This window comes from Malus sylvestris, chromosome 17, assembly GCF_916048215.2.
Source record: "Malus sylvestris chromosome 17, drMalSylv7.2, whole genome shotgun sequence".
NCBI lineage: Eukaryota > Viridiplantae > Streptophyta > Magnoliopsida > Rosales > Rosaceae > Malus > Malus sylvestris.
This window is the reverse complement of record NC_062276.1, coordinates 23,810,932-23,883,020: the sequence shown is the minus strand read 5'-3', so window position 1 is coordinate 23,883,020 and position 72,089 is coordinate 23,810,932. Positions and strand designations below refer to the sequence as shown.

At 36.1% G+C, this 72,089-nt stretch overlaps 2 protein-coding genes, 1 long non-coding RNA gene and 1 pseudogene across 3 annotated transcripts; 1 reads left to right on the top strand and 3 right to left on the bottom strand.

Annotated features, from left to right (window-relative positions):
• The first annotated feature begins 4,868 nt into the window (after positions 1–4,868).
• LOC126611898 (uncharacterized) lies at positions 4,869–5,654 on the top strand (annotated as a pseudogene).
• Positions 5,655–21,834: 16,180 nt separating this feature from the next.
• LOC126610153 (gibberellin 3-beta-dioxygenase 1-like) lies at positions 21,835–23,793 on the bottom strand. Its single transcript, XM_050278135.1, has 2 exons — positions 23,128–23,793; positions 21,835–22,538 (listed from the first exon to the last, which is right to left on the bottom strand). The coding sequence occupies exons 1-2, from the start codon at positions 23,610–23,612 to the stop codon at positions 21,908–21,910; spliced, it is 1,116 nt and encodes a 371-aa protein (XP_050134092.1). The 5' UTR covers positions 23,613–23,793; the 3' UTR covers positions 21,835–21,907.
• Positions 23,794–61,538: 37,745 nt separating this feature from the next.
• On the bottom strand, positions 61,539–62,902 carry LOC126610240 (uncharacterized). The gene is made up of 3 exons (XR_007618434.1): positions 62,305–62,902; positions 61,847–61,969; positions 61,539–61,603 (listed from the first exon to the last, which is right to left on the bottom strand). It is a non-coding gene; the product is annotated as an uncharacterized LOC126610240 (long non-coding RNA).
• Positions 62,903–66,777: 3,875 nt separating this feature from the next.
• Positions 66,778–71,345, bottom strand: LOC126610235 (katanin p60 ATPase-containing subunit A1-like). Its single transcript, XM_050278234.1, has 7 exons — positions 71,041–71,345; positions 69,545–70,016; positions 69,062–69,259; positions 68,375–68,619; positions 68,042–68,200; positions 67,813–67,900; positions 66,778–67,333 (listed from the first exon to the last, which is right to left on the bottom strand). Exons 1-7 carry the CDS (start codon positions 71,160–71,162, stop codon positions 67,052–67,054), a joined length of 1,566 nt encoding a protein of 521 aa, XP_050134191.1. The 5' UTR covers positions 71,163–71,345; the 3' UTR covers positions 66,778–67,051.
• Between the last annotated feature and the right edge of the window lie 744 nt (positions 71,346–72,089).

Sequence of the window (72,089 nt, the reverse complement as noted above, 5' to 3'; positions counted from 1 at the left end):
CTTGAGAATCATCAACTGAGAGAGCTTGAGTCAGCAAGCTAGAACTACTAGTGGTCAACTCCAAGTAAAGTTTTCCTCTTCTAATACCATAACCAATCGTCTTCCGCGTCCGGATGTCCTTAAAAACACAAAAATGAGGACAAAAAATAACCAAACAATGTAAGGCAAGGGTTATTTGAGCAACGGACAACAAATTATAATTTAGAGAGGGAACCACAAGAACAGTGTCAAGTTTTATGGTATCAGAAAGGGAAACAGTGCCTTCCCCAATAACAGGAACGTCATTACCATTAACAACATTAACCTCGGTTTGGGTGGATGTTTTTAGTGATGGAAGCTGTCTAGAATCACAAGTCATATGTTCAGTAGCTCCAGAATCAATTATCCATGTATTATTCATAACAGAAGTAGAAGTATTGAGTGCCTTACCATCACTACCTGCCACAGCAATCATGGCATATGTTTTGTCCTCTATCTGGTCTAAGTCGTTCTTGGTTTCTGCAACAGAGGCTTGAGATTTGTTCCATCAAGGATCACAGGTCTTATCCCAATTCTCGGGATATCCAATCAGCTCAAAACAGCGACTCTTAGAGTGTCCTGTCATGCCACAGTGTGGGCACTTACCTTGGAGACGATCTCGGCTTGTCTGACTAGGTCGAGTTTGTCCAGGCCGACTTTATGACCCTTCGCAGTTAGACCCAAAAGATGACCCACGGGCCTTTGTTGCCAGGGCAGCGGGTTCACTCTTGTCAACCTCCGTCTTCATTGCTTACTTTCAATCGCCTTCTTGACGAACATATGCATAAGAAGCTTGAAGGCCAAGTGGGGGATCCTTCCGTAGCACTTCTCCACGCACTTGATCAAACCCATCATCGAGACCACCAAGAAACACATAGACTCGTTGTCTCTCAGTGGATTTCTGGAACACTTTGATGTCGTTTTCACACTCCATGGATACTTTATTAAAGTGATCCAATTCTTGGAAAATCTCAGTTAGGTAGCAAAAGGTCAGCCATTCTGACGAAGACGTGATGCCTTCTGATTCAACGAATAAATTCTAGCCTCGTCATTCTCATCAAAGTATGCAGCCTTAAGGGAGTCCCAAATTTCCTTTGATGTAGACAACCGAATGTACCGTTTCATAATCCCAGGCTTCATGGAAGACAAAAGCCAACTCTTAATTTTTTGATCTTCAGAGAACCAATCATCATATTTAGGATCGTCTTCGTTAGGTGCCTTGATAGACCCACAAAGATATCCCATCTTCTTCCTTCCAGCAATATGGATTTGAATGAGAGGAGCCCATAAATCATGGTTCTTTTCATCCAAAACCATGCCAATATTAAAACTAGAATTCTCTGACTGCACCATAATTGGAGCAGCCACTGGAACAATCTTAGAACCGGTCCCCTTTTCTTCAGCCATCTCTCTTGTTGTGTCGGTATAGCCTAAAACCTGCAGAGTTGATGGGATTTTGGAACTTGGGAATTGACTAACAAAACTGGGCAGAAACAGGGGCAGCAGCGTTGATGGGACCCTTCGGACAAAACAGAGGGCAGCAACAACTTCACAGTTGTTCGCTGCAATCGATCAGGAACACGGGCAGCAACAACTCCTCTAAGTTGCTCGCTGCAATTGATCAGGGACAAGGCAAGAAAAAAAAAACAGTTAGGGTTCAGTGTTTTCATTTTCTAACCCGGCTCTGGTGCTAAGAAGAAAGAGTGTTTTTCAATGATATTCTATTTCATCTCAAAACAAGGTATATATACAACCCTATACAACCACATACAATCCTATCAGAATAAAGGAAAGAATAATTACATCCTAAACTAGGACACCAAATATGGTAGGAATCCCATAATTATAGGTAACCTAATACAAGTCAACAACTATACATCAGTTTATAAATAATACTCGTGAATCAATCTCTTTGGAAATTTATTCACTTGTTAATTTTATAAATTGCTTTCTTAATGCACAATGTGAAACTTTAAGAGCATTAAATCATAACTAACACTTTGGTGTAGAGAATGAATTAGTCTTATAGTTCTGCACTAGGTACGAATTTGTATGTGTGTGTATGTTACACACAATCAGTTCATCAGTCCATCAAGCCAACCAAGACAATTCGTGAAAAAAATTGGCTCCTGATGTATTACAATTAACCCTTGAACTACCGTGAACACTAATAGGCAATGATATTGGATTAAAAACAAACAATTCATATGTTAAAATTAACATGTACTGCTCTACATACTATCACACATATATGCAGACTATAAATATATACCATAATCAGAAAAACAGTAGCGAAAGAATTTTTAAACTTTTAATAGGCTTCAATCATGAGTTTAGGATTTAAGTTGATCGGCTCTGCTACTGTAAGAAACCCTAAAATGTAGTGAGCTTCATTAGTTCATGTTTAGTGCAATTGTATAGAACAAAATGGTTGTATTTCATTTAGGACTTATATGTGTGACTCGTACAAGATTAGAGCTACAAAGGAGGGAAACTTCAAGTTATAATTATTTGAATTAGGTAGCAGTTAATTGGAGAATCTGCTTGTAACTGCATCCTTGATGGGAGGATGAGTTGCAGTACGTATATATATCATTTTGGTCTCTCTTCTCAAGTGTGTGTGATCCTTCTTGAAGAAATTGTCCCTTTGAGTGTTCTCGGATCAATTTCGTAACCAAGAGAAGAGAAGACAAGTGATTAATTTGTTGTCAATGTCTTCCTCCACAAGTAAGTAAACCCTTACTACTTGTTATAATCGCTGCATGCATCACAACGTAATAATTGCAGCAGTTATCATTCCATGCTACATTTCTGAACTAGGGTTAAGGTTTGATTGTTAACGATCCTTATACATATATTTCTAACATGTGGTACTAGAGCCACACAATTTAAACCCTATCTAACCCATAGGTGTTTCAAGTATTTCGATGTGCATGCTAACTTGATTAAGTTAAACACATTGACAGGTCAGATAACTGCTGCATGAACCTTGCATGCGTGTATTTCTTAATTTTGTGTAAATTTGGATCTGTTTTCTTTGCTTACGTTTACATGATGTGTTTGAAATGTCGTTGTTCAAAAACAATATTCATTTAACTTATCTGTGATGTGTTTGGTTTGCAATTGAGTACGATTATGATAATGATAAATTCCATGCAATATGCATCTGCAAACATATCAGACCAATGAATTATAAGACTAATTCAGTATAACACCAAAGTGTAGGACTAAATTATCATCTCAGAATAATGTAGTAGCATGGATCATGGTGATATGCAAACATTAACAGGTTAAACACTTCCAAAGAAGTAAGTTTGCTGGGTTCGTTTGCATAATCAGTGTATAGGAAATCATGAAAAACATGCTATTTGTGTACTCAAATACACCCAAAGGTGAAATTTACATCTAGTATTGGAAAATTTCATGATTTGGTTATGCAGTAAATTTGGAACTCATAGTTATGTATGGTCAGTTTCTTGCCCAAAGGTGTAGCTGAAACCATAATTGAAGTGTGACAAGAAGTTAAGAATTCATTCTTAGTCATATACGTTTATAGCAGTTCCAACGTTGGCTGGTGCTCGGGGGAAAGGCTGGTGAACAGGGCCATAGAGCCCGAGTGAGAGAGTCCACCGTGTGGCAGCACGAGGGATAGGCCCGGCCCGAGGGAGGGGCCTGGTAGGAGTTGCCAGCCCGAGAGCCTGAGGGCTTTATGACACATGGCTGACGTCACCTAGACGTCAGCCACTTTTTTTATTTTTTCTGTCAGGCGCGAACCCCTCAAGCGCGCGTATGGGCGCGTGGGCTAACAGGATTTCAGGAATTGAGGCCTGTGACCCACTGAAAATTGTTACCGTTGGGAAGCCAAGTGGCTTCCCATGGTCCGTTCGATCTCAACGGTAAAAAATTTTGGACCGTTTGATTTGCAATGGTAATAAAATAATAAAAAAAACCTTATTTAATATCAACCGTTGGATTTAAGATCAACAGTTGATATTATTAACCTTTATAAATAAATAAAAGAAAAAACAGTTTTAAAAATCATAAATGTTGCCGTTGTGACACGTGGCACAATCTGAAGTGTTGGAATTCAATTTTTTTTTTAAATCCAACGGCAGAGATTGCTTAGTTGAATAAAAAATTGTAAAAAATCCGAAAAAAAAAATTAAAAATTTTTTAAAAATTTGTTTTTACTTTTCTATAAATACCTTCTCATTATCATCTACCTTACACCACAATTTCATATTTTCTCAACTACTTTCAATCACATTCCTATCTTTCTCAACTATTATCCAAAATTACAAATAAAATTATTTTGTATTATTTTATAACTTTTCGGATAATGACACATGGTGCATCGAGAACGATTAAAAATCTTATCCGAGATTACAAATAAAATTATTTTGTATTATTTTATAAATAAAAATAATACTAATATTTTATTGCCTATTGCCAAGGCTATTGAAGTGCAATGGTGGAGATGCAAAATGCAGTTACTGTTCACTTAGGGCAGTTACTGTTCATTGGGTGGATAGCATAGTGTATTGCTTGGGGGGAGGGCTCCCACGGTGGAGTTGCTCTTATGAGGTTTTTTTTTTGTTTTTCCAAATTCTTTTTGGTTTAAAGCACGTTTCAACATGATGAGCCTAGTAAATAAGGAGAAATTGAATGGCAACAATTTCAAAACATGGAAGCAGTAACTTGAAATGAATCTTCGCATGTTGGAGTTTAGTATTGCATTTAAAGTTCCTCAACCTGCAGCCTTGACAAATGCAAGTACAACATAAGAAAGGTAACATTTTGCAAAATGGGAAAGGACAAACCAAGTTTCTTTGCTTATAATGCATAATGCAATGGAAGAGCATGTGAGGGGAGGGATTCCTAGTTGTGACTTGGCTAAGAATTATTTGGACAGAATAGAGGAAAAGTTCAAAAGATCAGACAAGGCTGAAACTAGTGTTTATCTGTCAGCACTGATAAACACCAAACATGATGGATCAGGGAGTGTTCGTGAACACTTGCTGAAATTGGTTAACATTGCCAACAAATTAAATGCCTTAGACATTGGTATCACTGATCAATTCCTTTTTCACATGGCTCTTTACTCATTGTCCAGTGATTATGAACAACTTAAAGTGAGCTACAACACTTGGAAGGAGAATTGGAGCATTAATGAGCCATATGCAGAAGCATGAGATTGCTAACTTTGTGCATACAGGAAAAGGCAAAGGGAAAGTCACTGGTGTTAATAGAAATGAGAATTATAAGGGAAATAAGCCATTTTCATTCAAGAAGTCCATATCAACTGCTGGAACAACTTCTGGTTCCAAGAAGCATTGCAAGTCCACTGTGTTACCTATGAAGACAAATGCACTCTCCATTGCTTCTGGACCTAAGCACAATCACAATAGTGTAAAAAAAGAAAATGTGATTTCTGACCTTCTGATGACCACTTGAGGAAGGATTGTCTTGGCTTTAAAGCTTGGTTGATCAAGAAAGGTAAAGCGACAATCAATGTTTTTGTAACAGTAGAGTCAAATATGATTTTTATTCCTCAAAATTCCTAGTGGTTACACATGTTGTTCTATACATATAACAAACTCTTTGCAGGGATTTCAAAACCATAAGAGAACAAGTAAGGAAATCTACAATGTTTATGTTGGAAATGGGAATAAAGTTGCAGTTGAATTTGTTGGTTCTGTCAAACTGAGATTATCAACTGGCTATGTTTTAACTTGTTTTCTATCATGCAGTTTGTAAAAGATGGTTTTTCATTTGTAGGGGATTCTAATCAAATTAAGTTTTATTTTCAAAATCAGTTTGACAATCTACTTGGTTATGCATTTCCAAATGGTGATCTTTGGCAAGTTGAATGTTCTTATCACTAGGAATGTCTCAATGTTGAGCATGCTGCTTCAAAACGCATGTCCCTAAATGACAAGTTTTACACGCTTTGGCATCAAAGACTTGGATATATTTCAAGAGAAAGGATGATGAGATTAATTAAGAATGGAATATTGCCAAAGATGTTAATGAGACTGGAATGTATTAACTGTTTTAAATGCAAAACTAACACCTCAACAAACAAGTGTGCAGCAACAAGAAGCAATGATCTTTTAGGGATCATACATACAGATGTATGTGGACCATTTCCAACGAGAACCATTTTTGAAAATTCATACTTTGTTCTCTTCATTGATGACTTTTCAAGATACACTGTCATATATTTGATTTCTGAATAGTCTTAAGTTTTAACTTGTTTTAAGAATGGCAAGTTAGAAGTTGAAAAACAATTGGAAAAATCAATTAAGATTGTGAGGTCTGACCGTGGAGGTGAATATTATGGAAGGTACACAGAGAAAGGACAACAAAAAGGTCCATTTGCCATATTTCTGGAACAAGAAGGAATTGCAACACAGTATACAACTCTTAGGACACCAACACAAAATGGTGTTGCTAAAAGAAGGAATAGATAAAGAAAATGGTAAGAAGCATGCTTTCTCATTGTTAACTGCCAGAATTTCTTTGGCAAGAAGCAGTGAAAACAGCCAATTATATCTTGAATCGGGTTCCAACCAAAAAAGTGGCATTAACACCATTCGAAATGTGGATAGGTAGGAAGCCTAGTCTAGTTCATTTTCACACTTAAGGATGTACAAATGAAGCTAGGTTTTATAATCCAAATGAACGAAAATTGGACATGAGAACCACTAGTTGTTATTTTATGGGTTATGCATAAAGGTCCAAAGGCTATAGGTTTTACTGTAGTAATGCATTAACTAGGATAGTGGAGAGTAACAATGCCAAATTCATTGAAGATGTAGTGATATACACTTATATTCCAAAACTTCATATGTGTTTGAAGAGAAATGTGAAGAACCTTAGATCACTGAGAGTGAGTGTACTACAAATGCCATTGTGAGTGTTTTGATACATGTACCAATAGAGAGTTCACAAACATGGAATGTTGCACATATGTCTTCTTCACCAAGTAATTCAGTACAAGATGTTATTACAGATCCATTGCAGAATGATTTCCATTATAATACACTACAACAAATAGCTGCACCTGCATCAACTTCATCACATGTTCTCGAAGCCTTACCCATTCAAACAAGAAAGTCTAGTAGGCCTAAGAAATCTACCATTCCAAGTGATTATTTGTGCTACCTGCAAGAAGTTGAATTTAACATTGGTGATCATGATGATCCCACCACATACCAAGCAGCAATGGAGAGCTTCAAATCCTCACAGTGGAAAGCTGCCATAGAGGATGAATTAGATTCAATGCAAAAGAATAGTGTTTGGACATTGGTTATACCTGCAACAACTGTGATACCTATTGGATGTAAATGGGTGCATAAAACTAAAAGAGACTCACAAGGAAGGATTAAGAGATATAAAGCAAGGTTGGTACACAGAATGAGGGCCTGGATTATAATGAAACATTCTATCCAGTTTCAACCAAAGATTCATTTCGAGTATCATGGCACTCACTGCTCACTTTGACCTTGAACTACACCAGATGGATGTTAAGACAACCTTCTTGAATGGTGGTCTTGATGAAGAGATATATATGAAACAACCGACTGGATTCATTGAAAATGATAAGGAACACATGGTTTGTAAAATTAACAAATCAATATATAGACTCAAACAGGCATCTAGACAATGGTATAAAATTTTTGATCAAGTTGTGACAAACTTTGGTTTTGTAGAGAACAAGATTGACAACTGCATTTGCTTCAAAATGGTAAAATCCGCCTTTATCTTTATGGTTCTCTATGTGGATGACATTTTACTTGCCAGTTCTAATGATTATTTGCTTAAAGAAACAAAAAACATGCTTTCCAGTAGCTTTGACATGAAAGATTTGGGGGAAGCACACTATGTTTTAGGCATTGAGATTGCTAGAAATCAATCGAAAAGATGGTTAGGCTTGTCACGGAGAGCCTACATTGATAAAGTTCTCAAAAGGTTTAATATGGAGAATTGCAGTGGTGGAGATTTGCCACTTGGCAAAGGTAATAAGTTGTCATTATCTCAATGTCCTATTATTGACTATGAAGTGCAAAGCATGAAGGACAAGCCTTGTGCTTCTTTAATTGGCAGTGTGATGTATGCAAAGGTTTGGCTTTTTTGTTAAGTGTCTTAGGAAGGTTTCAATTGAATCCAGGGTTAGCTCACTGGAATGCAGGTAAAAAGATGTTGAGATACTTGAAAAGGACTCAGTCGTATATGTTGTGTTATCATCATGTAGATGATCTGGAACTGGTATGTTATACTGATGCAAACTTAGGTGGATGCATTGATGACAGAATGTCTACCAATGGCTATGTTTTTCTAATGTGTGGTGGTGCCGTCTCATGGAGAAGCAAGAAACAAACTACAAGAGCAGTGTCTACTATAGAGTCTGAATATATTGGTTGTTTTAAGGCAATGAAGTAGTGTAACTGGATGAAAAACTTAATTTATGATATGAAAATTATGAGAAGCATTGAAAGACCACTCAAGCTGTACTCTGATAATACAGCTGCAGTATTCTTTGCTAAAAAACAACAAGAGATCAGAGGCATCAAGACTTATGGATATTAAGTATTTGAAGGGTTCACGATAAAGTAAGAGAGGGTGTAATTGATTTTCAACATATCAGCATATCAGCACACATGGGATGGTTGCAGATCCAATGACAAAGGTTTTGAATGTTACAGTTTTCAACAAACATGTACAGAAAATGGGTTTGCAATCAACATTTGATGTTCTTTAAATGTGGGAGTAAGCAATATAAATTTGTATGTATTGTGTACGCTATCAGTAATGTAATAATGTTAATACATGTACTGTAATGCTAAAGGTTAATGCCTTCAAGATGCTTAATAATATTAAAGTATTGGATGTATCTGCAGTACCTTGTGACCACGGAAATGTGGGAGTATTCGACTTGCATGCAATTATGTCCCAATAATTTTGTTCTCTCGAATACAACACAGATGTATTGGAGTTTAATCAGTTTGTGGTTTTAGAGTTCTGACATTGTATTCAATGTTAATAGCTTTAAAACTCAACTGGTGGATTTTCAATATATAGTTGTTAAAGTCATTGAGAAAATGCAATTAGTGATCACATTTGTATGTATATTTGCAATTTAGAATAATGAACAGATTTTGCTCGTGTGGGAGAATGTAAAAAATCCTAAAATGTAGTGAGCTTCATCAGTTCATGTTTAGTGCAATTATATAGAACAAAATGGTTATATTTCATTTAGGACTTATATGTGTGACTCATACAAGATTAGAGCCACAAAGGAGGGAAACTTCAAGTTATAATTATTTGAATTAGGTAGCAGTTAATTGGAGAAACTGCTTGTAACCGCATCCTTGATGGGAGGATGAGTTGCAGTACGTATATATATCACTTTGGTCTCTCTTCTCGGGTGTGTGTGATCATTCTTGAAGAAACATTCCCATTGAGTGTTCTCGGATCAATTTCGTAACCAAGAGAAGAGAAGACAAGTGATTAATTTGTTGTCAATGTCTTCCTCTACAAGTAAGTAAACCCTTACTACTTGTTATAATCGCTGCATGCATAACAACGTAACAATTGCTGCAGTTATCATTCCATGCTACATTTCTGAACTGGGGTTAGGGTTTGATTGTTAACGATCCTTATACATATATTTCTAACGGATACCACATGTAAACCTTATTAACAGAGATTGACTCAACCAAACCCTAGAACATGCTTCATTAAACCCTAATGAAGTCTTACATTTATAACAACTCATTTGACTAAGCTCATGCCTAATAGAGTTCCATTGTTTTGACCTGAGTATCAAGAATCAAAATTGTACTATTAGCCAACGCTATTTTATCTCTAGGATTGGGAAGTATTAACATTTGACATCTTTTAGCAGAAGCAAAAATATTTCTCACATAAGACACAAGAAACCAAGATTGTGGGGCGATAGAGAAGCGAAATGGAAGTATTTTTGGTCAGCATTGTATATGAAGTATTAACTTGAAATTGAGGTTAACTTTCAACAAAGATTAAGGAGAATGGAGAACAAAAGAGATTGTTGGTGAAGACGAAGAGATAGAATAAGAGTCATAATTAAAAAGGTTTCATATTTTTCTTTTCATTGTGTGTTTTTATTTATGAAATTTGTCTTTTTAATTGTCAACCATTGCTAGTGGACTAATCTAATGGTTTTAAAATTTGTGTCTAAAATGTAGTGGCGTGGATCCTTTCCCATATAAAGTTCGAAGTAGTTTTCAAAATTGGCTATGAGTAAATTAAAACTTTGCAACTTCTTTTGAAAAGCACCCAAACTTGAAGGGTGTAAAAAGTAGTTGGCCCTAACTATAAATTGAGGCAATGTAGTTTTCTTTCCCCTTAAATGTCAAAATAGTTTCTGTGTTTTACTCTATTGCCCAATTTAGGCCCTATGTTTTCTATTTGGTCCAATTGGTCCTTGTGTTTACTTCTGGACCATTAAAATTGTTTCGGTTACGTTATGGCTGCATTTAACCTTTTGTTACATTGCTTACTTACCCTCAAACGGGATCAAGTCATTCGTAGTTCGCCATTTTTAATTAAACCATTAATTATAATATTCAAGTGGTGGACACTTATGATATTAGATTCAAATAATCGAATCACATCAAACAGATATCAAATATGAGGCAAAGACGGCCCACAGGCCACGCACCATGGAGGCACCGGTTTCTAGCGAACAGAAACCAAATTTTCCAACCAACTCTAAAAATTTCCAAATTTTATTGAATTGTAGAACACACCAAGGAGAAGAATTTTCATACCTTGCCAAGTTCAATTCGTCCGAGAAATGGCCTGAAAACACAACGATCTGCCATAAAACCTTAAACAGGGTGTGTGTAAACACGAAGATTCTTGTGACAAATAAGACAAGAACACGTGTACAAAGAAATATTTTTGTATTAATGAATTTATAGGTTACAATCTCTTTTAAACTTGATCCTCTAATTCGATCTCCATAAGGTGTAGATGTGTAGATGTGTTGTTGATTCAAGGGTTGCGATGACTTGATATTGGATGAACAGTTGTCTCAAGGATTTGGTTTGCGGCAAAGGAAAAACCGGCACGTGTAGCGGTGTTTGTTGATTCTTGTGATGGTTGTTGATCCAAGGGTCGCAAGGACTTGATCTTAGATGAACGATTGCCTCAAGGATTTGGCTTGCATCAAAGGAAGAACTGGCACGTGCAAGTGTAGTGGTGCTTGTTGATTCTTGTGATGGTTGTTGACCCAAGGGTCGCGGTGACTTGATCTTGGATGAACGAGGACCTCAAGGATTTGGCTTATAGCGAAGGAAGAACCGACATGTATAGGGGTGCTTGTTGATTCTTCAAAGGTTTTGGTGAAGAACAAATAGTGCTTTCTCGATTCTTTGGAATTCTTGGGAATTTGGGAGGTTGGATGCTTGAGAGCTTTGGAGTTTTAAAGCTTCAAGGATTTTGGATGTGTGAATGTGTTGGTTTGTAAATTGGTGAGAATGAGTGAATTCTTCCTCCTATTTATAGACTTTTGCAAGCCTTGGTCTTTAATTTAATTAACATTAAATCAAATAAATCCTTTATGCCAAATGTTGACACGTGTCCTTCTTGATGACTCGTTCGATTTTTTTGAGTCACATACCATGTGTACAATTTATGCGACATGTGGCGCATGCCATGTAGGCCTTAACACGTCAAAACTTTAATGCGTTGGTCAACATTTATTTTACCGAAATTTCGATATCTGCAAATGCCCCCACTTCAAGGCATGTAGTATTCATGTTTTTGTCACAAGTAAAAGATGTGTTTTGAAGTTCCTCAATGTAGATGTCGATTCAATGTCGTCGAGGCTTAATCTTGAATTGGGCTGGGAGTTTCTTCAAGGGTCGTCAAGGCTTGACCTTAAACTTGGCTGGAAGGTTTTCTGGTTTCCCCCAAAGGTTTGAATTTACTTCATTTATCTGGAGCTAAATTTGATTCAAGGGCGGTGGACACTTGATCTTAAATCGAACTTGTGATTTCTTCAAGGGCCGCTGGGGCTTAATCTTGACTAAAACATTACTACTAGCGGTTTCACGTGGTGGGTGATCTTCGGCTTTGTTGGGGATGAATCAACACATGTTTGTTGTGCTTGTTGACTCTCCACTGATTTGATGTATCAATTTTACCTTCTTTATCTGTTCCTCAGGCAGAAGTGGTATCTTCTGCTGCCTTATCTATTCCTTAGTAGAGCGATACTAGGTAAGCAATCAGGGTAGGAGGTTCCAAGCAATTAGTTCCAGATTGGAAGTTTGATTTCAGGTTCTGTTAATGGCTCTCTTTCTCCTTGGCTTGATCTTAAACTGGGTTGGAAGATCCAAGCAAGGAAGTTGAGAGTTCCATAGCGATGGTGGCGATTTAACAGCATTGTATGGCAAGGCTTTGCTCTTCGGCGACGGTGCCAGTGAAATGTTATTAAAGCTTCTCAAGCTCTTTGATTAGAGCAACAATGCCGAGCTTGGATTTGACTCAGACTCCTCCATCTGGATTATGCGGTTTTACAGGGAAGGGCGTCGTGCTATAGTGATCTGTTCCAGCTCATCATTATGCTTGGGCTCAGATGAAGAAGTTGCAGTTTCCTTTGCCAATTGTTTCAAAGATGACGAAGTTATCATCGCTATATTCTTCTCTGCTTTTTTTTTTTTTTTTGTTCTTAGCAGGTTCTCTTGTAAATGTGATTCTAGCCAATTCAACTACCCCAGTGAAAACAAGTAGGTCGCCAAGGCCAGACTTAAAGGTTTTGTATTGCGGCAACGGAGACATGTTGCTTGTTGCTGTTGTTCGAAACCATCCTTGTATTGCCGGCGAGCTTTGAGACCATAGCTGGGCACTGTGGGTTCATCATTGATCATTCTGCTTTAATCTTTTGCATAGCAAAAGTGGCGCACAACATTTTCCTTTGAATGGTCCTTCAAAACATCACTTCTAAATGACTCATCCATGCTTGGCAGCTTCAGTGTAAATAGCCAACATGGTATCAATTGTTCTAAGGTATTTGCTAAGGAAACTCGAGACCTAACGATAGTTGAAGATGAGTACTCGAGAGCAATGCTAGGTAAGCAACCAAGCAAAGGTTTCGGGCAATCAGTTCCAGATCGGAAGTTTGATTTCAAGTTCTAATTGATTGCTTTCTTTCTCCTTGTATTGTAGGTAAGAGCAAGGGCAAAGGGAAAGACACGGAAAAAGCATGATATGAGATACTTTTACTTTCGACCCTGATGATATGAGATACTTTTGCTTTGGTGTGACTTGGTTGAAGAGGTGTTTTTGGAAAGGAAGAAAACTAAGTATTTCGAGATGCTTCATTAGAAATGCACAAAGTCAGCCATTCTTGCTAGTCTGCTTTGCCATGGTAGACGGAGATCGACCTGTATAGGGATTTCCTCATAGCAACTAGTGGTGTTGTTCCTTTACACTTGTCAACCACAGTGATGTAATTAGAACTGTAAAATTTACGTGTTTCAACTTTGTCAGAGATCTTTGACAAAATTGCCTGTGATATCTGAAAAGCTGAGATTGCATCTAAAAAGTGCCAACAAACTTTATTTAGGCAAATATGGCTTTTGAAATTCGGATAGCAGTACCTTTTTTTATTTCTGAACAAGTAGCCATGTTGCCTCTTCGATTTCTAAACAAGTGGCCATGTTGCCTCTTCAATTTATAGAGGCATCAATTGTGTTTAAAAAGATGTTGCCTATAGAAATTTCCCCCTTTTTTGCACTTTTGAAATTTATCTAACATTCTTCCTTCATCATTTCTAAAAATGGCTTGCCCATCTGATCGTCGTTTAGATGTGAATGTTGTTGAAGATGCAAACATGTCTTCTCAAGACAACATATGGCACCCATCCTTCTTAACCCCTAATGGTCCTCTTACAGTTGGGGATTATGTGATGAAGAATGACATAACAGGTACGGTGGTAGCTAAAAATCTTCTCACCCCCAACAATAATAGGATGTTATCCAAGCGGTCCAACGAGTTGGCTGTTCAAGACACTTTGGCTTTCAGTGTTCAGTGTGTGGGCTCTATATCGAATATGGGTCAACGCCTTCTTGCTAGAACTCACCGGGTTGAATCATTGACAGTTGAGTGGCAAGTCTCAGACAAGAGATTCGAGGGCTCAAGCACAAAAATAGAGAATTTCACATACTCACAAATAATTACTCAACGAGCATGAAAAGAAAGGTTGACTAGCTACAGGAATCCGAAAGTCGGATTCAAATAGATTATCAAAGGTTTGTGTCTTTATTCCAAGGCATATATTGCCTTTGTCATCTTGAGTTTTACTAAGTATTGAGACTCCAAATAATCAACCTTCGGTGCCTCTTCTTTTTGGTGTTCCACCAAGTACTGAGGCGTCATATGATTAACCTTTGTGAAGGCGCCTTTCTGTTTGTTTGTTTTTTTCCTTTTTTTTTATTTTTATTTTACCATACACATTTTATGCTCTTGCGGGCCAGGAGTGTGTCTTTTCCTTAGGCATAGTACCACTTCAAGAACTTACCGTTTATGTGGCAAATCCTTAAACCATCTTCTTCCAAGATCTTGTAAGCACCTTTTATGTAGACTTCTTGTACTACGTAAAGTTCATCTCACTTCAAGGTGAATTTGCTTCTCGTCTTGTGTGTCCTAATGATAGGCATATACAATGCAAGGATGAGATCTCCCACTTGAAAAGAACGAAGGCAAACTTTGTTGTTGAAGGCCTTTGAGAGTCGTGCTTGATAACACTCTAAGTGCTACTAAGCTTCGAGCCTTCTCTCATCTAGTGCTTCCAACTCTTGAAGACGCAACTTTGCATTCTCTTCATCAGTCAAGCCTTCTTGTATAGCCATCCCTAGTAAGGGAATTTGACTTTCCAGTGGCAAAACAACCTCCACACCATACACAAGCGAATACGACGTAGCTTGAGTAGGCGTACGGTGTTTCGTCCTGTATGCGCAAAGCACTTTGGTTATTCTTTCATGCCAGTCTCTCTTTGTTCGGCCGATCACCTTCTTCAGGAGGTTGCACAACGTTTTGTTGAATGTTTTCGCAAGATCGTTAGTCAGAGCATGATACATGGAAGACTTGTGATGCTTCAACATATATTTCTCACAGTGCTCGTCCATAAGTCGGTTGGAGAACTATTTTCCATTGTCAGTTATGATGTAGCGAGGCACACCATATCGATGGATAATATACTATTTGATGAAACGGAGGATAGTTTCCTTCTTGACTTCCCTTAAGGGTATGGCTTCAGCTCACTTAGAAAAGTAATATGTTGTGGCAATGATGTAGGCTACTCCTACATATGACTTTGGTGTGATTGGTCATATGACGTCCAATCCCCATGCATCAAACGGCCATGAAACAACTGTAGGGTGTAATGGTTCAGGCGATTGATGTATAAAGTTGGCATGGAATTGGCGGGCTTAGCACCTTTTGTCGTACTCCAGGTAATCATTCACCATGATTGGCCAGTAATAACCCATTTTCTTGAGCTGGAAGTGTAGTTTTTGTTCAGACTAATGTGCTCCACATACGCCTGAGTGTGCTTCTTTTATGGCTTGATTGGCTTTTTCCTCACCTAGGCATCTTATAAGTACTCCTTCAAAAAAGCGTCGGTAAAGTTTTTCCTTGTAGTAGAGGAAGCAGGGTGCTCGTCGAAGTATTTCAGAGTGGTCTCTAGGATCATCTAGAAGCTTTCCATGCTTCAAGTAGTCGATCAGCAGTTGTCTTCATCCTTCAGTGTCGACTGGAAGTATTGAGACGATGTTTGTGTCATCTAGTAACATTTCAGTAATAAGTGGGATCACCCATCTTTGGCAAACTGGCACGTCCGCAGCTTCATCTTTTTCTAGTGCCATAATTAAGGCTAGGTTAGGTAGAGTGTCCGCCATTTGATTTTCTTATCTTGGCACATATTCTAACATCACGGCCTTGAACTGTTGTAGTAGTTAAGTTGCTAGCCGAAAGTATTGGACGAGATCATTTTTCCTTACTTTATATTCAGTTAAGAGTTGATTGATTATGAGTTTGGAATCACCATACGTGATTTCCATGTCGATTGCCATTTGGAGTCCAATGATCAATGTTTGGTACTCAGCGACGTTGTTGGAGCATAACTCGCTTAGTTGGAAAGAATAAGGTAGTGCTTGTCTTTGTGGTGACATGAATACTAATTCTGCCCCCCGCTCTGTCCGTACGTGCGGATTAGTCGAAGAACATTGTCAATGTAGGGAATGTTGGAAGTATGCCCACAAAGCCACTCATTTGATGTAATAGCTTTTGGAATACTTATTGTATTAAACTATTATATGTTTAATGAAGGGCAAAGCTTATTGTTAATCACTATTTATTGTATCATGTGTTTAAGCAATAAGGGAATCCAAGGAAAGTATTTAATCTGAGAGAGAAGTGATCTAAGTAAGTTAGATTAGCGAGACCTTTCTCTTATGTTCATTCCTAAAACGCTCCTAGCCATAGGATTGCCAATTGGGCATTGACAATCCGCTAAGGTTAGTATGTGTTATGTCAACTCAAGCGTGAGTATGATTAGTCTCAAGTCATTCAGTGTTGGACACTAAGACAAACACGTAGGTGCTTGAAAGGGTAATCGAGTAGACTGAACAACGATCAAAAGAGAGTTCAAACATACATGTCATGTAAGAACTCGTTAGTTGCAATATGCAAAGTCATCCTTTGACCTGAGGCATCATAGATGTCTAATGGTTAGGTCCTTGATTTTTGATCATGTCAAAGGCATTCCATCGAGAGTGTCCACGGCATTGGTGGGGTCAAGATATCTAGTCATGTAAGCATATGAATGCACAACAAGGGATCTCTAACCTTCCATGATAGAGGGAGAATACTCTAAGATATGATTCGGGAGTCTTTGGCCAAAGCATGTGAATATGACTTAGGAAGTTTGTTCCAAATCATATTCAATTGAATCATATAAAGAAGTATCACATTGGATAGTAGACATGAAACAAACTATCACTCAAACAATGTGATTAAGAGTATTGTATTAGAGAATGACCGTATTGCATTGTAATTGTAACTGGATAGGTTCTCCAACCACTTCTACTTAGCTTGGGTAGCCATGACATACTGTTAGGTGTCACTCATGGTTTGTGGAAGCCCTGAAGATTAGCAAACACTAATCTTCAACAAAGGGAGAATTGAAATGTTGTTTCAATTCACAATCGATCGTTAAGAGTAACAATCGCCCACTGCCTCGCTAATTGGAACCTAATGGATCGTACATCGAGTAAGGATGAAAGTGAAGAAATATAAATGAGATGGATAAGCGATTAAATGGTTTAATTTAGAATGGTCAAGATTAATTAATTAATTAGTTAATTAATTTTACGAAAGGTTCGTATTGGGCTTTTTAAGTTGGTTTTGGGTTTCGGGGCCCAAAAGTGTTTTGGTCCACAAGGCCCATTATGTTTAAGTTGTATGACAACTAAAACAAAATGGGCAATTAGCCCAATAACAAAGACAAGGCTGGCCATAAGGGTGAGTGGATGCAAACTTGAATTAATTACAAGTTTGCCACTCACATGTGATGTAGTATAAAGTCAACTTTATAGCTTTTTCTCATTAGGGTTTTCTTGAGCCAAAGAAGAGAAACAATTTCTCTCTTTTTCTCTAAAAGGAGGCCGGCCACTTAGGGAAAAATTAGCTAGCAATCTTTTCTTCTCTAAGTCATCCATTTCATCTTCACACCTCATCCTTGGTGTGGAGACTTAAAGACACCAAATCTTTGGTGTTCTTGGAGATCCTTTCCTCACATCCTCAAAGAGCAAAGGAGCATCAAAAGGAAGAAAAACACAAGGAAGATCCAAGGAGCTAGGAAGTGACTTGAAGACCCTCCACTTGGGTGAATCCCTTATGTAAACAAGGATGAGCTTCAAGGGTAATGAATCTCTAAATCCTTCATTCTCCTTAATATTGTTAAATAGTCTTGTGGTTCACCATTCACTAGGCTTTGAAAGTCATGGGTTTTTAGAATTGTTTTTTAATGCATGCCTACTTTAATGTGTTATTAGTTTGCATATGTGTTCAAATGTTCTCACATGTTCTTAGCTAGGACAAAAATTTTCCTTCAGGGAAGATGTCGATGTAGAACACCTCTTCGTCAGGCAAGTCGTCTGAGATTTTCTAATCAGCTGGGATTGGATGATTGGCAAGGAAGTCTGCTAATGCTTGTCCCTTGACGGCTTTAGCTGTGACGTAAATGATCTTGTATTGATTAAGAAGCAATGCCCATTTAGCTAGTCGCCCTGTCAGAACGGGTTTGGACATAACGTCCTTGACTAGGTTGGCTTTAGCAACCAAGTGAACGGTGTAAGCATGCATGTAGTGTCTTATCTTTTGGACGACAAAGACTAAGGCAAGGCATATCTTCTTGATCTGTGAGTAGTTAAGCTTGGCACCAATAAGAGTTTTACTTAGGAAGTAGAGTGCTCTTTCCTAAGAGTGCTCCAATGGAACATGGTATCAGAGCCAGGGGACTGGCCCGTACTATCATGTGATTGGGTGGGTCCTCATTGGCCCCGCATGATGGGTGAGTCCCGACATGGCTCCACGTAGGCCAAAGACGCCACGTGATTGGGTGGGTCCCCGTTTGGCCCCGCATGATGGGTGAGCCCTGACTTGGCTCCACGTGGTTGCCGATGTGTGGATCTCCATGTGTGACCCACAAAATGAGGTCTCACATGCGGGGGAGTGTTGGAACGCCCATTGTCCTACATCGGCCAAGAGGGAAGAGAGAAAGCACTTTCAATAGAATTACCTCACCTAACTAACACCAAGGTATTTTGTGATAAAACCCCACACCTGAGGATTGTGCAGGTGTGGGCCCTCGGCCCGTTAACATGAAAAATTCCACAATTTCGTCGCGTAAAGTTTCGTCACGGAAATAGTTTTTTCTACTAGTGATACCTTTCCTTTAATTTTCTTTCAATCCAATCATAGACCTACAACAAACAAAATTAATTAACGACACAATTAAACAAAAAAATGTAACAAATTAAAATGAAAAAAAAAACCTTAAATCAATTTGGAGAGGGAGAGATGGGGGAGATATGGGTGATGAGGTGGGTGTGAGTGTGAGTGTGAGTGAGAGAGAGAAAGATTTTTGCAGGTAGGGATGCATCGGCACGGAGGAGGAAGAAGAAAAGAAAGGAGAAGGAGAAAGAGAAGGCACATACCCTTTAATGAATAAGTTTTTGCCCGACAAAAAAGTTATACGGGCAAAGTTAAGAACGCCGTCTAGCACAAAAAGTGTTGATGGTTTTTTTGACAGTTCATCGTGGACCTTTGCTCAACCACTAGTACACTTTGCCCCACAAAAAGATTCATCGGGAAAAGTTCCATAAGCCGACGAACAAAACTTTCGTTTAGCAAATAGTGACAAATAACAAGCCAATTTTCTCCCTTGGCACTTAAATATTGCCCGACGAGACATACTTTGCCTTGCGAAATATTTTTGTTGCACAAAGCCTTTGACAAAACCCTAAAAGTTGACTAGGTTTGCCCTGATCATTTTTTTTTTTGGGTAAATTATACAAAACTACCTCAACTATAGGTCGAACGACACTTTCATACCTCATCTTTTAAAAGTGACAATGTCATACCTCATCTTACGAATTTGTGACAATATCATACCTTTCGTTAGATTGGCTGTGAATTTCTCAGTTAAATGCTAACTTGGCTTGATTCAGACCCACTTTCTATTAAAATAATAATAAAATATTAAAAACTTAACTAAATATTAAAAAAAATTATTAAATATTAACTAAATATTAAAAATAAAACATAAACAAAAAACAAAAACCAAAAAACCAAAAAAACACCAATCCCTGTCTCCCCCTTCCCCAAAAACCCAGATTCCCTTCTCCCCACCGGAAACCCTTCCCACCCATCCCCCCAACCTTCCTCCACCACCCACCCTCTCTCTCTCTCTCGCCTCTCTCTCTCTCTCCTTCTTTGAGGGTTTATCCTAAAAACAAAAAGAAAAAGATAATAAGTACTTACTCGGGTCAAGTTCTGCAATTAGAGCTGCACCCTTGAAGTTGCAGGATCCCCACCTTTGTGTTTGAATCTTTGGAAGTAGTTGTTGAATGCATAGGAAGCATGGTCTTTCAGAGTGTTTGGGAAGTAGTAAGCTTGTTTCACCCGAATCTGGCTACAATCTGCACCTCCTCCTCCCCCACAAGCCCAATCCATTGCCGCTCTCACACACATGCATTAAGTGACAAAGGTTTGGGGGGGAGAGGGATTGAGGGTTTGGGTGTGTAGAAGGGGGAGGGGATCTGGGTGTGTGTAGGAGGGGAAGGGGATCTGGCCGTGGGTTTGGTTTTTTTTTTTTTTTTTTTTTTTTTGGTGTGGGATCTGGTTATGGGCTTGGTTTTTTTGGTTTCTTCAGTGGGTGGTGAAGATGGAGGAAAAGAGGCGGTGGGGTGGTGAAGAGAGAGAGAGAGGGTGGTGGAGGAAGGTTGGGGGGACGGGGAAGGGTTTGGTGGCTGTCGAAGAGAAGAAGAAAAAGGGTTGGTGCGGGTGGAGGACAGGGAAGGCTAGATCCCTGCCATTTTTTATTTTTTTTAGTTTTTTAATTTTTTAATTTTTTAATTTTTTAATATTTAATTATTTTTTAATCCAGTTGGATTAGTGAGTGGGCTTTATTTTTTGCCACGTCAGCATTTAACAGAGAAATTAACAGAAAAACTGACGGAGGTATGACATTGGCACAAATTCATAAGATGAGGTATGACATTATCACTTTTAAAAGATGAGGTATAAAAGTGTCGTTCGACCTATAGTTGAGGTAGTTTTGTGTAATTTACCCTCTCTTTTTTGTCGGGTAAAGTGTCTTGGTAACCTGACAAAAATTAGTTTGTCGCGCAAACTTTTGTCCGGCCAATGGTGATTTCTGATATTGAAACATAGCTTAATTGAGAAGAGTGAGGTGAGGAAACAAGCTTCCTTATCAAAGATGAGAAAGGAAAACTTAAGCCAAAGGTAAAAATCTGCCTCATCGCATGATAACGGAGAGGAACGTTTTTAGGGTTAATTGCTAGCCAATGCCAAGAAGAACGTGGTGGCAGAGACAATGCTAGAAGCTTATGCAGCTCACAGGACAATTTAGGGCATAGAAATGCCTGACAATATATATGTTTGTCTTTTACAAAATAATTCTGCATTCCCATTTATTGAGTTCAATCACACAGAAAGCGATTATCACAAGCGACAGCTTTGGCCTGATATTCTTGAGATCAACATAACAATCATTACAATTCATAGCCTCATGTTTTATTTTTCTAACTTGTAATAAATTTGTGGGAAATAAAAGGTTGGGTTTTATTTGTCCATTAATTGGATTTCATTTTCAACACCATATATTTTCGACACATGTCCTATTCTTTGGAGGGGATCTCCCTTTGTACCCGAGGCATAAAAAAAAATGTCAGTTTATGTGTCTTTTATTGGAATTTTCAAGTTGAGCAATTTTTCCTCTCTCTTTCAAACCCTAGGACAAAGGACACCAGCAGCCAGAAGGGACTCTTTGTTTGTATCCCTTAATATGATTTGATTTAATATATTTGATTCATTTGCTTTGGCTCTTGGAGATTTTTTTATTCAATTCTTCCATTAGATTGTAATGAGCAATTTTATTTTATTTTTTTCCTTTTTTGTGTTACATATTTGCACCTCACAAGGCTCCAAGACATGAGAATTCCCAAGAACATGGCCAACCAATTGCAAAAAGGGCAAAAAATTCACATCAAAAAATAGTACTTCCTTTGTAGAAAATGTAAACATTTTATTTACCCTAGACTACTTTTACGCTGTTATGATCATTTACATCTGCTAATGAACTTAGAGGAGCACAAAGTCTGACCGATGAAAGTGCCTTATTGAAATGTTTTGCTTTGGTGCCAAGGTACTCATTCCAAGTAATTGGCCGGTAGAGAGGAGGATGACTTGGACCAACTAATTTTGATAGGGGTGAGATTTGGATACTAGCCGGGGGACCGAATAAGTAAGCTATGGATAGACGATGTTGGGTGCGATTAACTACTGCCCGATGAAGGACACTTGGGTACACCCCGTTAGATAATATATGGATGAGATCGCCAACATTGACCACCAAAGCACCGGGCATTGGTGGAACCGTGACCCATCCGGTGCCGTCTCGAAGCACTTGCAAACCACTAGTATTGTTTTGGTAGAGGATTGTGAGGAGGGTAGAATCCGTATGTGCAGCCAAACCCATGGCCCGATCTGGCTCTGGGCAAGCCGGGTAAGAATTCAATTGTAAGGCAGCTGATGCACCTTTGAATTCACCTTTCGAGCCAGCCCACTTTACATCTTCCGTGGATATGCCTAGTGAGCCAAGCATAAGCCACATCAGCCTCCCAGCAAGCCTTTTCATTTCCTTCTCATATTCCTCAATGATATTGCTACAAAAATAAAACAAGAGAAAATAAAAATCATAACACCGTATAATACATAACATTACATAATATAACACAGATGCGCTAGTAAACAGATTTAATCTCTTTGGGACCGCATCTCTAGAGAGCACTTGCCCTCATAACCGTTTTTGCTAAAAGTTTTTTTTTTTTAATTAAAAATAGGTTGAAAATTTAACATACAAAAAAATAATAAAAAAATTCAAATGCTTTCTAAAACAACACTTAGATGTATATCTTACAGAAGTATTCAAAAAGTGCTTTTATGACCCAAAATTATTTTAAAATTTTTCAGTCAAAACACTCTTATTTGTCAAAAGAACACTTACATGTATATAGCTCTTTCAAAACTAATCTCAAGGAGGCTATGTTGGTTATTTCTCACATACCAAATCTTCTTTAGTGGGTCCATAATCTTTTACCATATTATCACACACTTACAGTTCCTTTGCAACTTGCATTATGGTAAAGAAATTGGCATTTTGCCTACACATAGTATTCTCCAACCAAAACAAGAACCCAAAAAACAACAAACTAAAAATATATTAATATTGCGGTTAATTAATGTGATTAATACCAGAATTTTTCGTAATCTTGGGGCCAAAGTTGGCGAAAATGGTCAACTGGTGAGCCAACAATAGTGAACCCCTCAGACCACATGAGCTTCCTAAAAAACGAAGATATCCGAGCAAAACCATAGCCTGAAATGCCGTCCGGCGGTCGGGCGGCTTTGAGCTTCTGCTCGACTGGCAGAGAGAAAAGGCTTTTGCCTGCGGACTCAATGTCATCAAGAAGCTTCTGTGGGATGCCATGGTTAGTGACTTGGAAGACTCCCCAAGTCTTACATGCATGGCCTGTGAGCTTAATAGCATTGGGTTCGGAAAGATCGATGACCGGAACAGAATCGTCTGCCCCAAATGAGCTTAGGGAAGATGGGTAGTGATCATCATTGTTTGTCCATGCATAGGAGTCTGGCAATTCATGTAATGAGTTGAAATCTGGGTGTTTGAGTTGGAGGTTGACAGGGTGGGATTTGAAGGCATCAGAGAGTCTTGCAGGCATATTGATCAGTAGAGTTTTTGTGTTCAATTGGGGGGAGAGAGAGAGAGAGAGAGAGAGAGAGAGAGAGAGAGAGATGAGGGTTGGGGGCTGTGCTTTATGTGGTTAGAAGAAAATGAAGGGTGTTCTGAAGATTTAGGAGATAGGATTAGAAACAAGTATAATGGTGGTAGTACTTGTTGCTTGAAAACATAGGATGATGATATAAAAGAAAGATAAGGTTTAGTGAGTATATATAGAGATGGCGGACAAGATAGTGACAAGTTGTCCAAGCCCTCCACCCCAAAACAGAGTGATATGTTTGTTAAGTTAAAACCAAAATAGAATTTCACGTACTGTAGAAGTTTCAAGAAAATTACTACATGTGCATTATTTTATTTTATTTTTGGTTGAAGATTTCATGCATTTCTTTTTGAAATATACCGTTCTAAAATATAAATATAACTAGTTTGGTGGGGGACTGTGCATTTGGATGGTGGTGTTTCATATATGCCCTTGTACTAACAAAGCTATTGATCAGTATACGTTTCTGGAAAATTAAAGAAGTTCATGCACTGTCTTAATTAGTTCATATCTCTCTTTTTTTGGTAAAAAGTTCATCTATCTCTTTAGTACGTAATTAATTAATTTATGGTGTCAGTTCATGCACTGTTATATGGAATGTTATTAGTTTGTGTTTTCTTTTCAATTTCTCTTTCAAACTTTGATGTTAATCTTTTTCCTTCAATAAAGTAATATGTCCCAGTTGAGAAAGAGAGTAAAAGACATATTTTACTATGATTAAGATTATCTCATCTTATTTTGTATCTCTCATCATGTGACATGAGTTATATTAACGGTTTATATATAAAAATCTTAGTGTGTGATTGCAGTATGTTCAAGAGGGTGATCGTTTAATTTGTTTCAAAGGTTGCATGTTGAGCTGAGTAGTGAGGAAGGGGACAAAAAAGTAAAGGAGATGGTATGTCCATTGGACGGGGGAAAGAACAAAATTGAAAAGGACCATGTTGTCCTTACAACAAGGGAATTGAAAGGCATTTTTAACCCTCTCAAACCGAAGGAGTTTTGATGAGAAGAGGGGACACTTCGACTCTCCATGTGCCCTTGCTTGTCCTCAAGTTGAAAAACATCTTAATCAACACACCTCCTCCCCTTAATCTTGGTCCCAATCTCTATTCAGTACAGAACAACCCCCATTGTAATTTCTCTCAAGTCTATGGACCCGTCCCAACAGGTTCTGTTTTAGAGTTCTCTTAAGGCGTCCATATAACTGTGTAAGGAGACGTAGTAGTGTACATGGTTTGCGGAATCATATGGAAGAGAAAAATGTTGGCTACGGACTTTTACGACCCGTGAGAAGCTACCATCAAGTTGAAATTTCGATCATAATAAGATTTTGTAACACATGTTATGTTTCATTTTTCTCCAACAAAAAGGATAATTATATCAGATAATACTTAGATACTTCCTAGTGAGTACTCTATATACTCACTATCTAATTTAGCCCCATAAAAAAAATCACGCGTTTCTTGTTTTTTAAATTAAATAACATATCTATTTTTTTTTAAACAATAAAATAAGTGTTAAAACATCATTTAACAAAACCAAAAGGCGATTACCCAACAAAAGTAGTGCTCCAATGCTTTCACTTGTATATCGGTCATTTCCAAGAAAAGTAAAGTCTCTTTTGATTTTTGCGATTAGATTTGTAGTTTGTTTGTCCCATATGACCCCATGGGCTCCTAATACTAACACTAACGAACATATTTGGAGTGTATTTCAAAGCAAAAGCTTAATGGGTTTTTTTGTTCTTTAGTTTAAAATCTCTCTTGTCCCTTGGTTTATAGTTTATACTTTCTTTTTCATGAACACCAAGTTGAAAAAGCTCTTATTTCTCTTTTTGTTCCTTTTTTTTAATTAATTAATTTTCGTGGCTATCATTGAGACACAATAGTAACCGTGATTTTTTAATTATGATGCCATATGAGTCATGCATCCCAATCCTATCTTAGCCATGTCTAATGTCTCATGAGAGATGAACATAAATATCATGCACGGGACATGTGCTCGTGAGTACACCACCACATGCATATACTCATTCTGCATGCATGTGAAGATCTCGTGTTACAAACATGGCAAGGTCGGGTCGTTATACGCAACGGTCACCAAAAATAATTGATTGAGAGTGGATCCTTTAAGGGAAAGATTAGTAAAGGTTCAAAGTTAAACACACAGTAATACTACCTCACATTCACCTCGTCCATCTCATACAATTTTCAGTAAAAATTTAGGTAACTATTATTACTCACACTCAAATTTGTCGAGGATAAACGGAAAGTGGTAAAAGTAGATTTGTAAAAGCTACATTGTATTAGAAACCCGCTCCTTTGTAATTTAGTACAAAAGAGGTAATCTTATTTTAATTAATGTTGTTTGACCAATGAAAATAATGATAAGTTAAGAAAGTTGAGGTTTTACCATAAAACTAATTGCCAATATGATGAATAACTCATTCACTTATAAGCACATGCAAGGTCATTTCTTTCCCGATATAAGATTCATGCTCAACAATAAGCGTTGAAGGAGGTTCTCATTTCAAATTATCTTTTTTTGTATGTGCGTACATGTATATATATACACTATTACAAAAAACACTTTGTGCGATGAAATAAGATTTGTCGCGCAATATGATTTCGTCTCTCAAAACCTTGCACAATGAAATTTTTATCGCACGGGGTTCGTTGCGCAAAACTCGTGAAGATAGGGTTTGCGCAACAAAAATTATTCTTCGTCATGCAAAGGTACTTTGTGCGACAAAATATTTTGTTGCGCAAAGTTTTTGGTTTTTTATTTAATTAAATTAATTTAATATCTTGCGCGATGAAATTAAATGTTTACACAACGAAATATTTTTTAGAGCAAGGTTTTTAACTTTTTGTTTTATTATTTCTCTTATTTTAATTTAATTATATTAATTGTTTGCGCGACGAAATATATTGTAGTGCAATTTTTTAAAATTTTTACTTTTTTAATTTAATTTAAGTGCATGGCTTTATTTTATTTTTTTAATTACTTTAAGTTGAGTTGACATATTCAAAATAAAATTACAGGTGAAAAATTGTGATCAAATCGATAATATACATTATAATAAAAATGTACATATAAATTAACAAAGTATAATGATAAATCCTAATACAAGTCTATTGTGGCAGTGGTGGCAGGGGATATGGTCTAATAGCATCCTAATCTTCAACTCCTCAACTTCCGCGTCAAAGTCTCAACGATTCCCTGCAAAATAAAAATAAAAAAATAAAAAAAGGTCAAATAACCAAAAAACAATATCAAAAAATGACACAACCTCCCCTAAAATCGGCTTACCCCAAATCTGATCCTAAAATCTACCCCTCAGCCTATACCCGACCTCAAACCCAAAATCAACTCCAAAAACAGATATTCATGAAGAAAATTAAAATTTAGGGAGAAAATACCTTTTGACAAGATTGAGAGTAAGTGAGAGATAGGGAAAGAGAAGAGAGGTTCGAGAGAGTGAGAGGAGATAGTGAGAGAGAGAGAGAGGAGAGCTTGAGTGTGAGTGTGAGAGAGAGGGTCGGATTTGGGGAGGGGATAGAGAGAGGAGAGGTAAGAGAATAGAGAGAGACATTGAAAAAATTATGGAGTTAATTTGGTTTTAAAAATCATACAACTTGGTTGCACCAAGTCTTAAAAAAAAAAATTAAAATTCCTTCTTCACATTTTTGGTGCCCAACCAAATTTTTAGGGTTTTGCGCGATGAATCATTGGTCGCACAAATTATAAAAAATAAATTTTCTGCATCCCATTTTCAGCACTCACCCAAATTTAAGGATTTTGCATGACTAAATATTAATATTCGTCGCACAAAGTTTAAAAAATAAATAAAAAGGAAAATAATTTTAATTTGCAATTGAAAATATAAATAAACACAATAAATAGGGTTTAGGTGACAAAATGTTGATTCGTCACGCAAAGAAAATAATAAAAAATAAGAAATAATTTAGTATAACAATATAAAATAAAAAATAAAATAAATAGGGTTTAGATGACAAAATACTCATATTCGTCGTGCAAAGATTTAATAATAATAAAAAAGTATGAAAGAATTTTTTTTTTTACAATTTAAAATATAAAATTAAATAAAAGGAAAATAAATTAGGTTTAAGCAACGAAATATTTTGAATCTCGTCGCGCAAAGGTTTTAAAAAATAATTTTTATTTATTTATTTTTCTAAATACATTGCACGATGATTTTTAAAGTTTCGTGTGTTTTGTCAAGGGTTAATTGACTGTCCTGAGAACGTTAATCAAAGAATATACTTTACCCCTTGAAAATGTATTTTCTTTTCTTAAAACCTAACATAGTTTTTTTTCTCATAATTAAACCTACTAACTAGACTCCACATAAGTAAAATCATTAATTAAGTTTGATTTCACTCATTTTAAAATTTGTGGATGGCTAAAATACCACTCATTATATATATATACACACACACACAAGCCCTTTAAGGGAAGGGACCATTTTTTTTTTAAAATGGGGACACCCTCTTAACCATTAGATTTGGCTTTAATAAAATTCTATGGTTGAGATTAAATCACAGGCTATAAAATCTCAACTACATGATTTTATTATAGCCAAATCTAACGGTCAAGAGGATATCCTCATTTTTTTTTTTAAATGAGAAGGAGAAAGCGAGAGAGGGAGAGAGAACATGGGGGGAGTGGGAGGTTTTTGTTTTTTGTTTTTTTTTTTTTAATATTGGAGGTATTTTAGCATCACCTATAAGTGAGGCTTCAATAAAAAACAGTAAAATTTGGACCTGTGAAATTACATTATTGGTCATCATTTTTTTTGTGTCATAGAAGACTAAGTAGTCTTTTCACCCTCTTTTGGTTGACAAAGAGGGTTTCATTAATTAAGAGAGATATATATCATCACAACAATTAATGTCATGATATATATTGTGTGGTAAAAATATAAGAGCATTAATGCTATAATTTCAACACATTTAAATTTTTACGAAAATAATGTACTTATTATTTAATTTTACGAAAATAATTTACTTATTGTTAGTTTTTATAAAAATAATGTAGTTATTGTTTAATTTTTATAAGAAACAATGTATCTACTAGTTGTTTTTCCAAAAAATAAAGTACATATTATTCAATTTTTTACGAAAATAATCTACCTATTGTTTAATTTTTTTTGAAACAATAATTTACATATTGTTTAGTTTTTATGAAAATAATGTAACTATTGCTTAAGTTTTGCAAGAAACAATGTAACTATTGCTTATTAGGGTAGGATACGGATTGGGAACCCCTATAACTATATCCAAACCCATAACTGAATAATATTCATAATTTTTCCCCATATCCAAAATACATCCAAATCCATTCCATTCGGGCTGTTATCCACAATTATCGGGTTTAAAGGTTAGAACTACCATCCCTAGATGTGAACCACTTCAAATTCCGTGGATGTAAACCACGTCAAATTAATGGGTCAAATTCCCATTAACTACTAAATTATTCAAATAACACAAAGCCGCTCCAAATCCCAAATAGCACAAAGATGCACCTAAGCCCAAACTGGAAATACATTGGTTTGATCTCGCAAAGGGTACGTAGCTAGTCTAGTACCAAATTCTAGACATAATCACAACCAAATCCAAATTCAAACACACAAACACTCTCATGTTCTTCATCAAGCTCATAGAGAATCAACAAGTGCAACAAACAAGTGCCGATTCATCCACACAAAAGCCGAAGGCCACCCAGCTACCACGTGAAACCGCTCGTGGTCCCGTTTCGTTCAAAATTAAGCCTCGACTGCCCTTAAAGAAACTTCTAGCCCGATTGAGGTCAAGTGTTCATCGCCCCTTGAATCAAATTTTACTACTTGAGAGAAATGAAGCAAGTCCAAACCTTTGGAGAAACCAAAAAGTGCTTCACCACTCTCGTGAAAAACCACCAAGCACCACTGACACATGCCAGTTCTTCCAACATCACACGTCAAACTATTGGGCATTCGGTGACTAAGGTCAAGTCTTTATGACTCTTGGATCAACCACACACACATCATTGGAGATTGTATTAGATGATCAAAATTTTACACCTAGATTGTAACCTATACTCTCTTTAATACAAATCATTTTTTTTGTACATGTATTCTTATTTCATTCGTTGGAGGGACTTCTGTGTTTACAACCTAATTAAAGAAAACTGATTGATTATAGTCTATGCTCTATACACAACAGTTCCAAATAAAGACACGCTTCTACTTTCTAAAATTTATCTCTTAAAAAGATAAAAACTATTGGTTATCTATGAGCGGTCTCATAAGAAATGACACTGATATTTAATCAAATAATTTCAATAATTGATGCGTAAAACTAAGGTTGCTCTAGTCATTACTGATTTTCTACATAGATTTATAAACTGCCTACTTTTATTTATTATTATAATTTTCAATCTATTTGGGAAAAGATTGTTAGAGCATGCATGAACATGATGGAGATGGAGACTTTTTCTATTTAATTGTCCTTTCCTTTCCACGAATAGAGGGAGAGGTTTATGTACGTATGTGTACAAAGATTCTCATGTCAATGTGTCTCTGTATGTGTATATGTTTGATTGTGTGTGCTTGTGTAAGCATAAGACCTATGCATGCTAAAGAGAAAGAGATCTACAGATCTACCTAGCTGTGACATTTTCACAGACAACAATTGATTTTAGACTCCCTTGTCTCTAATTGAGTAAGCAAATTTTGTTTAGACTTGATGCTTTGTATGATTGAAAGCTCTCCATTCCAAAGCTTCAATACTTTGAAATTAATTATTGAATAAGGCCGACTAAATTTGGAACTACACCACTTTACTCAATTTTCACTAAAGAAATGATTTTATTATTTAGTATAGGAATAAATAATGCTTCACGAAAGCTGGATGCTTTTTGCTTAATACTTATTGGCTAGATTAAAAAAAAAAAGAGAGACCTTTTTCTTCTATTAAATTTGTCATCAAACAATAAAAAAGGTAGACAGAAGTGAGCATCTTTCAAAAATGTGTGTCGTAATAGAAATCATTTGGTAGTAAGATAAACAAGAAGACAACAGCCTCCAAATAATATATATATATATATATATATATATAGATATAGATATATAGTTGTGTGAAAATTCTTAGTTTGTGAGATAAGGTACCGTTTGGTACGTGGGACGGGACGGAATAGAGTGCGACGAGGCGTTCCATCCCACATTTGGTGCGCCTAAAATAGGTGGAACGTGCTACTCCACGAGACGAATTTTGGATGAATTTTCGTTCCACCTCACTCCCTGGAACGACTCATTCCACATCCATGGAACACAAAATTATAACTTCTCCGTCTCCTTCTTCTCCCTCCTCGTTTCCATCGGATGACATCTTTGCTCCCTCTCCGTTCCGTCCCATCCTGTCCCGTCCTGCCCTATCCTGTCTCGTCCCATTCCGTCCCGTCCCATCATGATTTCAACGCATGAGACGAACCACCTCTAAAATGGAGCTAGCTTTACGAGATGGTATAAAATCGTACTTGTGCTCTTGAATTGGACTAAAACCTGAAATCTCAAGAAAAGTAGTGGGAGTTAGATCCAACAAATTTTCCCTTTTTTTTTTTTTGGAAAGGTTAAATAACCTGGAAACTATTAGATGAGGAAAATGACACAACCAAAAACTATATTAACTGTAAGTTTCTGGTAGATTAGCAAAACCATTGTCTATGTCTGTTGTTAAAACAATTTATTTAGCACTGACTTCAAATGTCCGTGATTGAATTGGACTTTTTATAACAGACTTCTTATGATGTGGTGTAGTGGCGTAGTGGTTTCTTGGGTTTTTAGTCAAAAATGGTTCATGAATTTGGCATAACTCCTCATTTTGATCTTTGACAATGAAAATCGAAAGAATCGTTCCTTGAGTTGTCCACCTTGAATCATTTTGATCATTCCATGAAAAATCTATCAATATTCTTGTTAAATTGTTACGTAAACGACCAAGTGACCACATTTTTCAAGAGATTTTTGTCAAACCAACTTCTCCATTTAGCGAGAATATTGACATATTTTCACAGAATGACAAAAATGATTTACGGTGGACAAACTAAATGACAATTTTTGTCCATTCTCATTATCATGGACCAAAATGGGGAGTTATGTTGATCTCAAGAACTATTTTAGCAAAAAATCTTAGTTTTTTTTTTTTCGAAAAATTAGTATCTGGTCCCTAGTTTCTAATGTTCATAGATTAAGACATTATTAGTTTTTAGATTTTGATCAAAGTTCCTATCATTAATATATTAACGAATTACAATTAAGTTACATAATTTTTATAATAAAAATTAGTAATTGATTTAGAGTTTTAAAACTCACACCCTTATTAAAATCCTAATTAATTTTCAATTCAAACATTTTCAAAATATAAAAAATAAAATTAGAATAAGTTTGTACCCATTAATAAAAAAAATTGATATGTACCCATTCTTAATATACTAATTTGTTATATGAAAAATGTACCCTTTTTTTAATATACAATGTACCCTTTTTTAATATACAATGTACCCATTTTTTAATATAAAATTCATTCAATCTTTTCTCTAATCCATTTTTAAACTTATACGGGTACATTCTATTTTGTTAATTTGAAAATGTATCTATGTCAAGTTTAATAGAAGAAATTTAATAATGTTATTAAGCCTAATATCTTCTTCTTTTTTTTGTGTTTTTGAAAAATGTAACCGTGTTTTGGTACAATAATTTTTTGGTTAGTATTTGTATGAACATACCCATGTATATATATAGATACACACAATATATTGGAGAGTATAATTTATTTTTAATATTTTTAATCCCATAAATTATGGGTTTTATTTTAAATCTCATTAATATAAATAACTACAAATTTTATTTTTAAGTTAAAAATATAATAACTTATATAGAAATACATTATTACATTATTGTCAGGGACTTCGATCAAAAACTAAAAATCACAAAGGTTTCGATCAAAGAACATTGATAGCTAGGCACCGCATCCAGTGTTTTGGGAGACTTTGGATGCAATCCCTGGTTGTGAATATTTTTTGACTAAAACCTTGTTGGTTTTCAATTTTTGATGTATTTCTATGTATGTTACTATATTTTTTTAATTAAAAATTAAAATTTATAGTTGTTTATATTAATGAAATTTTAAATAAAAACCATAATTTGTGGGATTAAAAATATTAAAATATAAATTATACTATTGTGTGTGTATATATATACATGGGTACATTCATCAAAATTAACCAAAAAATTATTGTACCAAAACATGGGTACATTCTTCAAAATCACACAAAAAAAAAAGATACTAAGCTTAATAACATTATTAAATTTCATCGATTAAACTTGACATGTATACATTCTCAAATCAAAGAAAAAAGAATGTACCCATATAAGAAAAAAAATTGAATATATAAAAAAAAAGGTACATTTTACATGTAACAAATTGGAATATTTAAGAATGATTACATTTAAAGATTAAAAATTTGAAAAAAAATTACATGAATGGGTACATATAAGATTAAAAATTTGAAAACATTTAAAGAAAAAACAAACTAATGGGTACAAACTTATTCTAATTTTTATTTATTTTAGAAATGTTTTGAATTGAAAATTAGTTAGAAGTTTTATAAAGGTGTGAGTATTAAAATTCTAAATGAATTATTAATTTTTATTTTAAAAAATTATGTAACTAACATGTAAATTCATATTACATTAATGCTAGGGACTTGGATCAAAATCTGAAAACTAATAAGGTTTTAGTCAATGAACTTTACTAACTAGGGATCATATACTAATTTTTCCTAAAAAAAATTGAGCTGAATGATTTTGAAAATCCAATTTATTTCGTTTAAACTTATAAATTTTTCCAGCAAACACTAAATATTGTTTTCCAAACATTAAACTATTAATACTAATTAGACACATTATTCCAAATAATTAATCAATTTGATAATGTTCAAACAATCAAGTGGTTTGAAAATGCCAACATTTAAAAGGAAACGCTATAACTAATTGAGTAACATAGAGAAATATTATATAGATTAGACATTTAAAAAAAAACGATATTATATGCACTACCCGATAGGGGGTGGACTTAACCTTACAAGGGTCTAGCAATAATGTGGTTCAAATTCGCTTTTGGCGAGAATCGAACCTAAGACCTCTCACTTACAAGTGAAAAAAAATAACACTAGACCGTATTACAAAGTGGTTATAGATTAGACAGTTTTTAAACGCATAACAAATACAAATGCCACTTAAATCCATTACTGAGGGTTAAGTGGCTATGATGAATGCCTTAACTCATAACCACTTAAATCCAATTACAAAGTTCAGCTCGGCATTTTGACATAAATCGGCAATGTCGAAAATATTCGATGGTTTTGAATCTAGCTATTTCCATTACAGTCACCACAAATAGGTATATGTTTGTATAACCTAAAATGGTAATCAAATAAGACATGCACACTGAACTATCATGGAGTAGCGCACGTGTCTTCATTGAGTTGGACCGTCCTAGTGATTCAGGTAAAATCAATCAAAGTACACACCCAAGGAATAGGAATTTAGTTGACTTCAAAAGATTTAGTCATGCTTGTTTCTAATTCTAGGGTTTCACATCATGACATCGTCCTTCGATCAATCAATGTATAATCTTTTCATGTTTGAATGCATGACACACGAAAGTTACTGTTCACGTATTAGACATAGATTGCTGTGGAAGTATGTCAAGTCAAGTAGAGTACTAGGGTATTTATATGGTTATTGTATTTCCAAAATTTACAAATTTTGTGTGGTAAACAAATTTTTTGTTTATATTTGGTTTCATTATATTAAAATATGAAAAATCGAGTGTGGTTTGATGTTGATCAATGTTTGTCAACGATTTAAGATCATTAGAGGGTGGTGCGGTAATTCTCCAGCTTACAATGTGTAGAGCTCGTAAATCTTATCCTCCCAGTTGGTTGGATGTGGATCCTCCGTGACTGAAGGATTGTAATATTGTATTTATGATGAATTTATAAGTGGGAAGTTGTAGTTACTTAATATTACGGTTTAATGATATTCTTCTTCACTTGTAAGTGAACGGTCTTAAGTTCGATTCTCGTCAAAGGAAAATTTGAACCACATTATTGCTAGCCTATTGTGAGGCTTAGCCAACTCCACCACTCTCTTAGTGTAGATATTACCGTTTGTTAAAAAAAAGGTGTGAAGTTGTATTTCTTAATATAAGTAATAAGTCCTTGATAACTCGACATGAACTCAAGCTATATTAATTTAATATACAACCCTAACTAGATTTACCCAAGATAGGGAAGCAAGTAGGTTTTGCGTTCTTTCCCTAGCTAAGAAAATGGAAGGAGCTCTATAGATCCAACAAGATATGAACTTCAGCAACAATGATCACGACAAGTACTACCACAACTCAACAACAACAGGAGGTATATGAAGAGTCCTATCAACTGTGAGAAAAGATTTGTTTCTGTCTTTTAGTAATTCATCACACATCACGCAATAAACAAGAATGGGTACTAATCGTTCTAGAAACTCAGTTTTTATTATGTTATAGTGATACAAATCCGAATAATCTCTCAAGTTTTCATCGGCATTCAATGAGAGCTGCAAGCCCTAGGGTGGAAAACTAATTAGTAACTAATATATAAAGTTTTAATTAGTTTAGGTCCTTTAGGAACCGCTCTGTAGCTATAATTCAATAACTATGCAACTCACCTTAAACAACTAGCCACTTGCTTAATGTGTCATCTCATTATTCCTTCATACAAAACATTAGATTAAAAAGTTATGGCATAGATCGCCGAAAAACACCTCCATGGGTAAAGATGCACACACATCCTAAGAGCCTTGCGGTTGTTCCACATCCATATAGCACTAATATTTTGTATTAGAAAATATTGCTAAACTATAAATACACACACACACACACACACACACACACACACACACACATATATATATATATATATATATATATATATATATATATATATATATATATATATACATACATATATATATGGTCTTTTCTGATATTAAATCTCTCTTGCATTTCACTCTAAACTTATTAAAGTTTAATATATATCTGTTCTTTTCTGGTATTAAATCTCTCTTGCATTTCACTCTCACTCTAAACTTATTAAAGTTTAACTGGTAACAAATCAAAGGACGGAAAAATAACAATTTATTACAAACTCTAATTCTTATTTCATGCACTAAAGGAAAAACGTACTACATATTACCATCACCGCTACATAGCCAAATGATTACGGGCTCATTTGGGAAGTGCTTTTAAATGATTCAAAGCGTTTTACGAGAAAATGTTTTTGAAACTCATCCTTAGTAAAAATGCAAATCCAAAGCACTTGGAGTGCTACCTATAAGAACTGTGTTTTTAGAACCCAAAAAACATTTTCTATAAAAGCGCTTTCAGTAATTTAAAATTATTTCCCAAACGAGTCATACATCTTATCAAAATTTATTTATATATTACTAGGAAGACCTAAACCTAAACAAATACAAAACATTTCTAAGCTCTAGTGATGGGAAAGCAAGCATCATAGTACTCGTCATACCAGAATATATAGTTTTGAGATGTAAAATATTCCAAACTAACAACACACCAAATTACCTTCTCACTAACTTTTCTATCATCTTATCCTTGTATGTGATAATTATCTACTACAAACAATGTTCAGAAAGACGCTAGATGTTAGTTAGGCGGCGGGTTGGGGCCAGTGTTGAGGTGGCTAGGCGGATTAGGCGGCCGCCTAGGCAGACTAGGCGACGCTTAGGCGAACTAGGCAGATTTAAGTAAATCTATTATATTTCGTTCAAATAAGTATTAGCTTGTACTTAAATTATTAGCACTCCAAAAATCTCATTTGGCACTCCAAACTCTCTATAATTAGAAAGAAAAATACACTTGTGAGGAGTGAATGAGATTTTTGCAGTGTTAATAACAGTTCCCTATATATATATATATTATGAAGTATTGGAACATAATGAAAACATGGAGAACAAGGATATAATGTGTGTTCATTTAAGCATGCAACAATTTCTTACAAATTTATTGAAAAAATAAATAAAAAGAAAAATGAAAGAGCTATCTATTTTATGTTTAACTGAGTCGTGACCTAGCGGGTGCCTAAGTGATCTAGGTGGGCGCCTCAGCAGGTTTGGGCGCTCTTTCTTAATTTTCAAACGCCTAGACATTAATCGGAGCGGTGGCTAGCTGCCTAACGCCTAGACGGGGACCTAGGCAATGCTAAGCGGGAATTTTTAGAACGGTGACTACAAATATTACTGTGCACACACTGACAAGAACGTGAAGATCATGTAAGAAAATGGAGACTTTTTGGGCACCGTCTGCCATGATTAGTTTATATAGTGTATGTATGTAGTTTAATGCACTTTATAGTTGTTCTTTTGCTTTTTCCTTCCTGACTCTTACCCAAACACACATGGTGTAGCAGCAAACCAATGGAAACACCAAGTCCAAGAAGAAGGTTACGATAGAACAAAATATGGCCATTTCTCTTATCCTTTGTATTTAACGTAGGGACAGTATTTTGACACATCAAGTACCATCTTCTTTAGTCGACTCCACTAAATTTCGGTTTGGCAGTTAGTCGAAGAACATTATTGTAAAGCAAAATTTTCCATTCTTGACGGATTGCCATACTACTGGTATCAGATATGTTGGATATTTGCTTTTGCCTTTTAATATTAAAGTATTCATCTATTTTTGTCTGTATTTTTATATTTTATTTTTAGATTCTAGTAGTTTAATACATACTACATAGAGATGTGGGAAATCTCATCATTCACAACTGCAGAATTGCAATGTTATCTATATACACTGATAATTCGCATAGATGAGTCCTTTAAAACACTAAACAAAGCTTATCGAGGAGCAGAAAGCAGGAAAGGTAACCTGTGTCTTATTTCCTTTTGCACACTCACACACACATAATCAGATAGAGAGCTGAAGGGGCAACTCCCGTGCAATTCCATTTCACTCTATACACTTTTGCCAAAATTTAATATACAGCATTTTTGGTACCAATGCTCCTGGTCTTTATTTCAAAATTGCGGCGTAGCAAGTTGCAACAACTAATAAATATAGACAATAATTTTGGACTATTTCGATCCTAGTCCTATCCCGGAGAAGGTAAAGAGAAAATTACATACATTCGAAAGTAAACGTTCTCATTTTTTCATCTTTTGCATGTCATTTGTGTTAAACTTTTAAGCTCAGTAGCAGTATGACATACCACCATCAGTGATATTATCAACTTAATTACTTATTATTAGATGTTGAGGTTTATCATAATATATCTCAATGATTTTAATTAGCAGTGAATCTTCCACATAATATATATATATATATATATATATATATATATATATCCGTTCGGATTTTATTATTAAACAATATATGTATAATTACCATTTTTACGTAATAGTGAGCGAGCAGTATAAATATATCCGTTCGGATTTTATTATTAAACAATATATGTATAATTACCATTTTTACGTAATAGTGAGCGAGCAGTAACATGTCGGTTCGGATTCAGTTATTCAACGGTTGATAGGCAATACACATTCAAAAGTAATTGCATGAAAGCATCTTCGATATATGTGTATACATACATGGGTCAGGATTAGGTAAACGCATTTTTTGCCACACTTTTTTTAAGGGGCATTTCGTAATATATTTCAGCGACCGATTTTTATTAGATATTTCCTCAAAGATCATTTATATTGTCTATCTTTTAAATATTTTCTCAATAACTTAATGGTTTTTAGCTTGTCTATTTTTTTGTAAGGATAATTTATGAATGATGAATTGAAATATAGACAATTCGGATCCTTAAAAAAAAAAAAGTTGTGAAGTGATAACCACAAGAAAGTGTGCCCAAATTGTTGAAGAATAGGATTCCACATCGAACATATGACATTAAATGTACAAGTAATATATGGTAGTTTCCACCCCTAATATCACCAATGTCTTTTGTGATAAACCCTACACTTAATAATAAAGGGTTAAGTGGGGATAATATTGATGATGTTGGTGGTGGACTATGCATGGAGGATCGAAGTGTGATGCTCAGGGCCGGTCCAGAGATTTTTGAGGCCCGGGGCGACGTAAAAAAAAGTGCCCTAACTTCATGTAAGAAAATTATTTATTTTCACACGTAAGACATTGATAAAATTATACTTAGAAAAACACTTCAAACTCAATAATTTAGAAACACCAAAAAGACTACTTTATTTTGTATTGAGAGAGGGAAACAAAAAAAACTTCGGGCCTACAAGTAGATAGATGATGAGTTTTGTTTTCCATCTGAACTTTGAATGTGTTTTTGAATAAATTGTGAGGTGTTTTTTTTTCTTATTTACTAACCTTGTCAATATGGGACTAAAAAATAATGATGTTTTCGAGTCTTTAATTGATATGTATTATTAATGAATGGGCACTAAATTAAACATTTTGATAACACGTCATATAATTTGCAAATTTGGTCTACGTATTATTCTTTGTTAAAGATTAGACTTGAATTAAAACGAATATTTAAAAATAACAACCCACATAGCTACTAGATAGTAACTAAAAATAAATTAACAACCAAACAAAAATTTGTAAAAATTGAAAAGAATAAACATGCACATAACATTTCGAACTTAGGACCTCTTGTTAATTTTAAACATAAAAAATCATTGTTTATAATTAAACTTCTTGATCCTTTAACCAAATTTTATAAATTTATACTCTTATGAAAAGAAATTTGTAAAAAATGAAAAGTAAATAAGCACACATGGTGTTTTGAACCCAAGACCTCCTCATTATTTTCAAATGACAAACCACCACTTCTAGTTAAATTTCTATGTCTTTGAACCAATTTTTATAAATTTATACTCTTATAAAAACATATATAAATATACCACCTTAATAATTTTGGTGCCCCTAATTTTTTTGGTCCCCGGACGGTTGCCCTGCTTGCACTGGGCTTGGGCCGGCCCTGGTGATGCTGGAACATGGGGGTGTGAGGAAATACAAACAAGAAATATTGAAACTAAAATTCAAGATCAAGCAAGTTAGTGGGGTCTCTCCCATAAAAATATACAAATGTACAATAAATGTAACCAAACCCTCACTAGGGTATAATGCCTGTAGACTCCCAAAAATAGTCAACCAAAAGAAATATAAAGAAAGGTACGAGGGTAACCTAACTACTCCCAGAACTTTGATCTCTGCTTTGCTACCTAAGAAATACCTTGTACCTACTAATCCCTGTCCTTGCACAATTGCCCTATACACCGTGGGAAATTGGAATGGTTCACGGGGCAAAGCAACAACCCAAATAAGCTGAGAAGCTTGTGTGAGTGACAATGATTCAATGTATGTGATAACCATAAAACAAGTACATTGATCTCAGTAGAGAAACATCAATTTTAAAATCATAAACAATTCGTGGGAAATCTCGAAAGAGTCACCAAGACATCCATTTGCTTTTCTAAATCAAACCACAAAGGTTCTCAAATCTCTAGTTCATAAATGCACTAAAATATGGGCTAGATCGACACAGTTCAACCAAAGCTTACAATTCCTAAGTTTCCGCATTCTAGATAACTCAAAGGAACCGTAAAGATTTCTAAAGGTTCCAACTCAATGGAACTGAATAGGAAGATGGATTCCAAACAACTCAACAGAATTCAACGAAGATAAAGTTCAGGACCACTTAGCGGAATCGAAGCCAAAAAGGGATTCTAGAGTACTTAACGAATCCATCAAAGATATGGTACCAGACCACTCAATAGAACCGAAAAAGGAAGGGATTCCAGACCACTCAACAAAATCCAAAAGGAATAAGATTCCAGACCAACTCAATGAAACCACATAAGAAGAGGGATTCCAAGCCGCTCAATGAAATCCAAGAAGATGATGATTCTGGATCAATTCAACGAAACCGAATAGGATATGAGATTCCATACCACTTAAAGGAATCCAGTCGAAGCAAGGTTTCGAATCACTCAACGAAACCCAAGCAGAACACGATTCTAGACTAACTAAACGGAATCGAGTAGAATTCTAGAAACTTATTAGAACAACTCAATGGAACTTAACAGGATACAAGTTCGATGTCACAACTCCCCACAACCATGGGTTAATGGTCTTCTACAAGCCCTCTAATTTCACAAACATTTCAAATATGCATAACATACTACCTTTTATAAAAATAGATCGATGACTTAATTTAAATGCAATAATTAGTATATAACACATTCATTTTGTAAGTCCATGCCATATCCATTAAGTATACTAGCATGGGAATTTTGAGGGTAATAACCATACCACAATATTAAAGTCACTCACTTGAAGTCTACGTCAAAGCACCCTAGCACAAGGATCAAAGCACTCACACCTGATAGCTTTAGAAATATTTTATCACCATGATGGATATTAAGTCATCTCCTTCTTTCCTTTAGTTGTCGATGCCGCCATTTGCGGTCATCTATCTCATCAAAAACTAAGAAATTTCGTCGAAATCCCTGTAGAAGTCCAAGAAATTGTCGTAAATGGTCTGAAACTCGTTCATAAACTTCAGCTTAGGTCGGAGTTGTGTGATCTTCATATTTCGAGGTAGACTTGAACATCCAATGCTCGAAATTGTCTTCTGAGGATGACTAGACTGAGGAACATGATATCATTCTAAATCAGCAGGAAAATTCTCTTCTTCGTCAGACCTTCTAGGACTTCAGCCCCTATCCATTTTCTCATGATCTAGAGCTCAAGTTTGAGCTTGTGAAGAGAGGAAAATTGATGTGTTATTGGTTTAGTGGTCAACTGACCAAAATTTGGAAGTGGCAAGTTGTGTTATAGGGGAAGAGAAAAGGCAAAAGAAAGAAATTAGACATGGAAGAGAGAAAAGCAAGCTAAAAGAGAAGAAGAGTCCAGAAAAATGAGAGAGTAGGTCCCACGTGGCACACACCAAGGCCAGAAAAAGACAACAAAATGTGTCTTAACAAACGTGAAATTACCAAAATGTCCTCAATTTTCGTTTCACTTGCACCCGCGTATTCTTATCAACATGTAGTACCCAAATATTATAAGAAAATAAACCAAACATGAAAGGAGCTTAAATGTCCATGTAGAACCCCTCTTAGAGCTATAAGGAAATTTTACGCCAATAATTAAGGAAGAATCGTAACAACTATGAATAAGAATTTAAATAGTGAAATATGGGGACAAGATTTCACATATTTCCCTTCTTAAAAAGTGTTTAGGCCCCTAAACTCATTGTACATGTGCTCGTGTCAGGCTCTGTCTCAGCCTCAATGGTGGAAAGTGTGCAAACCCTGCTAACTCGCTAAGAACCTCATTGCGATGTCTCAGCTCCACTACATTAAGCCCTTACTCCATGTTGACTTCCTCTAGGTTGTCTACCTTTCTGCTGGCCTGAGCCTCAAAGTGTTCCAGAAAGCCTACTCTAAGCTTGAAGTGCAACTACGCCACCAACATTAAATATAGCTCCACTCATACCCTTAGCTGCCACATCTGGCATTCACTAATAAGGTGAGGCTGGCCACACCAAAAGCACGTTCTAGTCTCATCCCTACATGGGCATGAGAGTCAACATTAGCAATGCGAGCATAATCATAGTACAGTCCTATAAGACTGCACCTATAATCCTCCCCAAACGAACTATGGGGTTCGCACCTGAAGGTACTCTGAACATCTCCCCGAAAACAATTGTACTAACTCCCCTCAATGGAACGTTGAAAGTCTCCCCTATAATTTGTCAAAGAGACTGCTCATGTAAGCTCATGTTGTCCTTTGTGAGAAGAGCCATAAAAACCACCAGACAAAAACCTAAATCAATTTCACTCCTCGCTCGAATGATTATAAAGGTCCTCTTCTTATGTTCCCCACTCACTTATGCATTACGCTCCTTATTAAGCTCTAATGTGCATGCATGATCAATGGCCTAAGCGTATGACGTCAATCTCTAATCTGACATAAGATCTCAAATGCTCGGTTGAAAACCTCTGATCAGCCTTTTCATCTTCTTCTCCTTAGAGAAATGCTTAGAGAAATTGTAAAGTCTGGTGAAGTGGACCACATACTCAACAACTGTATCTATGCCCTGCTCAATAGTGGCAAACTCCGCCTCTAACTCATCTCAAAATGACTTTAGAAAATACTACTCGTCGACTGTCATCTGCAATCACTCGTAAGCCTTGGCCGTCAACATATATGCCACAGGGTCTACCTGTTCATCAAATGAACAGCGTAGAATGGTTAAAACCCTGGAAACCTAGTTAATACAAGACTCAGTTGTCTATAAATCAGTAATGCCGTCAAACGATGGTAGCCTATGAATACAAAACTCTTCATACAAAGACTTCTTTCTAGTAAAAGTCATACAAACATGAGCCTGAACAAGTTATTTCAAATGTTCGATAGCCCGGAAACACCGTCGGGCCTATCAAAGTCGTGTACAGCCTTCTCATCAAAAATAAAAACTTTGTCATCATTGGGAATGTCATCCCCAAGCGGTTAAGTAAAACCATGTGAGGTCGTCATCGTACGTCTGATAAATAGAAGAATTCAGTGTAAGCCAAAAACTCAACAACTTAAATCACAAGTTTTAAACATAAACTGAATCCTTCCAATTCAAAGCAGGCAAACTTAAACGGAATCCTTCCAATTCAAAGTAAGTCAACTTATTCCCTATTTTAAACTTAAACTGAATCCTTCCAATTCAAAGCAGGCAGACAAGTTTTGAATTTTAAAGCAGGTGATGATCTACAATTCATGGTCAAATGGAATTTGACACTAAAAGCTACTGGACCTCAAGATTGAGGCAAAGACGGGCATGCCAAGCTTTACAAGTATAATATGATAAAGTGCTATTAACCCGCTAGGAAACATTATAACAAAATTGAAAATCTAGCAAAGGCAAAAAGAAAAAGATGTAAATCTGAAACAAACCTGACAACAAGGAAACATTATAACAGAATTTGACACTAAAATTTGAAATAAGTGATAATAAGCTTGGCTAAATTTATGATACATTTCTACACCCGAACTTCAGACAAATAACCCCATTGCTCAAAACGCCACTTGACATTCCTTTAAATGTAAACACATTACACTTTGAGATTCCTTTAAATGCAAATTCATTACACTGATTATAGGAAGCAAAACAAGCAGAAATTGTACCTTCCAGCAGAGATATATCGATCCACGTAATCAGTTGGGTACGGCAGATCATCGGCATCCCCTTCAATTTTCCTGCATTCCTTCAAGGGCTCCTTCTCCTTAGCCTTGGCAAGTTGGTGCAGCGATTGGTGTTTCGACTTCTACCGCCATAGCTCACTAAACCCTTCTGGGAAAAACCCCATAAGGGTAATTTTTCCCACCCGAACCTAACCCACTTGGTGTTACTGCTATTATTCCATTGACAAGTTTGAGATTCTGAGCTCCGTAAAGCATAGAAATCGCCATTATACGGTAATAGAACGAAAACCCACAAATTTAAACAGGTAAATTTACACTTTTTCTCACTGATTACTGGAAACTAAGGTGAAAAATGGCAGTGAGGATTGAAATTTACAGTGAAATGGGAACGCAAACAGCAAACACTGTGAATTCCTGGTAATTGGAATACTAGGAATTCATATATGTCAAAATTTGAGAAGGGAAATGATTGGGAAATTGGAAGGGCTTACCGACCCACGTATGTGTGTTGTGCGGAGACGAAGATTACAGGCAAATAGTGTACTTGTGTCAGTGTGTGACTCTCAGTTGAATGCGTACCACAAGTCGCGGCTCTACTGGTGGTGCACATCCCTATCAGGTAAAACGCCCAAAACGTCGACGGAGGGTGGAGCGGAGGAGAAGCAGATGGGTGGGTAGTGGCTGCTGTCTTCCTTCGTCTTTGTAATTCGTCTAACGGAGTGGGAGAGAAGAGCGAGACGGAGTGAGAGAGAGGGCGAGATGAGCGAGAAGGAAGAGAGAGACCAAGCGAGAGCAATTATAAGTAATTTGAGAAAAATTATAAAAAAAAGCGCAAAGTGTCGTGGCGCAAAGGTTATTTGCGCGACGTTTTGTGTTTAGCGTCGCGTAAACATACGTTGCGCGACGAAATTTGCTGCGTCGCGTAAGTTTCCGTCGCGCAAACATGTTTTTGTACTAGTGCAAAGTCGTGTACAGCCTTCTCATCAAAAATAAAAACTTTGTCATCATTGGGAATGTCATCCCCAAGCGGTTAAGTAAAACCATGTGAGGTCGTCATCGTACGTCTGATAAATAGAAGAATTCAGCGTAAGCGAATAAGAACTCAAGAACGAACCCACGCTGCATACATAAAGGTCTAGTTACCCATGACCTATCTAGGCTTCCTCACTTGAAGTTAAAAGTATAGGTATAGTAACCTACTATCTAAGCTCTGATACCACCAAAAATTATCATGCCCCGATCCAGACATACATTCAGGATCAACATATGATATTGGAACGTAGGGGTTGTAAAAAATACAAACAACAAATATTGAAACTAAAATTCAAGGTCAAGGAAGCTAGTGAGGTATCTTCCACAAAAATATACAACAAATATAACCAGCCTTCACTACTGTAAATCCATGTAGGCTCCCAAAAATGGTCAACCAAAAGAAATACAAAGAAAGGTACAAGGGTAACCTAATCACTCCAAGGACTTTGATTTCTGCTCTGCTATCTAAGAAGTACTTCATAATTACTAATCCCTAGCACTGGCATAATTGCCCTTACATCGTGGGAATGGTGTACTGGGTAAATCAACAACTCAGATAAGCTGTGGAGCTTGTGTGTGTGACAATAAAACATATGTGTTAATAATAATAACAAAAGGTATGTCGATCTCAATATAGAAACACCAATTATAAAATCATATTTTATAAAATCATAAACAATTCACTGAAAATCCCTTAGGCTAGACATCTATCGGTTTTTCTAAATCAAACCACAAAAGTTCTCAATTATGTATTTCATAAATACACAAAAAAAAAATAAGGTAACACTATACAGTTTAGCCAAAGCCTACAACTCCTAAGTCTCCGCATTCTAGACTAACTCAATGGAACCGAATAAGAATAGGGATTCTGGACTACTCAACAGAATCCAATAAAGATAAGGTTTCGGACCACTACACGAAACCAAAACAAAAAATGAATTTTGGACCACTCAATGGAATCCAACAAAGATAGGGTTTCAGATCACTCAACAGAACCAAAATGGGAAAAGGATTGCAAACCACTCAACGAAATCCAAATAGAAAACGATTCCAAAAGGAGGATGAGGGATTTCGGACTAACTCAAAGAAACAACTTAAAAAGAAGGATTTTAGACCACTCAACGAAATCCAAAAGGAGGAAGGTTCCAAACCAACTTAATGGAACTAAATAGAAAATGGGATTCCAGACAACTCAACAAAATTCAGTCGAATCAAGGTTCTGAACCACTTAACAAAACCCAAGCAGAACAAGTGTCTAGTCTAATCAATGGAACCGAGTAGAATTCTAGGAACCTAGTTTAAAATAGTTTAATAGAACTAGATAGGATACAAGTACGATGTCACAACTCCCCATAACCATGAGTTAACGGTCCTTGACTAACCTTCTCATTTCACAAACATTTCAAATATGCATAACAAACTACATTTCATAAAAATAGATCGATGACTAAATTTAAAAAATAATAATTGGTAAAAAACACATTTTGTAAACCCATGCCATTTCTACTAAGTATACTAACATGGGAATTTTCAGGGTAATAATTATGACCATGATTTTCTAGGGCCAGAGTAAAGTGGATCGAAATACAAGTATCTTAAAAGTTCAGTCATGGACTCAACAGCTTCAGCAATGGAGCTACATAAACAGAGCAGCGATGCCACCATCATCATGATCCAGAGCTATGGCCGAATTCCGCCGACTTCATTGAGATTGGCCATGCCTTTTCCGTAACATAGGAAACCTAATCCAGTAAGAAACTAGCCAAGTTTTCTATATCCTTACAGTCTTTACAGCCTAAGGGTTGGCATGTGTCACAAGTAATCATACTTCTAAGAGGATGAAACATTTACTCCTCTATATCCTCTGAGATTCTTTCAGCTTAATACGAATTTCACATCCTAAAAGGTCTCTGCCTCAACTGGTATAAATACACCCTTCTAAGGTTCATCCCTGGTAACGCAATTTTCGTACACTTATTCTCTTACCTACCACTTGAGTCTTGTATATTTGCTTACTAACTTGACCATCAAAGAGCCTTTTGCATGTTAAACGCATTTGTGCATTTTCTCCACACATAGTGGTGTGTGAATTTGTTCAAACAATTGGTGCTTTAATTGAGAGTTGAACTTGAGTTCCCCTTAACCAAACCACTCTACCACGATAATGGCTATTTTAAAGCAATGTCCCAGCACATTCATCTCCTCATAACACAACAATAATTATGGTGACGTAGATGTCTCCACTAAGGATCAAATCTAGAAAACCTTGATAGAGATCAATGCTTTTGTCAACAAACTTCAAAAAGCCTCACGCATAAAGGATGGTCTAAGCTTATTAACCTTGAATGGAATGTGAAGGCTCTCAGAGACATCATCTAACATTTTTAGAATCCACCAGCTAAGGCAACGCCCATTCTGACCCTAGCGTGAACTGCTAATCTAAACCTTTGTATGAAGCATTGTCGCATCACTCCTAGAACATTCGCAAAAGATACAAGAAATCTTAAGGATCTTCTAGAGTTCAAAGTCTGATGGAAAGACTAGTTCTCGACGTCAACAGCATTTATGGAGAATAAAAGTATCTGGGTAAAACCAAAAAAGAAAGAAAAAACAACAAGAGCGAAACCACCATGCATACCTTCAATGATACTCCGGCCAATCGCTTGGAACGGTGAAGCTTGCAGTTCAAGCGGAACTGTGCAACTATTTGGTGGTTTTCCATGTCATGGACTCATAATGCCATACTCAGTCAGAACTGACTTTACAAGATGAGATCAATCCCCTCATCCTCCTACTAACTACTCTGTTACCCCAAACCTGGCAGAGTAAACGAAATTAAATGAGATCAAGCATCAGCTCAATTTCACTTAATGGAAAGCAAGATTTGCAAAGGAAAATAGAGTTCTACCGCTCCCATGAACGAGTCAACATAACAAACACAATCAGAAGTTAACAGACAGGCTACAAAGAATTTGACCTAGACCTTGACCCCCAAATGACAACACTCCAGAGTCTAAAGTGGATGAAGATGTTGTCTACATAAGCCTCAATCTTGAAAAGCCGGATCGCAAAGCCAAAAGCAGATCTAAACTATTTGATCAAGGGAAAGAACAATTCACCAGATTCCTGCAAGCCAATAAAGAAGTTTTTGCTTGGTTCGCAAAAAACATGCCAAGGATTGACTTCTCAATAATTTTTCATCCTCGAAGTTGGTTTTCTAGCAAAAATGCAATCATGGGATAGAGTAAAGCAAGATCATCTAAGAAGAGATTGTTAAGCTCAAAGATACTAACTTCATTGTTGAAGTCCACCACCCAGACTAGCTAGCCAATGTGGTGCTTGTGCAAAGGAAAAATTAAAATTTGAGGTTATTGTGTGGACTTCAAAGATTTGAATAAAGCCTACCTCAAAGACCCTTATCTTGTGCCTTAGGTAGACTTGTTGATCGATGCCACAACGGGGCACGAGGTACATTTTAAGGTTATGCCTTTTGGGCTTAAAAACGTAGGAGTAACCTATCAGAGGATTGTCAACCCAATTTTCGAGGGAAAAATAGAGAATAATGGACGTATACATCGATGACATGAGGTTTTTGCTGCAATAACTGCATTGATTTGCTCATTGTCAATGGATTCCTACCAACATAAAAAGAGAGAAAAAGCAATAATAGTAAGTCATTGACACCAGAAAAACCTTTTCTTTAACAAGAAAGGTTGATGATTTGATCACCACAGTTTTTAATCAATAGAGCCCTAACATAACGACGCCAATTCAAAAATGTTGTGCAAATTGGGAACACTTGGAGGTGTTAAATCTTTCAACCTAGATGAGAAATCCCTAAGCCTCATCCCACACATTAATGGATGCCTCTAATTTCTATGAGTGAGTAAGAGCTATGACCATTTCATTTTGCATCCAGGAAAAACCATGGGACTAAAACTCCTATTAAGTTCATCCTAAAGCTTCATTGGAGCTTTCACATTGAGTTTTTTACATCAGTTTACAAATTTTAATGACCAAAGTCTCTCTTTTTTGTCTATTGTTATTAGTTAGGTGTTGTTTGGGATTGTTTTTGAAATGGCTAAAAGCATTTTACGAATTCAAAAGTGTTGTTATTAGTTGTAGAAACGCGATCTACAGAAATACCATCTTACTCACTTCCAAGAGCCTTTCAACCTACTCTAGAAGTACAACATGAAGCTCAATCCAGAAAAGTGCACTTTTGGAGTAGCATCATGAAATTACTTAGGTTACTTAGTTACAAAGCGTGGAATCAAAGCTAATCCAAACCAGATCATGGAAAAGAAGTCACCTCGCATCGTAAACGAAATCTAGAGTTTGACTAGAAGGGCAGCTGCTTTTAGTCGTTTTCTTCAAATGGAACCCTTCATTACTGCAATAAATAAAAAAAATGAATGTGAGGAAGCTTTCATAAAATTGAAGGGGCACATGTCCAATCCACCATTCTTATCCAAACCAGTGGATGGGGAGGAATTGTACTTATACTTGGAAGTGTCGGACTGCACAGTTAGTGCGACTCTAATTCGAGACGACTCGGGGTAGCATAAGCCGGTATACTACATGTGTAAAGCTCTTCTCGAACCCAAGACTAGAGATCCAAAGATGGAAAAGCTTATTCTTCCATTAGTGACAACAGCCAAGAAGGTTTGGTTGTACTTTCAATCATTATGAGTTGTGTACATGACCAAATACCCACTCTGATACATCCTACTAGTCTAGATAAATTGTCTAGATTCACTAAATGGGTTATCAAACTGGGGCAACACGAAATCGTTTATCGATCGAAAACTTCAATCAGAGCCTAAGTGCATGTGGACTTCGTAGCAGAATTTACCCCTTCACATATTCGCAGAAAACACTCAAGAATCCTCATCCTTGGAAACTCTATATGGACAGATCATCAACCTTGAATGAAACAGGGGTAGGAATGGTCTTGATCACGTCGAATAGATACATACTCGAGCATGCCTTAAACCTCATATTACAGGCAAGCAACAATGAGACAAAGTATGACTTACTACTCTCCGGCCTTAGGGTAGCAATAGAGTTCCAAGTCAAAGAGCTTTCAATCCATTGTGATTCAATGTTGATCGTCAACCAAGTCAAGGTAGACTACGCTACTCACAATCCAAGGCATTACTTGACTAAGTCCAAGGCATTACTCGAAGGATTTGAAAAATACAAGATCCAAGAAATTCTAAAGAATAAGAATGGCCATACCATTGCATTAACAATCATCACATCCATCATGGATTACTCACTCGAATGGACAATCCCTTTCGAGTACCTTACCGCCCTAAGCATTCATAAACCAGAGCTACAAATAGTTGTTACTATCAGTATAAGAGAGAACTAGATGGACAAGATCATAGGTTACATCCAAGCTTGCGAGAAATGTCTGAGGTAAGTGCCAATAAACCATCAACATGTGGAGGAACTTAGCACTTTGACTAGGGCATGGCTTTTCATACAATAGGGCATTAATCTTGTCAATCCATGAAAGACAACAATATGAAACAAGGAAGCACCAATAAACCGTCAACATGTGGAGGAACTTAGCACTTTGACTGGGGCATAGCCTTTCTTACAATAGGGCATTAACCTTGTCAATCCATGAAAGACAGCCATATGAAACAAGGAAGATCTAATAGTAACAACAAACTATTTCTCCAAGTAGATTAAAGAAAATCCTTTGTCTCAAATTACTAGTGCAGCGGTAAATCCTTCACCTGGAAGAACATTATTTGTCATTTTGGAATCCTCCACACCATACTCACAGATAATGGATTGCAACTCACTAGTTGCGAAGTTATGGACTAGTACACGGAGTTTGGAATCCATTATCTTACCTCTACTTTAAGATACCCCCAAGGCAATGAACAATCAGAAGCTTCAAACAAGACTACTCTGAGGTATCCCCAAGGCTAAAGAAGAAAAACAAGTGGCTAGAAGAGTTACCTGGGGTTTTATGGGCATACCACACAACTGTTCGAAAAAAGTGACTAGAGAAACTCCATTCTCCATGGCTTATGGAACAAAAGCCATCATCCCTGTCAATTTACTGTAATGCCAAACTTGTACACTAAAAAGCAAACTGAGTTAAAGAACACCGGGATCCTCATGTTCGACCTCGATTTTGCAGAAGAGTGCAGGGAATGTGCCCGAGTCCTACTTGTTGCTTACCAATAGAAAATCCGGTCATACTAAAACAAAGGTGTTAAACCTCGAAGTCTTCATCTATGAGATCTTGTCATGAGATAAGTCTTCGAGAACACAAAAGTACTACGTGCAGGCAAACTCGGAACAAATTGGGAAGAGTAAGAGGTAAGGGAACATATAATCTGCATCATATGGATGGAAATCTAAGTACCAAAAGGTGGAACATTCCCAAGTTTAGATGACACTAGTAAAGATTTCAATGTCAATGTCTACGCGAAGATAAAGTCCATGGAGAATTCATCTTTTTAACACCCTAGTAAGCTCTTCGTTAAAGATAATCCCCAATATAAACATACATTGTATCATCTTTTAACTAAAACAGTACCAGTGATTTGATTCTCCTTCTCGAAGATATGTAACCAGTCCTATTAGGATTCCATCACACCCATTGTCAAAATCTTATTCTCCTCATTAATAAAGATTCCTCAAAGATTAATCATCTCACATCTACTACATATTTGTTTGTTCTTTTTTCTTTTTTAAGATGTAAGGGATACCGTAAAAATCCCGAATAACATATAGCTTTGAAACTTCGCATAATTGCAAGTCTAAAAACTCAAAGTGATAGTGTCAGGAATCTCCTTTAGCCCAAATCTAGAATAACACACAGATTTGAAACTTCGCATATTAAGTGCAATTACGATAGGCGGGTTACGGGCATGTGGACATGGCCCCCAGATCCAGAAGTCCATCACACCATCCAGCCTTCGAAAGTTTATACAACCTAAGGGTTGTGGGTTATAACATGCAAACCTTGCTCTACGCCATTCAAGGGAATAATCGAAATGATGATCCGGAAATCATCCAAGGATGGTTCAGAGCTCCAACCCTGAGGACGATTACTTCTATCATGTGTAGACCCAAGTTTGAATGTTCAGAGCTCCGAACCAATGTACTAAGTCAAGTACGTTATGCGGCATCATGTGTCTAATGCAAGTTCGAAAAAGGCATCCAAACTAAGAAATCCTCAGGAGGAACTTTATTCCAAATGAGCTCTGATGCACGGAAATGCCTTAGCCAAGTCAACTAAGTATAATATAATCGAAAACGTTCAGGCCCAACACATAGAGTATGCAAAAGGATTCTAAAAGTGTTTCTGAACTACATGCAGGCAATCAAGTCCCTTACAAATTTTCATTTAAGATTCACTATGGATGGACATGGAATTCAGACTGGGAAGGAAGCCCCTTCGTGATGACATGTTGTGATCTCCAAAATCCTCAAACCCATAATGGGGCAATATAAATGAAAAAATAAGCAAAATTTTACTTGAAGATAAAAGACCACATCAAAGCTAAGAGCTGAAGATCATTCCAAACAAAACATTTCACTTTCTCATTCTTAATCCGACCAATGCATTATGGCAAGTTCAAAATAAAAGATTTTTCATGTGCTTAATACTCGGTGTTAGAGTAAGGTGGTATTCTGATTATCACAGTGATAAATCTTTACAAGCACCAAGTTTGGGAGGTATATTTTTCTGAAATCAATATTACCTAGGGAAGCTTAGAGCTCTGTCCTAGGCCTACAAACTTGCTCGTGTTTCACTCCATTACTCATTACTCCTAAGTTAGTCTACTTTGGAAAAAGTCTCCTAAGGGTGCTACTTTCTACTATAAGGGTACTTGTTGTTCCAGCTTGCTCGGCTCACTTTGAGAGAGCACCTAAAGGGCTTCAATGAAGAAGAACCTATAAAAGGATCTCAACACTCTGCTCAAGTGGAACCCGTATGCAAAGACTTAAAGGAGGAAGTCACTTTCGGTTATGGAGCGAAGTATGGAGGCTAAGGAACCTATTAAGGGAACAAAGGTTTGCTATTCAAAGATTATGGCTCATCCCTACTTCACTTAGTATTTCTTGACCATGGTAAATAGAGATGTGGCAAACTTCTTGGCCACATATCCTAATCATCAAAGGCTCAAGTAGGGAATGGGTTTGAAAATTGAAGTACTGAAAGGATGAAGGAGATCCATGCTTTGACTTGAAATTCTAAAGAAAAGATTTTGGAAAAAATAAGACTAAGTCTAAGGTATTTAAAGAGAATATGATGAGTGATCTCATCATTGAATTAGGAATGCCCTGCCTCGAGATTCTTGTGTCTGAAAGTCGAAGTCACTTGGTAACGCAAAGAGTCGTCTCTTGTTTATTGTGCACAAGTAACATGACATTGTTCATCACTGATGTCTTCGCACCACAGCTTTCAAGGCCACACATCTGAATTCAGCATCATAGTTCACGGGTTACGAAGTCAAGTTGCCACGCATCAAAAAGATTTTAAATGGTACGTGTTCCGATTTACTCTGAAAGACATGATCTTTGGATAACTATACATCCTCAATGAGAACCGTCATTTCAGATACATAGTTTGGGGCAATTGTGGGACCATGATCTTCCAAGCTGTAGTGAGGGGAAATGGAATACAAGTACCTTATAAGTCCGGTCATGGACTTAACGGTTACCGCAGCGTAGCTGCTTCATCAATAGCAATGCAGCCATCATCTTGTTCCATAACAGTGGGCAAAGTCTAATGATTTTGTTAAGATTGACCATGCTTGTTCCGTAAGATACAAAAACCATATCCAGTAAGAAATTGTTGGAGCAATATTAGAAAATATGAAAATAATAAAAGAATTTCAATGAAAGTAATCATAAGGAAAATCACAACATCAATTATGTATGAGATTAATAAAACCAACTAGGGAGAAAGTTAGAAATACTTACAAACTTAGAGATTGAGGCTTGCATAAATACAATGTCCTAAAGACAGAATTTCGCCCCTACTCTTGTGCTTGTAGTTCGGTAAGTGCCCATCTCCCAAGATTCAACAATCTATAATCCGAAGTCGAAGCACTTCAATCTTCAGACTCTGGCAAACTTTATATATTTCATACTCTTAATACACGAATTGGAAGATATTTAATAATGAGATAGATAATAAAGTCTTGGGGATTAAACTCTATTGCCAACAAGCAATGGCTATCAACTTATATAGAACTCAGAGCCTTGTTTTATGGAGAGATGTAATTCAATATCTCAACAACAAAACATACAGAGCCATAGCGAAAGGCACAACAACTCTTAATAGAACTATGTATCATTTGAATGAAGTCTTTCACTCAAATTTCAACAATAACTACCTATTAGCACACTCATTTAGACAAGTGAGATTTTTTTTTTATTATTCAATTATTGAAATTATAATAGTATATAAACATATAATTTCCAACAATCCCCCACATGAATAAAAAATTAGGAAGAATTTAAGAGCACATGCGGATAAGAGATGCATCGAGAGATGTGTCTTTTGGACTTGAACCTACCCTAATGAATACTTATCGGATTTACTTGGTGACGCAGTGGATGTGGAAGATCTTGAACTGTTCACCGCATCAATAAATCGAGACAATAAGCAACACACATCACTAATCCTAATATTTTACAGTTCATACGGTTGTGTTCACTTTGGTCTTGAACAAATTCCAGATTCATGAGAGCTTTAGAGAATTTAGTCATCTCATTCTCATAGAAGGAATCCACTTCTACTCTCACATAGGTGACCACTGATTAAGAATACTCTACAATATTTCTCTTATTAATTTATAAGATATCATTGTCATTAAGTATAAATATACAACCTAAAATGTCTACAGACAACACACTTCTTCCACCATAGGAATGAGGTATATAATGTGTTAACTTATTTGAATCATGCCCAACCAGTTTGCCTATTGAACTTAGAACATGGGATCTCCAATCAACTAAGTTAGGTTTCCGCCAGGCTAATTCATTGGTTATGTTGGCTTTAGCCTCATTCCCCTCGATGATCAACTTACTCTCTAGTCAAACCTTTAATAATTGGTACCCACTAAGGTTGACTACTCTTATGGTGTGCATTTCCATATTATGAAATTATATTTCATACGAGAATAGTTGTTTTCCAATGTTAAGTCCTCGAAAGATATGTTAGGACTTGCACAATAATTTGCTAACACTAGGAAGTAGACTTCCCCCACATTTAAGGTATCTATAGAAGGTCTATAACCTTGCCATACCTTAAACAATTACTCATTACAAGAGATGACATTTTGATTGTCCCATCCAATTAGCAAATTACATTTCCATTCTTTTTAAGTAAATCCTCATATCTGAAAAATAGATAAGCTACCCCCACAATTCTTCGATAATTGTGGTTAATTTCTAATGTTTTTGTTAAATCAATCATGTTTTGTTCTTTATAAAGTAGGAAACAACTAAGATAGACCTTATGTATCTATCTTCCTAGGCCTTCATGCCTCACTAGCCATTATGGGAAAAGCAATTCTTGGCCTTCCTTATTATGACTAACACGCATGACCATTCATATGCTTACTTAATAAGCATCATCATGTCTAATTTAATTTTGCAAGATGCTCCACATGTTTTCAATGTATCGTCTTTTCCTTTCCAAAAGACTCCCACACTTTCAATGTATAATTTATCTCAAAGGAACTTTCTTTGGTTTTATCCATGACTAACTTGGCTTATGAGCAAAACTCATTTTTTTTGTTGTCACATTTTACTATTAATAGTTGAACAAGACATAAAGTAGACTAAATCTTCCTCCATCATCCTCGTAAAATCCAATTATCCCAAATGACTTGGTTGGTTAATTTCTTTCACCAAATCTTTTGCCCGAATGTAATAAAACCATGTACATGTGGTTTGTAAACAAGGCATAGATCAATCTACTTTACAGACATGGTTAGGCCTTCCAATTATATCTTTGGCCTTTGATCTCACCTATGGATATCGTCATGCCCATTTCATTGCAATGACCTTGAAATCAATGGTTTTCTTTGTCACAAACCAACGTTCTTAGCCACATATGAACATAAGGAGGGCTATCTTCTCTATACCGAAAAAAGAACTATCGCATCGTGGATTAAATGCATCAATTCAGATTCATTCCTTTCTGAAAAAAAAGGAACTCATTTTACGAACTAGTATATCACTGTAACCGTTCTAAATTTGCAGATAAAGCAAATTTTTTAATCAAGCCATTTCACTTGGCCTTAACTATTGAGAATGAGTCCCACATTGATGGGAGGAGGGACCTTGCATGGGCTTATAAGAGGTTGGGCTACTCCTAATATTACCAATTGGTTTTATGGTGGAACCTCAACTTTCTTTATGGTATCAGAGCAGGTTGTCCCCCGTATGAAGCCAAATGGCCACATGTGCTCCACGTCACCCTATTATGTTGTCCATGTGTTAGGCTCAAAAATTCGCTACACATGAGGGGGCTTGTTGAGAATGAGTCTCACATTGATAGGAAGAGGGACCTTGCATGGGCTTATAAAAGGTTGGGCTACTCCCAATATTACCAATTAGTTTTATAATGGAATCTCAACTTTCTTCATTAATCATCACCTCCTTTCTAATAGAATAGAAAAGTCAATGCCAAGCATACTTTCTAGATATTCATGAATGATGCAATTGAATCATGAGAATCGCATATGTGAAACAAAAGATTCATGATTGCAGTGCAACATATATTATGATCAATATATCCATGTTTTCTCTAAAAATATCTCAAAACACCAACTAAGCAGTTTTTTTTTTTTAAACTCTTACTCCTCATGAACATAGAAAAACCAATCATGATAATCAAAGTAAATTCAGAATAGCCATATCTGATTTCAGCCCCCAACCACGAACCACACGAAACTGATTTGTTAAAGCACCGAATACCTTTTCATGGAGATATCTAGGTCACTTATCAGTAACTCATGAAATAATTTAATTTCATTCTCTGAAAGAAACACTCTCCAGGTCACTTATCAGTAACTCATGAAATAGTCGCTTATCAGTAACTCATGAAATAATTTAATTTCGTTCTCTAAAAGAAACACTCTCCAGGTCACTTATCAGTAACTCATGAAATAATTTAATTTCGTTCTCTGAAAGAAACTCTCTGGGCATCAGCTCATATGACAATTCAAATTTTAACATGGTGGTAAATGGCCAGAGACATCAATACCCTCTCACTGTCAAATGTAGAAATATCTATTTATTAATTTTCTTTTAATCTCATATGAATGGCAGATTCATTTTAGTGAGAATAACCAGGCCCAGAAGGCATATATGTTGTAGCATACATATGCAAACAATGAAAGCACACATATAATTGCCATATGAAAACCGAAAAACATCTTCTAGTACATACACAATGCAATTACCACTAGTGTGGCAACTTACAGATATTATTGTATATATCAAGAATTCAAGCACATCAAATAAACTAATATACATCAATATGCACATAAAATCCAGCCCCACAAATTTTCCAAAGCAACATCAGAGTTTCTTCTACTTAGCGTTTAGGGCTATGTTCAATGTTATTGATTTTAACTTCTTCTATTACGTACTCAGACTCATACTCTCTAATATTGCAAGAAAAAAAATTTCTGTCTTTAGATTGTTGGAGCAATATTAGAAAATATAAAAATAATAAAAGAATTTCAATGAAAGTAATCATGAAAGAAAATTACAATATCAATTATGTATAAGATTAATAAAAACAACTAGGGAGAAAGTTAGAAATACTGACAAACTTAGATATTGAGGCTTGCATAAATGCAATGTTGTAAAGAAAGAATTCTGCCCTACTCTTGTACGTGTAGTTCAGTAGGCGACCGTCTCCCAAGATCAACAATCTATAATCCGAAGTCGAAGCACTTCAATCTTCGGACTCTAGCGAACTTTATATATTCCGTACTCTTAAGACTCGACTCGAAAGATATTTAATAATGAGAAAGACAATAAAGTCTTGGGGATTAAACTCTATTGCCAACAAGCAATGGCTATGAACTTATATAGAACTCAGAGCCTTGTTTTATGAAGAGATGTAACTCAATATCTCAACAAAAAAACATACAAGGCCTTTGTAAAAGGACGGCAACTCTTAATAAAACTATGTATCATTTGAATGAAGACTTTCACTAAAATTTCAACAATAACTACCTATTAGCACACTCACTTAGACAAGTGAGATTTTATTTTTTATTCAATTATTGAAATTATAATATTATGTAAACATATAATTTCCAACAGAAATTAGGCATGTTTCCTATATTCTTGAAATCCTTACAATCTAAGGATTGGCGTGCGTTGCAAGCAATCATACTCCTAAAAGGATGCAATATCTGCTTCTAGATATCCTATGGGATTCTTCTAGTTTAATTGGATTCCATATCCTAAAGGGTCTCTATCTCGACTGACATAAATAAACCCTTTTAGGTTTCATCTCTGGTAAAGCAATTATTGCACACTCTTACCTAATGCTTGAGTCTCACATATTTCCTTAACCTTTGGCTACTTACAGTTATTTACTATTTTGCAGGTTAAAAAAGTTTGTGCATCTCCTTACACGCGGTAGGGCACGAACTTTATTCCAACAGACGAGATGGCGAAACTACAAAGGATAGTCGAGCGCAACGCTAAGTTGATGCCACGACGAACAAACTGGCCTGCTCGTCAAATGCCTTACCTGGCCATCATTGAGGAGAATTCGTTCCCGAGAAACTTTAAGTGAAAATTGCATGATGATCATTACTTTTGGAGAGAATTGATCTTCAAATTCAAAATAACTCGTGATGAATTTTGTACTTGAATTAAATTCTTCTATTTCAGACATAAGGATTTTCAGGTATTGACTCGTGATTTTATTTAAGGAGTGGAATGAAGTTTTCTATGTAAGCACCAAACAAAATAAATTTCAGAGATTTAACAATTTTGTATTAGATTGTGTTAATCCAGTTCAGACATGAACAGGAATTGTTGGGACCCTAAGAGTTAACACTTGGAAGTACAATAAAAAATAATGATCATGTAGTTTGAAAGTTCGATATATATATATATATGCAGAGCAATCCTCCTTTGGGCACATGACATTGTTCTCTAGTACTTAAGAAAGCAACAAACGAGATAAACTGTCACTGCCCTTGTCCTTTGTCTTCTTTGCTCCTTTTCATAATGTCACAACACACCATTTAGGTACTGTAGTAAGTCCACCAATCTATTCGAAGGTATAGATTTGGGGTTCATCCCTTGAAAGTGTTCATGAGGTACAATAATTCATGGAGATTTTTTTATTTTATTTCACAAATTGCCTGTAAAATTTTGACTGTATATATTCTAAGCCAAAATAACTGTGTTCCAAAGTTGAAAAAATACCGAAAAAGTGCAGAACAATCGAATCATGGCCATCATCTGAATGCTTCTTGTCAGATCCATGTTAGAAGGATCGATATCAACAGGGTAACGGTTACTGTACCAAAAAACAAAAAACAAAACCATTAATTGATTTGGTTAAAAAAACCACATAAATATTTAGCCTTTGTTTTGAATAAATTAGATATAGTGGTATTCCTCTACATTTATAAATGAGAGGTTGATCTTAGGTTTGATGAATTCAAACTAAATTATTATGGTTATCCCATTGTGAGACTTAACTCATTTCCACACCCTGTATCCTTTAATGTAGATATATCTTATGAAAAAACAAATAGATATAAAATGTGCTTGCATTTAATCACATAAATCCATGCTATCTTCATACAAACATGGGCTTGTTTGGATGTGCTTTTAAAATGTCTGAAAGTGTTTTTGGGTAAATTGATTTTGAGTTCCAAAAGCACTTTAAGTACTTTTTGGAAGAAGCATCAGATATGTGTTTCTTACAGGAAGCACTTAAAGTGCTTTTCCAAGATCCACTTGAATTTTTACTAAGAATTGGTGTCAAAAACTTTTTCATCAAAAGCGGTTTCAGTCATTTTAAAAGCACATCCAAACAAACTCATATACAATTCTTGTGTTCTCCATATATGTACTTATATTAATTATATGCATGCATAAAGCTATGACCATATGCACCCGTGCATGTGTGCAGAATCATCAAATCTTCTTCTGAAAGAATATTTGATAAAAATGAAATTAACAATTAAATTAGAACAAGTCGTTGCACATTCACATCCTGTATGTTGATTCTGAACAAAATCAAGGTAATAAGAAAATTTATCTTATTTTTCACACTACATGCGCTGAGATGAAATTAAGCACAATACATACTTGACTCAAAAGCTAACTGAAAGATATGAAAGTGACCTACCAGATAAGCACCATTCAAAGTTATAGGCACCTATTATAATTATTTATTTGTTGAAGGCACCCATAGAACATATAATTACAAAAAGAATAATTCTAAGTAGACTAATTTTTAAACCAAATGTGAAGACACTCATTAAAAAATTTAGACCACATTTTACAGAAACGGTGGTATTATTGCCACACCTCTATCTATTGAAGGCACCAATTAAATTAATTTTTAATACTAAAACTTATTCGTCAAGATGACTGTTGCGGTTAAAGAATTTCTTAAATTCAAAGTAATAAAAGTTATTTATTTTTATCTTTCACTTGATATAGGCTCAATTGAACTTAAGCACAATAAACACCTAACTCAAAAGCAAAGATTATGATAGTCACAAGCAGAAAAAAATTGAGGTTCTATTCTACTACAAAGTTAATTAGCAATATAAGAATTAGTCCATATACTTATAAGTTCATATCTCTTATCAATATTGAAGTTATTCTTAACACATACCATGTCATCTCTTATCATTATTAAATTTATGGGTAATGTCAGAAAACTAAATTTGTAGACCAAAATTTGCAAAGTAAATGATGTGTTACCAATAAACAAGCATGTTTATCAATGATTAAGTCATAATCCACTCATCAACTTCCATATCATTTAATTTGCAAAATGTTGTCTACAAATTGAGTATCCCTAACATTACCATAAATTATATTCTTAACACAAACCAAGTATGACTCGATATATAATTACCAATAGTCTATACTGCACTACGCCTTATAAGCAAGTCCAACATGAGTCCAAGTATTCAGTAGTAACCAATTCAAAATTAGGTAACTGTACCTCAGTAACTACCAACCGAAAATCCTCAATATATATTTGGTTGCTTTTCATTGAATACTTGAAGTCCAAGAGTCCTAGTATTCGGTTGGAACCAAGCGGAAATTATGCATATGTTAAGTAACTAGCAATTGAAATTCTTAAAACAGTTGGCTGCTTTCCACCGAATACTGGAGTTTTTAGTTTCCTTGGAATTAATCTCATGTGTCACCATAATTATTCTTTACTAATTATCAGTTTCTGTGTTAGTACGTTAGCCCAAAAATTGTTAAATGTACAGTACGTACATGTTACACTATACTTCAGAGAGCTAGCAGTATCCGATTTTTCTGGTGCACCAAATCCCTTACTCTTACAATCTCCTCCAAGATAACCTACAGGGGAAAAATAAACAAAGTGACTATAAGGATAGTGTTAAGAGTATCAATCCTATATATCTAAACAAAATGAATGTTGCATGTGTTTATACGTAATTGGGCGATTTTCCATAGTGTCATTTAATTTTATGGTAGAACCTAAACTTTCTTCGGACAGTTATAAATTCATTCCTTTAACTTTTTTCCATTATGTTTAATAATGGTGAAGTAAGAATTAGGGTTTGGAGAAAATTAGCTTACATGCTTTAAAGCATGCTAATTCTGGCGTATCCAACAAGTTCCACGTGCCCACAGGGCATTGGCATATGTGTCCAGTTCTATTTGCTACGCAGGTTCCATCGCCACACCAAACAAATTCACAACCTGGAAATTAAGTCATTTCATTTTTACTAATGCAGTTTATTAATCTCCGAAATTCATGAAACATAAGTGAAAGATTTTTCTGGTATGAAGCTTTCAATATGCGCACTGCTTGAATCACTTTTTCTGACCGATCATACTTTAGGCAGGGCTCAGGTATGGTTTGGGATTGAGGTGATTTTAAAAAAAAACTTGTATGAAAAAAAAGCTGAAAGAGTTTTTGGTGGGTAAACTTCCAACTTTAGCTTTTTTTCACAATTTTTTTGTGAAAAAAAACCAAAAAACAGAAGCAGCAAGAGGCAACTTTGAAAAACTAGTTTTTCAGCTTCTACGCAGACCTCTAAAACACGGGTGAATAGTGACCCTTTAATGAAACTTTCTGGCAATCTTATCCTCCCTTCATCTCTATCAAAGATCTTTGAAGATTTGTGTCGCCCCCAGCTTTATCGCCGAGCTCGCTATCGAAAGGCAGCGCTTCTCCTCTACTTAGATCCTCAACTTCCTCGATTCCCAATCTCGCTCTTCGCTCGACCATCACCTTCATCCGCCACGACATTGTCGACAAACTCCACGATGCCAGCCAAAACCCAGAAGACAAAAAATACCGATCTGCCGAAACCCATATGAAATTCAGCTTGTGAAAAATCAAAAAATAATACCCATATGACAAATCCTGAAGCTTTTTCTGAGAATGAATGAGAAAAAATGGAATTTGATGATGAGGGAGAAAGTGGCGAAAAGAATGGAATTTGGTGGTGAGAGAAAAAGTGAAGAGAGAGAGAGACAGGGAGGCAATTGGACGGGAAGGAGAAAAAAATGGAGATGATTCTAGAGAGAGTGTTCTAGAAAAGTAAGAGAAAAGAGAAAAGGAAAAAAATGTAAAAGATAGAATTAAGCTTGGTTTTGGGGAATGGAGAAAAAGAAATATGATAAAGAAGTAGCGGAGGAAACGAAGAAAAAGAAATATGATAGATAAGCTTGGTTTTGATCATTTCACACTGTTACAGTTATTTTGCATAAAAATTTACCAAACATTATCATATTACTTTTTTTTCTAAAAGTACTTTTACAAAAAAGTTTACCAAACACTCTGCTACTTTATTTCACAGCTACTTATTCTCACAGTACAACAAAAACAGTTTTTTTTTAAAGCACAGCAATATCAAACCAGCCCTCAATTTCATCATTGTTAACAGTGGGATCGGATAATGTGATTAATATACGTTTACTCACTTTAAAATCGTTTTTGAAGCAAAAAACCTTATGTGTATGATAGATGAATGGATGAATATAATATTTTGCTAAATCACCTGGTGGAGGAACCACAGGAGCAGGTGGTGGGGGCGGTGAGGCAGATCCATCACATTGGAAATTAACCGTGCCTGCATTATCATCATTCACGAAACTGTTGTTGTATTTTTCCTTTCTATTTTTTTTTTTTTTTTTGTAACTGTGGAGTGAGAGTATCTGAATTTAATATACTTAGCAGTTGAAATAAGCCAAAATAAAGCAGACAATAAGCTCATGCTGCAATTGTTATTTTGTAAGTGGAATATTACCGTCCAGATAATTAGAAGAAAAAAAAAATCATATAGGCAGTAGTAAGTTGAGAACTTGAGATAATATCTATGTACGTGACTTCTTGACAAAATACTGATCTGATTTGCTCAATTATTACATGGTTGATTGAAACAATGACTAAAATATAATATGTCAATTTATCTTTTTGCATTTTCCCAAATCAGTTTCCTGGCATTGTGATTAGCGTTCATCTGTTATTTATTTGAAAGCAAAGAATTGCCGCCCAGAGCCTGCATCTATAACATTGGCAATGCTAGATTATAGTTACACTATCAGATTCACATAAACAAAGGTGACTAGCGAGATTGCATAGCGGAGTCTCCCCCGCTATGGGATTTCAAACTACAGTTAGTTTGGTGATACAAGTTTATAACATGATTATCCTCAAAACTACGAGTAAATTTTGATCAGCCACTAAAAGTAGCAAGTGGTTTGAACACTAAACCTTCATTACACTTCTCTTTAAAATGAAAGAATCTGGGAAACTTGCGAGGGGTTTGTTGCTCTATTGGTTAAGAGTGTTTATTCATGTATCCGACGTCCTGTGTTTGAATCCCCCCCAAAAAATCCCCAATATCATTTTTTCTTAAACAAGACAATTATAGGAAAATTGTCATAAACAGTATACATAATGACCTTAAACTTTTCATTCCGCTACTATTGCTCTGTTTAGGTACCAAAGAAAAGGGAAATTATTGCATCAAGACTTGAGAGAGAGAGAGAGAGAGAGAGAGAGAGAGAGAGAGAGAATCACAGTTTGGAATAACACAAGCGGGATAGGTAAAGGGACCAATCGGAATCTTCTTCCAACCAGGATTACACTCGCAATCAAAACCAAGCAATGTCTCATTAGAAACCTTGCATACTCCTTGCCCACAATGTACCACTTCACACACAATATCTGCCATGCATACAATCAAAAGAAAAACAGCCCAATTATTATTACCAACACAGCAATATTAACCACACCAAGCAACAAATTAAGTGAACCAATTAAGATCAAGTTCAAAGGGAAAATATATAGTTTCTATACACACACACACGCACACGCACACGCACATATATGTATTTTACCTCCAATTGGGTCTGATGGAATTGGAATCTTCTGTGTGGAACCGATTGTAGAGTAGAAGGTGAAGAGGGCAAGGAGAAAAAGATATTGAAAATAAATTAGATTGAAATTCAAACTGAAAGTTTTCATGATCATGATTTGGTGTGAGACACAAGGTTTAGTGGAGCAAACTTAATTAACTAGAAACTAGAAAAAACAGTTTATAAGAGCTAGTTAATTAGTACTGTGGAATTATGCTCCCTCAAAATGCACACCACATTGCCGCCCTTTTTCTGTTTCACATTCTTTAAATTTTCTATGAAATTAAGCCACCTTGCACTTGCATTGGGGCATCACATCACCAAAGACATTTTTTAACTCCATTATTTTGTTTTAGGTTAAAAGAAGCAGCCAAAGGCCGAAAACTTTTAGATTGTGGGGGTAAGGCTAAAGGATGCATTTTGTAATCTTAGAGTGCGTTTGTTTGGCTTCGTTAAGTTTTATTGGATTAGATTGAATTATATGTTAGTGTAGACATGTGTTTGTTATAGGCAGGATTAAATTTAATGGGACTGACAATATTGTGTAGCAGTGGATATCTCAATCAACACAGCTTGTCATACAATTCATTAATCTATACTAACAATAAGAAGCTTTCACCCTTCCCCTTTAGTGTAGATAATATCATTTGTTAAAAAAAAAAAACAACGAACAAACAAACAATAAGAAGCTTTCATAATTTTCCATCTTCTTGTAATAAATTTTACGATTGATAATTGGGATTTGCTATTGGCTATATGGAAGTCCGATCAGTTTGGTAAACAAGATTTGGAATTTGTTGTTTCAACTTTCAAGTGATCACGCCTCCGAAGATGGGTTCGAGGAACAGGTGTCTTAGAAAAACAAATTAATCAAAATTTTAAAAACTTGAGATCCAATCAAGTAGTGAATAAGAGGAATTTAAAATTTAATAGGGGTGCAACTTCGGTTGGGCCAACCCGAACCCGCCCATGTTCAACTCGACTTTAAATCTGAACAAGCCGGTTTTTTTAATTATAATCCGTCCGAACCCAATCCGATTTCAACCCGTTCATTGATTGAGTTGGGTTGGGTTGGGTTGATTATTTATCCAACCCAACCTAACCCGACCCAATCCGATTAACCAAACCCGATTGGGTTGAGCTGTGCAACATGCTTCTCAATGACCTTTGCACCTTCATGGAGGGATTGACTAGTGACTTTTGATGGATTATGATAGAAAAGTGCATGGAGTTGCAGAAAGCAATTGTTTTTCTGGTAGCCACACTTTGATTTTTCTACAGGAGCTTCGAAGGACAAGACTTGAGTTGGGTACTAGGTTTGTTTTTCTGCAAGAGCTTCAAAGGATAAGACTTGAGTTGGGTACTAGCTTTGGACAATGAAGTGTTCCTCTTTTTTTTCTTTTGGTACTAGCTTTGGTATTTCTTGTATTTTAATTCGAACTTTGCATGAACACGATTAAAACTTGAAAAAGTTGGGCAACCCAAAACCAACCCAAGTAAACCCGAACCCAATTAAACCCAAACCCGAATGAATCCGATTAAAACCCAATCCGAACCCGAACCCGAATTCTAAAAGTTGGGTTAGGATTGGGTTGACCTTTTAACCCGTCCAACCAGCCCGAGTTGCACCCCTAATCTTGAGCAAGAAGTTGAGATGGTGAAGTTTTGTCTGCTATATGCTTGAGAATTTTTCTATATGACTCTAGTATCGTCATGTAGGTTACCAATACACTACAATATTACATATATAAATATGAATCACGTCGACTATTCATATTATAACACATGTATTTGGAAAATATTAGTATTTTATGGTTATTTGATTATTTGGGTTTGCTTGTTAGTTTGGGCCTAGCCCATGGGAATTAGGGTTTCAAGGTTTTGCTCTTTATAAATATAACTTATAGTTTAGTATGAATAACAAGCTAGTCATAATGTAGCCTCTTGGAGTTTATGTAGCCGTCTCGACGATTTTGTAGTGTTTGATATCAATAATATTTTTAGTTTTGTAATCCGTTTGTTCGTTTATCATGATATGCGCACTCTAATATTCAACTTGGGTCTTGGTTAGGGAATCGGTCCATATGAGCAATGTTTGGATGATGGCACATACATTAAATCACATGGATGTTGCTTCGTTCTTTTCACTGAATGTCTAGTTATAAATCACTGAATGAAATTTGGAGTGTATTAGTATGGATAAAAATTAAAATAAGCTCTGCGAAAAGCAGATTCTATACACATACACGGTTACAGATGCAAAATAGCACAACACTATGAGACACTCTTCCAACACTTTGGGGTACACCAACTAATTTCTGCCTAAACTCAAATGGGAATATCAAGGACAACAAGACAATCACTCGGAAACTCGACCATGCACTGCAACAATCCAATATGAGCTGATAAACTTTATGCTGATCCAAATTCGTGAAACCATTTCTCATGCCGTTCAATATCAGCTTGAGAAACACTCCGTTGGACCTTCGCCAAGGCTTCTTCGAAGTCACACATGGCAACAGGATCCTTTGAAATATCATCCTTGGACATGCTCTTAATCTCATCACGTGTCTTTCCAGCTATTTTGCGCCTCATCCCATTCAAGGAAGCATCCCTGCAAACGTTTGTGAGATCATCACCACTATATCCCTCTGTTCGACGAGCCACAGCATCCATATCTACGTCAGGGGCCACCTGATGCACCAGAAGCATTTTTTATAATTTAATTTATCTAGGATTAAAATAATAATAATAATAATAATAATAATAATAATATTTACCATTTGTTTCTCATCTTTATGACGTTACTACAGACATTTTACATGTTCAAATTACAAAATGAATTCTCTGACACATCTTAGATTCTAATTGTCTAGAGCACAGAGCAGTCAATCTATATGATAAACAAAAACCAAAAATCCCAGGAAATTAGTGATTTTGCTATCCCGCCGTTGAAGATGCCACATACTTTTATTCTATTTTCATTTTCTAATTGGTATCACCACCTTAATAGCATAAGAGGACACCATGTGAGCCATATTAAGTTATTAAGCCGCGACAGAAACACATGTCCAAAATTAACCTACAGAATTACAATGAAGTTATAGAAAGGTATAGAATTAAGGTGCAACATGCATAATATAACCATAATAGAATATCAGTAACTGCAGTACCTCGACAGTTTTCATATTTATCCGAATAAGTGCTTTACGGCTCTCAAAATTTGGAAGGGGAATATATATACGTTTCTCCAGCCTCCTCCTGAATGAATAACATCGGGTTAGAAATATCAAGACTGAACAGGCATTGTCAAGTGTTTTTTAAGCCTACCACTCTTTCCAACTCAAAGTTTGAAGAGCGGTTAGGAGTCTGAAACTTAAATACAACAAGATGAGGACCAACCTGAGTGCCTCATCTATGTCCCATGGGAAGTTAGTAGCTGCCAAAACCATCACTACTTTACGAGTACCATCTTCATTAGTACCAGTATTGTTGACCCCATCTACCTGAACTAGAAGTTCAGATTTCACCCTTCTGGATGACTCATGCTCCCCTGATGCCCTAGACATATGGATATTTTGAATTTAGGTCAGCATAAGGAAAAATCCGACATTAAAATGAATTTTACACTTGAAATGTTAAAAACAAGAAGATATACAGTTTAAAACAAAACATGCAACAAACGTAACATACATGCAATAAGCTCTTTTAAGTAAAACTGAAATAAAATCTTACCCCCGGGAATTGCAGAGCGAATCAATTTCATCGATGAAGATGGTACTTGGCGCATAAGCTCTTGCAAGATCAAATAAGCACCGTACCATACGTTCACTCTCTCCACGCCATTTTGAAGCTAAAGTAGCAGAGGAGACGTTGAAAAAAGTTGTGCCACACTCAGTAGCAACAGCTTTAGCAAGTAACGTCTTCCCAGTGCCAGGAGGACCAAACATTAGAACACCCTTCCATGGCCTCCTAATTCCCTACAATCCAAAAAGCAATAAATTCAATGTGAGAAATGGCCTATCAGGATCGAGACATTTCAGCATGTAGAAAAAGAATCAATTGCTTCGGTGAAATGTAGAAATGTGAAATTGGTACAAGGTACAGATGTGAATACTATTTGGGACATATTAATATAACTATTTTCATTTTCCCTATGTAAATGTTGTCAAATCAATTCCATAAAAGACATGAACCATTCAAAAAGTAGCTACACAAGTGTTACAAATTCAAAGTAGGTCCTAAGGAGTGCTGCTTCTTAACCAAAGCTATGTTGTACCATAGAAAAGATAACATGCCAATAGCCAGTTCCCCAACTTCACAAGGAAACCCTAACCATTAATTGATGCCATTCATGCCAAAGAGACTAAAAATGATGCAAGATACTACTATCTTCATTTGGTTTTAACCATTCAACGATACCTGAAAATATTCCGGCATTAACAAAGGAAGCACAACGGCTTCCTCTAAAAGTCTCTTTGCTTCTTGTAAACCAGCAACATCATCCCATCTCACTCCAGGACTGGTTTCCAGTACATCCCTCTCAAGCATTTCAGCCAAATCCGGATCAGGTCCCTCATACTGTGACCTCTTCGACTTTCCATCTTCAGCATCACCATTCTATAAATTCCAAAAACAAATCAGTAAGCTGGACGATAAAAGGTACTGAAACCAAAGATTCCAACTTTGATGCAAACAACTACAATACAAGGTCATAACCTTGTCTTTAAATGAAGCAAAATATTAGAGTATAAGATAAATGTTTTTACCACAACTTAATTAACTAGTGATAGGTATTTGCAAAAGTGAAGATCAGCGCCTTACGCTTCAAAAATAATCCTGTATTCCAAATACATTAACGAACTAAATATAGTACAGTGAAATATATCATTTGATTGAACTTACCGCTGAATCTGCCTTGCTAGATTTGCCAGAACCAGTGCCTTTCTTTCCAGTAGTAGAAGTTCGAGCCCCTGAGTTAGTCCTACTTGATCCACCAGCCTTTGCACCACGGCCAGGTGTGCCTGTTTTGGTTGCAGAGCTACGAGCCCAAGTTGCATCTTGTGGTGACTTCCTCGTACCACCTTGGCCAGCCTTTCCAGGTCTTCTACCCGAAGTGTCCCGACTTGGTGGCCTCCACACATCAGGATCATCTATGGGAAAACCAGAAGAAGTTGGGTATTCATCTAAGGGTTGAAAAACAAATGACGACTTAGCATGAACTGGAGGTGACGAAGGGCGCCGGCCCACGGGAATATCCTTAAATGCACTTCTCTCTGCATCTAATTGCTTCACAACCTCTGCTTCCTCAGAAAGTGCTTTCTTTACATTCATCCATTTCGCACGAATCAATGGATCATCGAGTGTGCTTAGGTGCCTAGAACAAAATAAGAAATTCAAATTCATAGTACATAGACTTAGGTAGGAACAGTGGCAAAAGTAATCCAATAAATAACAGAATTCCATCCCATGATACATTAAAAGCGGACTATAGTCTGGCAAAGACCCATCCAGTTGTTTGGTAGAATATAGCAGCTAGAAAATCTTATAGGACGAGAAAATGACAAAGCTTCTTTCTGGTCTTATTAATCTTTGGATTGCTATAATTCTGTCTGATAGTGAGAACCGGGCAAAAATCATCCTCTTCACTATTATACTTTTTGTTGTCATGCAAATTAAATACACAGAAAAAATAAAGCATCTTGGGTTAGGGCAATTCAAAGTACGCCGCTTGTACCGATGCACATGGAAATCGCCCCCTACCCCTCAAAAAATAAAATACGGTTATCTTGTAGAACTTGCCTTGTTGATTAATAAAGGGCATAATGATAGGAATATGATGTTACTGGTAAGATTTATAATCATAAAGTTAAAAAGTTACATTTTTGCTCAACCTAGTTCAAATCTTGAACTATGACTTTATAGAAGTAGTCTTCCTATCAAATTTGAAAACTTTTTTATGTGGGCAGTCCAAATACATTCATGGGTTTATACACCTTATTCTGTTTCTTTCAAATTCTATGAGTAATCCCTAGAACTAATCCTTTCCCATTTATTCAGTTTCATATACAAATCAGAAAATTAGAAGTGAAGGGCCTCTCGGTTCGTTGTGAAATTTTTCAAAAAATGCCCACAAATTCTCTTTCCACCTTATGTGCAGTTAAATTATCCCAAACAGAATGAGCATTTTCCTGGAAAATTCAAATCTTGGAGTCGCACGAATCAAACATATACAACAAAATTTGAAAATCCCCCATACATTAAGCAATTAGCTCGAATTCAAAACAATTTCGAACCCAAAAACCTAGAAAATTCAACAAATTGCTCCCAAACAGATAAAACAGTAACGAAATGAGAAGAAATGGAAGAAGAAGAAGAAAATCAGAAATCAAGAAATGTACTTGTTGATCTGAGCAATTCCGCCGTCAAAGAAGATCAGGGAGGTGTCGTAGAGCCCTTCCATTGCGTACTCCCTCGCCAGCTTCAGGTGGTCTTGAAGACCCACCAGCGTTGGCCCCACCATTCTCTCTCTCTCTCTCTCTCTCTCTCTCTCTCTCTCTCTCTCTCGCTCTGATTTTCTAGGGTTCCGTCAATTAGGGTTCATGTGCTGAGGAGGAAAACGACGAAGCTGACACTCGAACCGGATAGTTTCTCCCTCTAGAACTCTCTCTCTCTCTCTCTCTCTCTCTAGGATGATGAGCTTTATTAAGCGTTTTCAGGTAAAAGGGGAGAGGGGAAGGGTGTGGTTTGAATTGACCAAATTGTCCTCGGGGTTAGTCGTTACGGTGTGGGCCTATGTAGGTTTGCCTAACGGGAAGGCTTAGAGGAAAAGCATACCCGGTAAAGAAGAGATGGGCCCGCAGTGACCCAAACCCAATACCCGTTTCATGATTCCTTCTTTTCTTTTTTTTGCTTTTCCTTTTTTTTTGAAATTCAGGTTCTTTTAAAACCAAAAACTAAAGAGAGAAAAAAAGCTAAACTAATGTATGATTTCGGTCCCCTTAATTTAAACAAGTCAATGGATCCGGATCCGAATCCGATGCAAAATTAACTCTCTCTTTTTTCTGGACAAACGATGCAAAATTAACTCATTTACTTGACAAGGACGAACGCAGGACTGGCAAGATTTTTCGGAAACCAAAAATATCCCATCACGGTGAAATAGATTGTAAATGTCTGTAGATGGTTGAGCCAAACGACGACGTTTAGTAGTTTACTCTTCTTTATTAAAACGAGAGTTTCTTCCACTTCAGACTTATTTTTTCCTTTCTGACTTTGCTTTTTCACTTTTCAATTTGGTTTCCTACGGTTTACGTGTGAAGTATAGTCCAAGGGAAAATTTCTAATCTATTGTTGTTAACTTATAATTCTAATGCTTTAGCCGTTTGTAATTTAACTTATAATTCTAATGCTTTAACCGTTTGTAATTTTTAGAAATATCTTGTAGTTA

Coding starts and splice junctions, on each gene's coding strand:
- LOC126610153 (XM_050278135.1), bottom strand. CDS start 23,612: ATGCCTGCAAGACTCTCTGATGCCTTCAAATCCCACCCTGTCAACCTC. Junction 22,539..23,127: donor CAAGATTACGAAAAATTCTG/GTATTAATCACA, acceptor TTATTTTTGTAG/CAATATCATTGAGGAATATG.
- LOC126610235 (XM_050278234.1), bottom strand. CDS start 71,162: ATGGTGGGGCCAACGCTGGTGGGTCTTCAAGACCACCTGAAGCTGGCG. Junction 69,260..69,544: donor CTAGCAAGGCAGATTCAGCG/GTAAGTTCAATC, acceptor TGGAATTTATAG/AATGGTGATGCTGAAGATGG. Junction 68,620..69,061: donor TAATGCCGGAATATTTTCAG/GTATCGTTGAAT, acceptor TTTGGATTGTAG/GGAATTAGGAGGCCATGGAA.